This window comes from Malaclemys terrapin, chromosome 1, assembly GCF_027887155.1.
Source record: "Malaclemys terrapin pileata isolate rMalTer1 chromosome 1, rMalTer1.hap1, whole genome shotgun sequence".
Lineage (NCBI taxonomy): Eukaryota > Metazoa > Chordata > Testudines > Emydidae > Malaclemys > Malaclemys terrapin.
In genome coordinates this window covers 59543353-59615441 of record NC_071505.1, presented here as the reverse complement: position 1 = coordinate 59615441, position 72089 = coordinate 59543353, and positions in this window count along the sequence as shown.

Below are 72089 nucleotides of genomic sequence, written 5' to 3'. Positions count from 1 at the left end.
GATCATGTCTGTATTAGCAAGAAGTTCAGAAGATCTTTGCAGGACGTTAAAGTTAGAAGAGGAGCAGACGTAGCGTCCGACCATCACTTAGTGGTGGCCAGATTGAAGCTGAAGCTGAAGAAGAACTGGATAGACGCGTCAGATAGAAGAGTGAAGTTCAACGTTAGCCTTTTGAAGGATCATAAGATCAAGGAAGATTTTGGACTGACGCTGAAGAATAAGTTTTCAGTACTACAGGATCGGTCTGAGGAAGAGGAAGACAGTGTATCCAACAGATGGCAGAAAGTGAGAGAGACACTTAGGTCAGCATGCCAGGAAGTGCTTGGAATTAAGAAATATCAGCAGAAAGAGTGGATCACAGCAGAGACCTTGACTAAGATAGAAGATAGAAAGAAGAAGAAGGCAGTAGTTAATAACAGCAGGACTAGAGCAGCAAAGGCTAAAGCGCAAAAAGAGTATGCTGAAGCCCATAGAGCAGTGAAGAGGAATATTAGGAAGGATAAGAGAGATTATGTGGATGGACTGGCAGCAGAAGCGGAGCAGGCAGCATACAACGGTAATATGAAACAGCTGTATGACATCACCAAGCGACTGTCTGGAAAGTTCAGCAAACCAGAGCGTCCCGTCAAAGACAAGCAAGGAAAGTCTATAACAGAAATAGAACAACAGATGAATAGATGGGCGGAGCACTTTGAGGAACTCCTGAATAGACCAGCACCATTAAATCCACCAGACATTGACCCAGCCAACGAAGACCTTCCAATCAATTGTGATAGACCAACCAGAGATGAGATCAGAAAAGCCATCACTATGATGAAGAATAGGAAGGCGGCTGGACCTGACGATATTCCAGCAGAGGCCCTGAAAGTAGATCTGGATGTTTCAGTGGAAATGCTGTACCCCCTCTTTGAGAAGATATGGGAAGAAGTGATTCCAGCAGACTGGAAAGAGGGATATCTTATTAAAATCCCCAAGAAAGGAGACCTCAGCAATTGTGCCAACTACAGAGGAATCACACTTCTGTCGGTGCCAGGGAAGGTCTTCAACCGAGTTCTCTTAGAGAGAATGAAGGATGCCATCGACCCACAGCTACGAGATGAGCAAGCAGGTTTCCGGCAAAATAGATCATGCACGGACTAGATAGCAACGCTTCGCATCATAGTCGAGCAGTCTATGGAGTGGAACTCCTCATTGTACATCAACTTTGTTGACTATGAAAAAGCATTCGATAGCGTGGATCGAGAGACTCTCTGGAAGCTCCTTCGGCACTATGGCATCCCAGCAAAGGTGGTCAACCTGATTAAGAACTTATATGATGGCATACACTGTAGAGTGATCCACGGAGGGCAGCTTACAAACAGCTTCCAGGTGCGAACCGGAGTCAGACAAGGATGCTTGTTGTCACCATTTCTCTTTCTCCTTGTCATTGATTGGATTATGAAGACATCCACTTATGAGCGTAGGAATGGAATCCAGTGGACGTTGTGGACCCAGCTTGATGACCCGGATTTTGCCGATGACCTTGCACACCTTTCGCATCGCAAACAGCAGATGCAAGAGAAGACCAACGTAGTGGCAGCCATGTCATCACAGGTTGGCCTCAACATCCACAAGGACAAGACCAAGATCCTCAAGATTAACTCCATCAGTAATGACCCAGTCACACTGAATGGAATCCCTCTGGAAGAAGTGCAGTCCTTCACCTACCTAGGCAGTATCATCGACCAACAGGGTGGCACGGACGCAGACATCAAAGCAAGGATTGGTAAGGCAAGAGCAGCTTTCTTACAGCTCAAGAACATCTGGAGCTCTAGAGAGCTGTCTTTGGCAACAAAGATTAGACTGTTCAATTCCAACGTGAAATCAGTCTTATTGTATGGAGCTGAAACCTGGAGGATAATTAAAACAACCACCAGGAGGATCCAGACCTTCATAAATAGTTGCCTTAGAAGGATTCTCCAGATCCGCTGGCCAGACACCATCAGCAACATCTACCTCTTGGAGAGGACCCATCAACTTCCAGCAGAGGAAGAAATTAGAAGGAGAAGGTGGGGTTGGATAGGACACACACTACGCAAGCAGCCAACCAACATCACTAGACAGGCATTGCGGTGGAACCCCCAAGGCAAGCGGAAAAGAGGCTGTCCAAGAAACACCTGGCGACGCGACCTTCAGGCTGATAGCAAAAAAATGGGCTATACCTGGAACCAGCTAGAGCAAATGGCCCAGGATAAAGGACTCTGGAGATCTGTGGTTGGCGGCCCATACCCTGACTGGGGTGATGGGCATGAGTGAGTGAGTGAGTTCCTAATGATTGCCAACATTCTGTTTGCATTTTTGACTGCCTCTGCACATTGAATGGATGTTTTCAGAGAACTATCTACAGTGACTCCAAGGTCTCTTCCTTGAGTGATAACAGCTATTTAAACCCCATCATTTTATATGTATAATTGGTATTATGTTTTCTATGTGCATTACTTTGCATTTATCAACATTGAATTTCATCTGCCATTCTGTTGCCCAGTCACCCAGTTGAGGCCCCTTTGTAACTCTTTGAAGTCTGCTTTCGACTTTAACTATATTGAGTAGTTTTGCCCAACAGTGGCCCCAGCACAGATTGGAAAACCCACTTTCTCAAAGCCAGCAATTACTTTAACAATATCTTTTATGTCTGCCATCTTTGGATATATCACACACCTGACTGCCTCAGAAACCTCAACTACCACTTTATCCGTGCTCATCCTTTCAACACCAAACTGGTTGGTAATAGAACTGCAGCAGCCTAGGGTAGCCAGTTTCCTGATGGTTATAGAAACCTGCTTCTGAACCAGCCTGGCCACTCTCATGCATATATCTTGATGCTGGAGGGTCAGGGCAAGCTGCTCTCAAAGCTCCAAAAACTTCTGGCTCCTCTGTTGGCCATCCCAGGTCCACATGATAATGTGGTCCAACCAGTCTGTGCTTGTGGCCCTGCTCTAGAAGCACCAATCTAAGTAGGGGGCATGAGTGGCTATACTGAGTATTATGAGCATCTAGCAGTCCAAGTCTGCCATGGCTGTGTTCGCCTCTTCCTCCATCATTAGTTCTGTCAAGTGCCTGCTGTGTGTCAGAAAACACTTCTGGAATGTCCACCAGAATCTCACAGAAGCTCTACCTGTTTCCTTAAACGTGAGTGAAAGTGCAATTGAGAGCAGTCCTTCAAATGGAAACTCCTCCATGCAAGAGTTCTGGAACCTTTGTAGAAGTGTGTGTGTGGGAGGGGGGGGAAGGGAGGCCAAAGTGCCCCCACCCTCTCCACACCTGGCTGTCCCAGCAGTGAGAGCCCTTTTTTCTGGTACTACAGCAGTCCCTGCTGGGTGAAAGGTGTAATTGCAGTGTCTCGCTGGCAGAATCTACTAGAAAAAAATCTGCAGTGGCCATGAATTCTGCGCTTATGTTTCTTTTGTTAAAAAATGGAGGAACAGGGCCCTCCAACTTTTAAAATTGTTGGGAGACAACAATTTTGTCCCTGCCCTCCTCCCAGTTCCACTGCAGGTTGCTAGCTCCAGTTGCTGGGAGCATAAGAATCAAAATGATAGCTCAGCAGAATGTGCTGACAGGCTGCTGAAACTTCCTGTGACATGCACAGGTGGACAGTCAAGTTTTTCCACACTCATCATGAACAAAGGTCAAGAACAGCCATATTGGGGGGAGAGGGCACTAGGAAGTCTGGGAATTGGCTGGTTGGACTCAGCCCTGCATATTGCAGTGTGGACACTGGAGCCCCGGGTTTGGGCCCACGTTCAAAAATTCTCAACCTAACATCAGCAGTCAGTGTAGATGCCCAAATCCTGGGTTCTCACAACCAAGATTTGCTGACTTGAGTTCTAACATCCCTGGCCTTGTAGACAAACCCTATAGGACACTCTGTGCCCTATTCTCCAGCTGCAATTCTTGATCCTTGCTGGCAGCAGTACTGATGGAAGGAGGCCTTACTGTCTACCACACATGCAGGAAAAAATAGTTAATCTGAAAAGCATACAAGGGAGGAGCAGCAACCAGGCCATCCCACAGGGTACAGAAGAAAAGATACAGCTGACCTCCTTCCCCCTCATCTCTTAGTCCTGAAGAAGTACCTGTTGCCCTGCAGTGAGTGAAAATGGATTTGTGTGTGAGTTAATGCATCATTGAGCCACACTTAGCCACACTAAGTCAGTGGTGGAGCATAATGTTTTAATAACATTCCGTAACAGGTCGCAGACTCACCGGCGCGGTGCCTCCTGCTGGTCAACCAGGAATTAGCTCTTTCCAGCTGTCGGAGTACCACCTGCTGGCTGGTGTCTCACCTGCCGCAGGCCCCCGTGTCCCTCCTGGACACCAGTTCCCCTTACCTTGGGGTGCTGCCCCACAGCAGTGCCCCCACACTCTGGGTCTCCACTCCCAAGGGAACCCCCAACCTTCTATATCCACCTTGCCTCAGTGGCTACTGCCAGTCATCATCTAGCCCCCTTTCACTGGGGCAAACTGCAGTCTGTAATGGCCACTCAGCATTGGCAAGGGAGTTGGACCAGCTGCCCTTGCTTATCTCCGGGCTGTACCTCTGTGGCCCCAGTACCTCCTTAGGCATTTACCAAGGCATCAGCCTGGGGAGTTGCTGGGTTGGAGCTCCCCAGTTCCTCTTGCCCTTCCCCAGCCCTGCTCTTCTCTGCTCTGCCTCAGGTACCCTTTGCTCCCAGGCAGCTAGGTCCTTCCCACTCAAAGGCTGGAGTGAGACTGATGGCCTTCTGGCCCTGCAGCTCTTTTATAGGGCCCAGCCTGGCCCTGATTAGCATCCCAGCCTTTGCTTATTGGCTCTCGGCTCCAGCCCTCTCTAAGGGCTGGCTTTTAACACTTTCCGGGCCGAAGCAGGGTGACTGCCCTGCTACACCCTCACATTCAAACACTTCTGTAATGCTGAATTCAGATTGTCAATTACGCCTTCTTTGTACGTTGCCACTATAAAATCCATATGATTTGAAGGTGAGACATTCCAAGTTTAGGGATTTGAAAGGTTAGGTATCACTTTTGGTCTTCTAAAAATTATTCCGTCAAACCTATTTTCATCAACTGCATTTACTTCCTCCTCAAACTGGCATACAACCTAGTGAGTCAGAATATTACCCCAGTAACGTATGCAAACGAATGCAGCCATTCTGTTGAACAAGCAGGTTCATCAATTGAGTAATGAGAGCAAAATTCCAATCCAGAAATGTGAAAACAGTGGTCTGTGCAGAAGATTTGCATCTACACTAAAAAGATATGCTCTCACTACAGCAATTCCATTTTAAAAAGCTTATGCAGCCAGATATGGCACTTTTCTGGCCCTATTGGAAAGAACGGTGCTCCAATATAATACTAAAGGAGTATTACGATGCTCCAAGAAAGAGACACTTATAGTTCTGGAAAATATTTAGGAATTTGCATATATGACCAAATACTACCATGCCTCCTTTAGTAGCTTATACATAATGCTTCAGAGGAACACAAAAACAAATATAGAAAAAGACTTTAATCATCCTCAACTTTCAAAATTGCTCCTTGCATGCAAGTATCACAGGCAAACTAAGTTTGAATGGTTTCAGAGTGGTAGCTGTGTTAGTCTGTATCAGCAAAAAGAATGAGGAGTACTTGTAGCACCTTAGAGACTAACAGTTAGTCTCTAAGGTGCCACAAGTACTCCTCATTCTTTTTGTAAATTAGAAAGGGAAACATCCCAAAGAGTTCACAATGTGTTTGAACAATGCTTAGCACAATGGGCCTTGACCTGATCTTGTTGTATTACAATAATCTAATAAGCCCAGACAAAAGCTACACCAAGAGAGTTAAGACTAATAGTACATATCAGTGATTTAGGATAAAACACATTACAAGAATATTGCAGTTAACCCCAAAATGAATATTATATATCCAGGATGTAAGGTAAAACTTCAAAGAAATGCAAATATGTTCAGGGATGAAAATGCAATTGAGATACTCAAACAAATTTAACACTACCCAGTTGAGACACAATGCAATAAGCATATGCATAAGATTAAACCGTTTTAAAAGATAACTGATTTTTAAAGACATGTTAGCTTTTTGCTTTTTCCTCTTTATGTCTCTCCTAGGCATTGTTAAGGTCATTTGTGTATTTTCATACCTCAATGTACTTGGATTTCTTTTCAGTTTCACCTTAACCAAGCTTACCTTTGCTAAGGGCAGCCTCGTGGCCTCAGTTCCATTATGAACAATGGGAGAAGGGGGCCATTTTAGCAAGGGCATCTTACTAAAGGCAGCTAGGTGTATCAACCATTTTGAAAATGGGCCATTCTTCATGTCATTCTCTGAGAAGATTATATTCCAGATTTGCTGAAGAATTAGCTTTCGTTTATGAAAAATTATTTCAATTAAAGTCTATTGTTCTTTTTTTTAAAAAAATCCTTCAAATGTAGCCTATGGAATCACAGATATTATTAATATAATTCAGGAAGGCAGGGGGAAGGTCTTATACAAATTGTTACATTTCCAAAAGACTTGTTTTCAAAATTAATTTTAACCTAAAAATTAACAGAACTGCTTACAAATTCTGAGAATTCAGTCTATACTCAAAGAGCAAATGTTATTATTTTTTGAGGATGATACACCACATTTTTCATATGTAACAAAGAGATTGAATCCCCACTTTAACTGGAAAACTCAACTCAGCTGTAACTATGTAGCTGCAATTGGAGCCTCCATAATAATTACTATCCAATAAAGTGCTTTCTATTTTTGCTACCAAAAGTCCTCTCTCATCAGGTAGCCAAAATGTGGACACATAATTAATTTATAGTATAATATTTCTTTAGTATTTCCATCCTATACTTAATATAGCCTAGTAACTTATTTGATTTTTGTCCACTATTGTAGACAGCTGTATTGAGCTGCCTGAGGTGGGAACCAGCTTGTTTCCTGAGAATTTACAGCTAATTCAGTAAAATGCATTAGTGTGTGTCAGAAATGTAAATGTTCCTTCCATTTTACATTACGTTGCATATGTGTACAGTCATTTTCATTTGCCATCTTGTTGCCCAATTATCTGGTTGTGTTAGGTCCTTAGAATCTTCTTTAGATTAGTTTTGACTAAACAATTTTGTATTATCAAAGTTGCTCTCCTCCCTGTGCACTCTGTCTTCCAGCTCATTAATCAATATACTGAACACTACTGAATTAAAAGAAGCAAAAGAAATTCCAAAAATACTGCTAGGATTCTTCATTCTGGAACCCTCATTAACCCTTTTACCAGCGGACTATTTATTCCTATCTTTTATTCTTAGTTTCTTATGTATTAAACCAACTTTAAATCCATAGTAGGATAATGCACAATGGTTATCAAGTTTCTTTAACAGCCCATTGTGAAAAACTTTTAGGATCAGTTTTTCAAAAGCAGGCCTCACTGTTTTGCAACAAAATAACTGAAAATGTTAACCTTCAAGCATTCAAACTGGGCTTCTCATTTTGTGGCATTATCAATTACTTAGCGTTTCAAGTGGCAAAAAATTAATCCACAAATAACTATGGCTACAAATTGCAAATGCAGATGTTTGCAATTTGAGAAAATTGCAGTTTTGGTGGTTTCAAAAAGGAAGGACTGTTTATAGTCAGACTGAAAATTTTCCCCTTAAAATCTAAATATTCTATATCCACTTGTTTTTTTTTTCTTTTAGTTTTTGTTCCTGTTTCATTAGTTTTGTCAAGTGACTATGTCAGGGCTTATCAAAGCTGTGATGATTCATTCCCTATAACATTTTATACAACTAGAAATATTATAACTCTATTTTCCATTATTTACTCCACTATCTTCCTGTTGCTGAAAAAGCCAGCTCAGTTGTTATTGTGTGACTTGTCTGGATGAGAAGGGCTTTCTGTTGATACCCCCATGTATAATTTCAGCCCTTAGTAATGGGGAGAATCAGACTTATTTTTGAAATTTAACAAATCAAGTTATTCATCAAATTCAAATTGTTTTTCCTATCTGCTTAATTGTTAAAGCAATAGATGAAGTAAATCAACAGATTTAAATTCTAAATAAAATATGTACACTTTATGGGACCAATCTTGGGGTCTTTGCTGGGGTTTTGCTCACTTCTCTTTCAGGCACACGCATTTGTATTTCCTCCTTACTTTGCGACATTCCCAAGGGAGTCAATGTGAATTTGTCTGCATAAAGAGCAAATCAGAAATTCAGGATAGGGCCTTATTATAATGAGGTAAAGATTAATAGATTGTTTGTTTGTGTTTTTGTAGGGGGGTTCAAGAAAGAGTCAGGTACAATTAAGACCTTCTCCCAAGGTTGTTTGTAAACTGGTTTGAAATGCTGCAGCGAAGAGCATGACAGGGAGCTGCCAGGCTTCCACAGTTTGACAAGACCAGTTGCTTTATGAAAAATGTGGAATGGGGTGTGTGGAGTGGTGATAGAGTTCCTGATCCTCCACAATTACCAGAGAGGACCAGTTTGCAATGGGGAGCTTAAGAAACACAGGAACTTCCTGGTCAAGGAGTTCTCTAGTTGCTGCTTAAAACATGATGGCTTTTTGTGTTTTGTTTCCTTACTCTACAGGGAGAATGAGTAATTACCCATCAAAAATATCATATATATTTAGCTTTGCCAACTTTCTAATTGTACAAAACAGAACACCCCTGCCCCGCCCCTACCCCAAGGCCCTGCCCCTGAGGCCCCGGCCCCGCTTGCTCCATCCCCCCTCTCTCTGTCACTCACTCTCACCCACCCTCACTCACTTTCACTTGGCTGGGGCAGGGGGTTGGGGAGGGGGTTGAAGGCTCCAACTAGGGGTGAAGAGACACCCCTTTTCCCCAAATCCTTAACACTGGGGTGGGGCCAGAGATGAGGGGTTTAGGGTGCAGAAGAGGGCTCCGAGCTGGGGCAGGGGGTTGGGGTGCTGGGGTGAGGGCTCTGGCTGGAGGTGTGGGGTCTGGGGTGGGGCCAGGGATGAGGGGTTTGAGGTGTAAGAGGGGGCTGGGGAAAGGGGTTGGGGGTGTGCGGGGAGGTGTGAGCTCCAGGAGGCAATTTAGGTGTGGGCGGTGACTCTGGGCTGGGGCAGGGGGTTGGGGTGTGGGAGAGAGTGCAGGGTCCCAGCGGTACTTACCATGGCTCCCAGGAAGCAGCCACTAGATTTTTGTGGCCCGTAGGCACATGGGTGGCCAGGGAGGCTCCGCGCGCTGCCCTCACACCAGCAGGGGATGTCCCTGCAGCTCCCATTGGTCGTGGGGTCTCCCGGTTGCCTATGCGGAGTCTCCCGGCTGCCTATGCGCCTATGGGCTGCAGTTCCAGGAATCTTGGGGAGCCGGGGTTGGCAGACAGGGAGCCTGCCTTACCCCTGGTCCCCCGCTGTGCCGCCAACTGGACTTTTAATAGCCCGGTTGGCTAGGGTCCCTTTTCAATCAGGCATTCCAGTAGAAAACCAGATGCCTGGAAACTCTATATATAGTGCATGAGTCATTCAGGGATGATGGCGTACACCTCTCTGTTGGAAGCAGATATATTTTGGCTCATGCTAAGGAGGGAGCTGTTAATTATCTGGGAACCTGGCTGGGGGAATCAGCCAAGCCAATTGCTGATATCTCTTTGTGGCAGCTGTCCAATGCAGTTTCTCATTCCATGTGGAGTCCAGTTCCCTCCTAATTTGGAATTCCCTGCTAATGTGGATTTAGGTGAAGGCATCCCCTAAGGAAACTGGGGAATGGAGTTGAGGGTCTTAATATCTGGTACAATGAAGAGACACCCGTTTTCCCCAAATCCTTAACACTTATTGAGGGGAGGATGATGGGGATCCCAGCAATGGACTGGGGATCAGCTGTGGAGGGGCAAAGGATGAATAGCAGCTGTCCACCAGGAGGAAACATTGCCTGCCCTTTATGAGCTAATACCAGATAGTTCCCAGGTGAGTTGTTAATAAAGTTGTGGCCTAATTAAACCATATCATGTGCATCTTGTCTTTCTTCCTTTTTGCCTGAGGCAAAGGACAGATTGTCATACATTATGTGACACAAAGTCACTGATGCTTTTTTGAAATTAGGCAATTATAAACTAATAATTTTAAATCATTACTTAAAATAAACCTAATCCTGTGTTGGTTAGTGATTTGTTTTCTGTAATATTGAGAAGTAGAGGTAACTGTCAATTCAAAATAGCAACTCACTCTTCCATTTACTATTAATGTAATTGAGAATGGACAGTATCTTGGCTATTGGCTTTGGAATTCTAGAGATGTTCAAATCATAATTTATCTGCTACCTGCTGTTACTGTGAATTAACCCAACTTGCTAATTAGATAAACAAGGCAGATGACAAAGGCATAAAGATATTTTTTTTTAATCTGGGAGTTTCCCCTTGGTGTCTCAATATGCATTGCCAGCATGTCCCACCCTGTACACCTATCGCACGTTTCCATCCCATGCACAATATCACTTTTATTTGATAGTATGTGCACTTTTTTATATGTAGAATTATTTTTGCTGACGCATATGAAACAATGAGTCAGTGATACTAGGATTAAGGTTCTATAAATGAGCATCTACAACTGAAAGGAGGACTGTAGGATGGCACAAGAATAATAATGTACAGGTGCCATTTGTAGAAGTATTGAGCATTCTAAGTGTCATATAGGCCTCTAACTCTTATAGAAATTAATGGAATTTTCTCTCTCATTTTAGTGTAAATTCTGAGTGGAATATTAAATGCCTGACCCAATATGTTTTATATGTGATTTACAAAGTAGGGGGACTATGGCTCACTCTTCCTGCAAGTGCATCCTATGTCTAAGTATTTTGCTAGTAACTACAGCTCATATCCATTGTGCCCTCTAGTCCTTTTTAAAATCCAATTATTTTTCATGTGTACCTGTCTCCAATTAATAACAAGTCTCCCAATGCTATTTTGCTTAAATAGTCTCAATTTTGAACAAAAAAGTATTCTGGATATTTTGCCCTGACACACACTGTATAAGGTCTGTTCCCTGACTGGAGTAAGTGGGAAGACACATTGCCAAATCTAGCAATTTACCATAGGAAGCCTCTAAAGTTTTAGCCTGAGGATTGCTCCTCTGAACACAGAAAAGCAGCGGATAAGGCAGGGAAATGTTTCCTTTGACTATGTAAGCAATTAAAAGTAACAGCTGCAACACCTTATACAGATGAGTGTTGGCTTTGATCATTTTGCACATTTACTGCGGTGATATAATTTGGCTTCTCTATGATGGAGCGGGTTTGCTTATGTTCTAAGGCTGCTGTATATTTGTAAATTCCATCTCAACTGTACATACTAAAATGGGAAGAAAGCAGACATTTTTTTCTTTAAACAACATAGTACTGAAATAGAAGGGTATGTTATTAATATTACCTAATGTGTCATGCTGCTGTCAGTAGGAATGCTCAATCTGGATCCCCCTTTTATAAAGAGAGGCGACAGGTGGCAGGGTATTCTCTGTGAGGGCTCTAGGAATCTGAACTTTGCTTCCACCACTCTGAAATATGCTGAATTTCATGACTTTCTGGGCATGCTGCAAAAGCCATCTGTTTGAGAGCTTTTGGAGAAGCCTAAGGGTGTGCATCCCACCACAAGGAAAGAGCAGAAAGGTGTTTTGTAGGGGGCTAGCTGAGCTCTTCCTGAAGTGATCATTTTAATGCTGCTGAGATGGAAGTTGTATTGGCAATGTGTGTTAGGGGGCCTACATATTTGGATAGGTGTCTTTTAATAATTTTTAAATAAACATAACAAAATAAATAAATAATGCAAAACACCATATTATGTGAAGAAAACGTAATTTTAAAAATGGCAGTGTTTCATTTTAGTAGTTTAAATTTTATTTAGTTCCCTGGAACAGCCAACAAAGTGAATATTCCCCAACCAGTAGACAGAGAGAATACCATATCTCTCTCTTCATCTGTCCTGGTTGTAGTTCAACAGGCCCTCGGAAGAGGTGCTGTCTTTTTGCTGTGCGTTTGCACAGTACCTAGATTGATGAGGTCCTGGTCTATCACAAGACTCCTAGGCACTATGGTAATACAAATATATAATAATAACAAATAATAAATGCTTTGTAGGAGAGGTAATGACACCTAAGTAGACAAAAAATACTTTAATTGAGTTGAATCCATGTTTGGCAGATGCTAAAAGAGCCTATGTCTGGTTAGAAATATTGTTTGGGGAGAATTAGCAAGAGAAATGGTTGTCTCTATATGATGCATGTTTGTTAAATATGGTTAACAGCTCAACATAATACGTTGTGAGGAATCATCAAAGAGCAAGGAAGAGAAGTTAGAGAGAGGAGCCAGGATCATTAGGGTGATATTTGTGACATTATAAGATGCCACACTAAAGCTAGAATAGTTCCTTTTTAGGAACTATTGTGAAATGAAGCAGGTATGGAAATGGCAACTGTCATGTACTGACAGTGTGGGAGAAAAGTTTTAAAAATTAGTGAAATAATTTCATAGAAAGTACACCAGTTGATTGATATGGGTAAAGAAGGTACCCTAATTGTAGGCAGTCTTTCCCCTAGTGTAGGTATAGCCCTCATTAAGCCCCCCAAAATGCACCAAAATTTCAGGTTGCTTCTGGATTTATTATACTCTAGAGGTAGTTCTCTTAACATCTGCATAAATCCTAATCTCTACGGTATTTAATATGCACTGGATAAAGCAATTTTCTTGATTCACTGTTGTTTCCAAGCAGTAGTAGTCTGAATATGGTAAAGGGACTCAATCCTAAGAAAGTGGGAGGAGGTGGCCCTTTCCATCAGGAGAGGGGAAGTGACAGTTGGTGGAGAAGAGGGAGACAGTTGAAGGACACAGGCGGGCAGGAGGGGAACTTGAGGGAGAAAAATAGAGAGTCTGGGAGTAACTTGAAAGAAACAGGGCAAGAGGAGGGGGCAGCCAGAGGGGTGGAGGGGAACTGGGACTGAGAGAAAGTGGAGAGGCTGAGTCAGGGCAGAACAGACAGGAGAGGGGCCCCTTCCTTTAAAAGCTGGCAGGTCAAGTCACTCTGTGTTTGATGGCATGTTCCTGAGCATCTGTTCCAGTCGTCATGTGTCAGTGACTGATGTTGTCCCAGAGATCCAGAACAGGAGAACCAAAGGGCCCTCAGATCCCCTGGGTCTGGTTTAATGTCCACCCCTGCAAGTAGACACACTGGCATTGAGTCCATCTCTTCAGGAAAGTACTAGAGGTGCTTGAGGCTCAGAGACTGACTTGGGTGTTAGACAGAACCCAGTGAGAGATTTGGGAAAAGGAAAATTTGAACTAATAATAACCTAGAAGATCATAGTCTGTAGATGCAGAGATGTGTGTATGTGTGTGTTACTGAAGGTAGGTGGAATCCAGTTCTGTTTGTGCCCTGTTATGCAATTTTTTTTTGGTCTGCCATTGAATAACTTTTTATCACAGTGTAACACCCACCCAACTCTCACCTGCTGAGTAAATTATACCACCACTGTGACAGACCATTACTAAATCTTGGTCAGTGGCTTTGGGATGGGATGACTGTTGGATGTATTTCAAATTATAACGCAATAACAAAACAAAAAGAAAGGACAGTAGGTTAAAACTCAACTCACTTCCTGTAGGATCAAGGGATATTAGGTTCTTCATGTAAGTGGGCAGTTTTATTTTGACAAAACAGTGCCTTTCTGTGGTTCTACTAAATGAGCAGCCTTTGATGTCTTTACTGCTGCATATTTGTAATCTGTCCAGTAAATCAGCAAGTAGGCATGCCCTAGATGATTCCCTATTTGGATGAAGGCCCGGTCAGTATGGGTCTTGTGTGTAATGTTTACATGCATTTGAAAAGCTGACAACTGAATTAGTGTTATCCTCAAATTCTGAACATGCGGGTCTATCACAGGTGATAACATTTTTCTTGGTATTAGAATGGATTTTCTAACAATGGACACCAGTCTGCCAAATGAAGAATTACTGAACATATGGTAGCATTGTTATTTAAAGAGGCATTGCCTGCCAAAACCTGATATTGAGGCAGCTATAGTCACTGCTAAATCATCTTATTTTTTAGGGTATTGTCTCTGAGCCTTTTCCATCTGATTCCATTGCCAAAACACTACATGCTATTTTGTATGATTAGCTGAAACAAACAGCTTTTCAAAAAGTATGAAAAAGAAGTATTTACAATTTTGAAGTGTTGCACTGGCAGTTGGAGAAGTGTCAGTCTTATTGTTTTTGAATCGGCGGATAGCTTTAGTATAAATCTTCTTGTCTAGGGCCATAATATATGCTTTAGCATAGATCTTCTTGTCTAGGGCCATAATCTTTAATGAATTATTTCCACTTTTGGTTGCTTAGTTGATTTGAGGTCATATTTCCAAACATGTAGGTGCTTTTCTATTCCTGTATTTAGTTGCTAAGGACAGTGATGACAGGCAATCAATAAAAGCAAGCATCTGTTTAGAACTGTGCATGTACTTGGTAAGAATAATTATGCTGGTGCTGTTTTGTAGCATGTTTAGAGGCTGAAGATTCTCTTTCCTGATCCTACACAAAGCAACGAATTGACAACTGTTCGCTGCTGGTTATGGGAGAATTCTTATAACTAATTAGATTGAATTAGCTTACTACTTTTTATTATCTAGACTGATGACTTTTGAACATGAATGCATTACCGATCACTGTTTGTGACTGACATGATAGGCTGTTGTCCAACTAATACTTTCCTAATAAAAAAGGTCACGGAAGACCAAGTTGGATGAATTTTCTATTTTGTTATTTAGGTTGCTTAGGACACTAGTGACAGGTAATCAATAATAGTAAGTTTAACAAACCTTGACAGAATACTTACTGACACCCTGGTTGTCATAAGGGAGTGAAACCCAGGACCTTCTGCACCAAAAGCACAAGCACCTGCCAACTGGACTAAAGAAGTAATTTGGTCAATTATCAGTAGGACTAGTTGTGAATTTTCTGACAAAATGTTTCTTCACTGGAAAATGTTGATTCATCCACACCAAAAACACCACCTAGGAAAGGCTTAGTTTCAACAAATTGGTTTCAACTTGTTTTTCCCTATTCAAAGTGACTCTGTTTCAAAATGTTAGAACATTTATACTAAACAATGGTTAAAAATTGTAGATGGTCAAAATATAAACAATGATTCAATGACCTGGTCTGAAGTGTTTTGGATTATTGATTTGTGAAAGTTTCAGCTTTTGACATTTTTGTCCCATTTTACAACAGGAAAACAATTCATAGTCTCACAGGATGGGAAAACAGTTTCCTACCACGCTGTACTCATTTCTAAGTAGCACTCTCATTCTTTCTGAGGCCAGAGACTACTGAGACAAGATCACATATGTAGTTAGCCAGGATATTTCAGTAGTATTGGTTTAGAGATAAGCATGTGCTAGGACTCAGTGATTCCCAAACTCAGCGAGCCCAACCGCTCATGGCCGAAGCTGAAGCCCAAGGCCCACTGCCCAGGGCTGAAGCCCAAGGACTTCAGCCCTGGGCAGTGGGGCTCAGGTTACAGCCCCCCCAAAAAGTGAGTTTATATTTATCAGGAAAATAGATGTTACTTACATATGGAACAAAAATCAGAATGGGTAATGTGAACCTCTTCAAATTTCTGGAAGTAGGGGACGTTCTCATTAAAACTTATAGATCAAAACCAGACTGCACACCTTTGATTCCAGTTCAGATCCAAAACTGAAAGAAATGTATTTATTTCTAGTTCGTTTACAGGATTTAATAAAGAATTAAAGGAGGTGAATATAATTAACAATCAATACAGTTTTATGGAAAAAAGGCATTGTCAAACAAAACTGATTTCATTCTTTCATGAGATAATACATTTTGTTAATAAAGGCAACTGAGATGTGTAACACTTAGGTTTTGTAAGGCATTTGACTTAGTGTTACACGATATTCTGATAAAAATAGCAATATATAACATCAATAAAGAACATGCAGAATGGATTAATAATTGGATGACAGCAAATCTCAGACATAGTTGACAATGAAGATACATCAAATAGGTTTTTTCTAATGGGGTTCTGCAGGGATGAGTTCTACCTGATACTCTTCAATATTTTTATCACTTATCTGGAAGTAAATATAACAATCACTGGAAAAATAAAGTTTGGAAATGATGGATAGGTGGAGTGCAAAATATTGATGAGGACTAAGCAGTCATACAGAACAATCTGCATCATCTGGTAGAATGGGCTCATTTTAAAAAAATGTTTTAATACAGCCAAATGCAAGCTAATGCATCTAGGAGCACAGAATGCAGGCCATACCTACAGAATATGGAGCTGAATCCTAAGGAGTAATGACTCTGGGATCATAGTGGGCAAACACCACAACATGAGCTCCCAGTGTGGCACTCTGGCAAAAAGGAGTAATATAATCCTTGGATGTATGAAGAGGGGAGTACTGACTAGGAGTAGGAAAATGAGATTACCTCTGGTGAGACTGATACTGGAATGTGGCACACAGTTCTAGTGTCCATATTTTTGAAGGCTGTGGAAAAACTGAAGAGGGTGCAAAAAGAGCCACAAAAATGATTTGAGGACTGAAGAAAATGTCTCCATGATACTCTTAAATATCTAAATTGGATTAGTTTATCAAAAAGAAGCTCAAAATGTGACTTTCTCCCTGTGAAAGTACTTATATACTGAGAGCAAATGTCAGGTACCATAGGGCTCTTTAATTTAGTAGAGAAAGATAAAAACCAAAAGCCAAATTAGAAAAAGGCATACATTTAACCACTGGTCCCAGCAACCAAAGGAAGGGGTAACTTCTTCATCTCTCAGTGTCTTCAAATCAAGACGCAACATTTTTCTGGAACATATGCTGTAGTCAAATACCCCTGTATTGAGCCCAGTAACTTGTATATGGGTGAAATTCATTGGCCTGTGCTATACAGAGTCAGACTAGTATCAGACGAGAAGATCTAATGGTCTCATCTGAAACTAAAATCTATGGTATCTCACATGAGATTTTGGCCATTTTTAGCAATATTTCAAGCTTTTTGCCACTATTTAACTCAAATTGTTCTATAGTCCTGGTTTGGCAGTTTGCCTGGATAAATGGGATATTTACCTGGGAGTCAGAGGTATTGGATTCTAGGCTGTGAAATTAGGCAAGTCACTTACTTTTTTCTGGACATAATTTCCCCCATTTATAGTGTGGATAATGCTATCAAACTACATCATAATTAAATAATAATTACCCATCTGCACATTTCTAATGTGTACATCACCATGGTATCCAAGGGTCAATATCATGTAAATAATATTCACATAACACTTAGCACTATATTAGTGCAAAACATTAAGAGGGGTCTGTGTCAATGGTCAGACTAGAATTCAGGTTCTTATGATTCACTGCCTAGTCCACAAAACAGAATAAGCTGTTTCTAGAAGAAACAGTTCACTGTAGAGTTGTTAACTTACCAGTTCTAGCACATATTATGGGTTTGATCCTTTGAGGTACTGGGTACCTTAAGCAAGGTGCTGTATACCCTCATTTCCTATTGACTTTAGTAGCAATTGAGAGCACTCAGTAACCTGCCAGAGGTGGTACTGAACTTCTTACTGGATCTGGTCCTATAATCCATCTGTGCTTTACAGAATGGAAGAACACTGACAGTGTAGTAGTATTTGTGCACATTTATTTCTCCTCACATAAGACACTTTGCATTTGTCCCTATTGAATTAAGATTTTATTGATTTTTAGCCTCTAATCTTTCAAGATCATGCATTATTTTAAGCCCTATTCTCTAAGGCAGTTGCTGTCCCTTTTATCATCAGCAAATTGCATCAGCATTCTCTCCATACTCCATCTTCTAGGTTGTTATTGAATATATTAAATTATGCTGGACCCTGGACTGGCTACTGGGGACTCCACTCAGTGCCACTGCCCATGTTTGACAGTATACCACTAATAATTATGCTGTTTGGTTTTTAGCCAATTATGTCTCATGTTTGTTGTTAGTCCACCCAAAAAAAGAAAAGAATCAGCTTCAATTCCAGGCACAGTTGTATACCATTAATTAGCTGTTTCTCCCCAGACCGTTTACTTTTACAATATGCCTTCCTGCTCTTAACCACTTTCTAATAAATTAAAATGATGCCTTTGATGCTGTTCTTGCAAAAACCTCATCTGTGACAACATTCAGAACAGTATTTTGAGATGAAGATCAATTATAACCATTGCTTTCCCTCTTATAACATTCTAGCTGGGTTTATGGAGCTTAGTGAGTATATTTCTTCCGTCTATATTTCTCCAGGTGCTTTGTGATCATGTCATTGATTAATGGCTCTGAATGTTTGCACCCATCCCGATATACTCTCAAACTCTCTTCTGATAAAAAGTAGAGTGAAGACCTTTGAAAATTGAGTCACTGTAAAGAGGAAATAAGAACTGGTGAGATTTCGTCAAGAAATCAGCAAAGGCATTTCCATCACTAAATACAATCCAATCTGTTGATTGCCATTGTACCACAGAATGATGCATCTTTACAAGAGAAAGAGAGAGAAAACAATCCAATGCTAATGGGGGTTATAACTTACAGTTCAAGTGCTGCATTTTGTTTGAGTTACAGTTGGTTAACTTTGGTTCTTTTTTTGTGCAACAAATGACACAAACAGCATATTTGATTTTACAGACTCCAGAGGGAAAAAAGACGTTAGAAATTGTATTGTCTAGATCAAATCTAGGAACATTGATATACAGGGCAGGGTTTTTGTAGTATAGAGAATGGGGATGTTCTAGGCATGACTTATGTTTCTAATTCACTATTGATTATGCTAGCCTATGGCTTTTGCATATTACTAATCCTAAAAATGATTTGTTTTGATGACCCACTGTAGGTTTTATGACCTAAAGAAAGTAGAACTTACCATCCCTATGGCTATTACGTCTAAATATCAGTTTTACCCCATTGGTTGGGCAGCATCTGAAATAACAAACATCAACTGATTGATCAACACAAATATCATTCTTGCACAAAACCTCATCACACACCGCTATCCAGGATTATTTATCCCCAATTTGATTCACATATTCAAAAGGGGGCTAACGTTTTCAATGGAAATATATAGTAGTCTCCTGAGGCCTAGATGTAGCTGGCATAGTGGGAATAGCAGATCAACAAAATCGCAGGGAGATTTTTAACAAAAGATCTGTTCTTTTGTTTTGCATAAAAATGGAACAGTGAACTACATTTCAGGATCAGATAGCTTTTTGTACAGGGAACTCTACGGGAGTTGGCAAACAGGATCAAATAGAAAGCCACATAAAACAAGTAAAGTCTATGATTGATGAAGTATGTTTTTTAAAAGGTACATATCAATTAATGACTTGATTATAATGGAGGTAGAAGATTACCTGTGTCTCTTCTGTTAAAACATCATAAGGATTTCATGGGAATAGCGTTACATGAGGAAAGCTATTAGCATACAGATACAAAGTTACTGTTCTTTTAAAGTGAGTTAATCTTTTTTTTAAAGTGGTGCACATAGGAGCTATGCCAATTTACACCAACTGAGAATCGGGCCTAGTGTATTGCATGTTCCATATCATCAATGTTTTTATGCTCATGAAGGCAGTTTTAAAGCAAATTTTTAACAGAACTTGAACTTTAGAAGGTAAAAATCTATAGAATGTTTTCAAACCCAAAATATTTAAATGGATTCATTATTTTTAATAATGCATTTCCAATCTGTAATTGGAAGAAAAATAGAAATGCAGAATAAAGGCTCTTTAATGGGTTTAATATACATCCTTATTTATAATACAGAATATATGTCCCTAATTGTAATACAAAAATGCTATATTTATGAAAGTGTGACAAAATATAATTGTATAAAAATATTCTCTTTGTTGTAATTTAAAACTTTATAAAACAATAAGGTTAAACCAGCTTTGTTAACATTAGGGATCAGAGCTTCTGAATATTTCTTCAATACCTATTGAATAAGTGTAAATTATTTCATTCAAGATGTGTGAACAGACCAGGAGGAAAATACTACATCAACTGTTTCAGTACAATATATTTCTTTAGTGTCAGAACATTTACAAATCAATCATACTTTAGGCCTGACAGCATTAATTTCTCCCCCAATTAAAATAAAATTGCAAAAGCACAAAGCAATTTTAGACTTTGTTTGAGCAAAATAATTTCTGACAAATCAAGATCCACAGTAAGTTGCCATAAATTTCAGCACTTTAGAAACCTATTTTCCTCCTTTTAAATACATAATATGCCACTGCTTAATATAAAGAGATGAAATTATCACTTCTTCCTTTGCTGTTTCCTTTTATCCTACTCCAAGCTTCAAGAAAGCCCATCAATAGGTCAACTGAAGGGCCCATAATCTATGGCAGGGAGAAGACAAAGAGGGCTTAGAAAAGACAATTCTACTAACCTCTTCCATCTTCTCTGAAATTGTAGTGTTTTTATTCACACACTCTTCAAGTGAATATCTACACACCATCCTGATGAAGACCTATAGTCAGCTCTGAAGGAGAGACCAAGCAAGTGAAAAGTTCATTGCAGTAGGCAATACTGTGAAAGAGCCAAGCACTCAAAAGCAGTTTGAGTAGCCAAAGCAGCAACAAAAACCTGCAGATGGAAGTTCTTCCATGCTGTCCTCCCCTCCCATTGACATGAGGACATTAGAAATAGCCCCAGATGCCCTCTGGGTAAGCTCTCCACATCATGGAAGCACAGCTCTGTCAGAACTGTGATGCCTTGGCAGCAGAGGTACAGACCTTCACACAGATAACACTGCTCTATAGCCAAAATGCTTCTGAAATAAATGTAGTCAAACTTTACTAATTCTGGGTCACTGAGAAAAAAAAGGATGCTTAAAATTGTTGATTGGCTCTAGTTTTCAAGATATGCTATTGGGTCAGTATATACGACCCTTGACTTGGGAATGGCGGAGGATAAGTGAGTTATAAAGGGAAGGGATCTCAATGTAAACCAAAAAAGACTAAAATACATCAATGGCTGGGTTTGGACAGTACTTGCTTTTTAGGCAAAACAATGAATGATGCAATCTGAAGCTGGTATTGCATCATATATGATATGAATTGCATCATGTTATTCCTAGAAGTCATGGATGATGCAATCATAACAAAGCTTACATCACTCTGCTGAACAAATTGCCCTATATCAGCTCTAGAAATCATACGGTGTTGTGCTCTCTTATTTGTCAGTGTTTGATTTTGCAAAGGGACACATTTCTGTTTAGCCAAAGTGAACAAAGATGCCTCGTACTTGTGTGAACAGTGCAGATAACTTCTGCTAGGTTTGTGGTGAAGTGATGTTTTGCATCACAAAAGCGCAGTATAACCACTATGGTTAAGAAAGCCTATCACCTTTATTTTGGCTGCAAAATTGGAGATCAGGACAAGAGGTGGGCCCCACACATATGCTGCAACACTTGGACAACAAATCTTCACCAGTGGTTGAACAGGAAAAGGAAATCTCTGCCTTTTGCAGTGCCAATGATTTGGAGAGAGCCAACAGATCATACCAGCAATTGTTACTTCTGCATGGTGCCTCCAGTTGGGAAAGGTGTGTCAAAGAAGAAAAAGTGGACTGTGCATTATCCAAACATTCCATCAGCTATACGCTCAGTACCCCACGGAGAAGGACTGCCAGTTCCTCATGCACCAGAATCATTCTCACTTGAGTCAGACGAGGAAGAGGATGAAACTTCTGGTCCTGAACCATCAATGTCACAGGACTCACATTTTCTCCCATCGTCCTCCTCTGAACCACACCTCATAACACAAGGTGAACTGAATGACCTTGTCAGGGATTTGGAACTACCCAAGAGTAAGGCAGAGCTGTTGGGCTCCAGACTACAGCAGTGGAATCTCCTGGCAGGTGATGTTAGGGTTTCCATGTTCCATGACCGTCAAAAGGATCTTGTCCCATTCTTCTTCATGGAAGGTGATCTTGTAGCCTGCAACAACATCGATGGTGTGATGGCAGCCCTCAACATCATTCACGATCCAGATGAATGGAGACTGTTCATCGATTCATTGAAGATGAGTCTTAAAGCTGTTTTACTGCATAATGGCAATGTTTTGCCATCAGTTCCAGTTGGTCATGCAGTCCATATGAAGGAAACCTATGACAACATGAAACAACTTTTGAGGTGCATAAACTATGACCAACATCAGTGGCAGCTTTGTGGCAATTTGAAGGTTGTTGCTGTCTTGCTTGGTCTGCAGATTGGATACACAAAGTACTGCTGTTTTCTCTGCGAATGGGATAGTCGTGCAAGAGATTCCCACTACATCAAGAAAGATTGGCCACTCCGACAGTCATTGGAGCCTGGGAGGAAAAGTGTTGAGCATCCACCACTTGTTGAATCAAGGAAGATTTTGTTACCACCCTTACGCATCAAGCTGGGTCTGATGAAGAACTTTGTCAAGGCCATTGACAAAACACAATCAGCTTTCAAGTACCTCCGTGGAAAATTTCCAAGGTTAAGTGAAGCTAAGATAAAGGAAGGTGTCTTTGTTGGTCCTCAGATTCGTGAACTTCTTCAAGATGATGCATTTGACCATGCACTGCGTGGCAAGGGAAAGGCATGGAAAGCTTTCCAGTTAGTGGCAATAAATTTTCTCGGAAATAACAAGGCAGACAACTACAGGTTGGTGGTGGAAAACCTCCTCAAGGCATACAAAAGCCTTGGTTGCAACATGTCACTAAAGATACATTTTTTGCACTCTCATCTAGATTTTTTTTCCACCGAACTGCGGAGCAGTGAGCGACGAGCACGGCGAGCAATTTCACCACGATATTGCAACAATGGAGAAACGCTATCAGGGCAAATGGAGCCCATCAATGCTTGCAGACTATTGCTGGACAGTGACAAGAGATGCTCCATTTAATGAATACAAGAGACAAGCCAAGAAGTGCCGAGTAGACACTGAATAGGACTAAACTATGTACATAATAGTTTTTTGCCTTTTGTTTCATAATAAATTTTATTTAAAAATCAGCAAAAGGGTTATGTAAAGTGTTACATAAACAGGACAGGTGAAATATTATCATGTAAGGCAACCATAAACACATGAAAAGACCTAGGTTTACAATTTATGATTAAAACTCTACTATCTACACAATATCCATAGACATAAAATGTAAAAACTTAAATATCTTAGAAACAGTAGCCAATCAGTTGTTTTAATTGTCATATTTGAATTCAGCACATCAAAATACATAATAAATAGCACATTTTATCTCTGAAGCAGATGACTTCTCAAAAATTGTAGACCAGTGTAATCATGGCTGGTAGCAAGATTCACTTTGGAAAAACCTTACTCTGTGTCAGTTTGTGAGGAAAGAGAATCACCCCCTCCCTGCACACACACAACTGTGATGTTTATAACCCCCGATGAGTGTTATGTTTCCCTCATTGTGCCAAATCCACAGATGGCCCTTGCAGTGGTCATCAACTCTCTTTGGTGAACTGCTAGGGATATGCAAACTTTACATAGCATTTCGGCAATTGTGTCTGATTTGCTGGGTTTTGCTTCATGTTTCAGGCTGCAATTGCTAGTAACAATGCTCATACTTTCCCTTATTGTTAGCTCCAAAGATTATACATTAACATGTTTTTAATCATGGCAGTTCAATACCCTGATCATAAGCATTATTTAAAAATGCTGCAGTAAATTATTTTTGCTGCAAGTTTTTCTGATACTGAGGCTGTTATAGACTTTACTACAAGTTTAATGCTCCTTCTCCTCTTGTCAGTATAGTGGACACCCATGTAATACCCACAGCATACGGTACACCAGCAATAGCCAAGCTAAAGTTAACAATTCTGGATACATGAGCTATAGCCGATTGTTGATCTTAAGAAATAATAGATTAAATATTTTTCTCTTAAACCTTTTTGTAAACTGGGATTACTACAAAACCCCAAATGTATGTAAAAATCATTAATTGAATTTGCTTTAAATTTGATAATTGCTAAAGATGGGACTATTGAGTTGATGAAATAAGTGGTCAAAGGACAGCTATAAAAGAGCACCGATTCTGAAAAGATCCCAAAATAATTCATAGAGCTAAAAACTACTCAGAACATAAGGTTAACAATTATTGTACACAGTTGTGTGTTTTAAAGGATTACTTTAGACCTCTTACATGCAGTTTACTAAGGAGCCCTTCAGTTCATGTAGTCTGACATTTAGTCCCTCATTGTAAACCATCGTGAATGGAAACTGATGGTTCAACAAAACTTGGATTGTGGTTATAAAGAGGGCATCCTGTGCAGCACACTCAAGTGAACACTGATCTTATAATGATCATAATATGGATGTTATAGCTACCCAGCAGCTCCCTGACATAGAGCTCTCCTGAAGAGCCGGCTTACCCCAATAAATATCCACAAAGCAGGAATGGCTCAGTTCCAAGCCTGACAAAGTCACTGTGGGAAAAAAAAAATCCCCTTGACTTCAATGGCTTTGAATTAGGCCACACTAGAGTTAAAAAAAGGTAAAGTTCCTTAGATAGTGAAATCAGCATAACCAAACTCCTCAAGAGATGTGAATGATTGACAAACGATATATCCTTAACACACCTGTAGTATGAGTTTACACCATTGCTTTTCTGTTGTCACCACTCAACCAATTTCTTAAAAGAACAGATGAATGAAATGGCATCTAGTTACTATTCAGAACCAGTGAGCACAAAATGAATAGCTGAATGACGGAGCAGCTACATTCCAAGCTGAAAAACACTTTGGCTAAGAAAATGTTATGGCTTCAACTAGACTGTGTAAACAGGCATATGACAGTGTTTGAGGCCAGTAAAATGCAATCAGTAACAACTTTGAAAAGTTGATTAAAATCGAAGAATGAATGACTTTATAATTAATCATGCTAGAATTATAAAAATAGTTGTAACTTTGGTCATAAAAAAAAATAAGAGAAAAGGAATTTAATGGCTTAAATTGAGGTTTTAAAATTTCATTAGTACCAAAATCTACTCCAGTAGAGGAGATGATGATAGCTTCAATTGATTCAGCTCTAGAAGATTTAACAGAGAATCAAGCAAGTATAATTAGACGATAGGCAGCTCAAAATGAAAAACTCTGAACAGATGCAACATAATCTGAAGCAAAATCTAATGTCATTAGGAGGCTGGTACTCAATAGACTTTAAATATATTAAAATAGTACTCTAATCATATATAATTATAATTAATAATTTTATTAAGGAAAGATAATCAAAATGGTAAAAGCATCAAACAAGATTAAATAGAAGCCATCCGTATGTGTTAAATAAGTTAAAATATCTGAATCTGAACCAAAATTAACTTTACAGAAAGCAGCACTTCTTGCTACTAAACTTGGGTTTCCTGTGAAAGAAGATAAAAAATAAATGCTCAGTGGACTATAAACCATGTCAAAACAGTCAATGCATTAATAATGCAGACTGTGTACAGATAAGGTAGTGGCAAACTGAGCGCAGTTCATATAAGTGCTGATCCACAGGCTATTTAAATTCAGTGGAAAGCTTTCCATTGACTTCAGTAGGCTTTGGATCATGCCCATAACTAGGAAGCTTCATCCATCCATCCATTTGGTCAAAGGCCCATGTTCATTGTGGATCTGCCCTGCACAAAGGACACTTCGTAAGAGATATCCAGCACTTCCACAGCTGTAGAAAACTGGAGTATATATCAATTCTCACTTTCAAAATCAGAGGTGCGTTAGAGTGGGGAGAAGGAGTAGCACATTCAGGCACAGTGCAGCCATAATCTGACTGCAAATCACTGAAGAGCACAAAGAGGGTAGGCTAGAGATTGCTGCCCTACAGTGCTCCATGTCCCAGTGGAGTAGGTGGGTGTCTGGGCATTGCAAAGGATGAGTGAGGGAGCACTTCTGGTATATTCAGCATCTCTTTCCTCCCCACTCCCGCATCCAACACACAGGAGGCATTACACTTTATATAAGCATAGTGTCCTCCCTTCAGAATCTTCAGTTATTGAAGGTGCTCCCAACGTCTTACAATTTCCTAGCTCTCAAGCACAGATGATCAGGATTTTTTTTTTTTTTTTTCTTTTTCCATATGAAAGTTCTGACAGAAACAAAAAGTCATTAAAATGTTTCCGGTGAGATATGTTATTAAAAATATACTTAAGCAACTGAAAATCTAACAGTATTGTTTTCAGCCGAAAAGTTTTCAGTTTTTAAATGAAAGAAGTGTGTTCAGAAATGAAGTTTTGATTTTTTGACAAAAGAAACTTTTCAGCAAAAATATTCAGTCAAGTTTACTCTCAAGAGACAAAAACTTAGTGTTGAGAGAATAATAAAAATATAAATACCCCCTGCCACACACACATTGTAGTTAGACCCACTTAGACTGATTATTGGTAACCACCATATTCCCTTTCTTTTATCCTTTTAGAAGATGGATAATTCACATACAGATGGCCATATTAAACTTATGTCTGATGTTGCACCATTGAATTTGATTTGTGTTTAAGGTTTCTGCTACGGGTATACTTAAAGATACTTTGATCCCCTAGTTTACCTTTTGCAAAAATGGTTCTGTCTTTCACATGTCTTAGAATTGCACCCAAATCTCACACTCCTCCCCCCGACCCCCCCCCCCAAAAAAGTAAAAATAAAGGGGAGTGTAGTTATGTAGGGCATCAGTGATATAGGACTTGACCCAAAGCCCAATGAATTTCATGGCAAGACACAATGACTTTAAACAGGTTTATATAACTGCTGTTATTTTAAACAAGATTAAAGGTGCAGGAGGGCAGCATTTAACAATATAAGAATCTTACTAAGCACAGGGACTAGAGAGACAAACCAAACAGGTGGTGCTTATTCAAATGACCATTCTTAACTTCCAAATAGGGCAGGCCTGAAAACAAGAGCTCTATTTCAGGAAAATTATGACGTTTCAATGTTTGTCTTCATTCTATAGTGGAACAAAACCTAGAACTTTAGATTTTTTTTCTGCTAAAAACATAACTCCTCAGTGAGTAGTTATCAATATTTTGTTGTCAAATTGGGAGGAGGTCCTGCAAGGGTCTGTCATAGGTCCAGTACTATTCAATATTTTCATTAATGACTTGGATAATGGAGTGAAGAGCCTACTTATGAAGTTTGCAAGTGATACCAAGCTGTGAGGGGTAGCAAGAACTTTGGAGGACAGGATTAGAATTAAAAACAACTTTCGCAAATTGGAAAGTTGGTCCGAAATCAACAAGATGAAATTCAATAAAGAGAAGTGCAACGTGCTACAATTAGTAATGAAAAATCCAAAGTACAACTACAAAATGGGGAATTACTAGCTAGGCAGAGGTATATCTTGGGGTTATAGTGGATCACAAATTGAATATGAGCCAACAATGTGATGCAGTTGAAAAAAAAAGCTAATATTCTGGCCTATATTAACAGGAGTTTCATATGTAAAACAGTCTATTCAGCACTGGTGAAGCCTCAGCCTGAGTACTTTGTTCACACTTGAAGAAAAAGTGTGGAAAAATTGTAAAGAATCCAGAGGAGAGCTAGAAAAGTGATAAAGGTTTAGAAATTTTGACCTAAGAGGAAAGTTGTAAAAATATGGTAATATTTAGTCTTCAGAAAAGAAGACTGAGGAGGGATCAATTCTTGGTCCTGCACTATTTAACATTTTTATCAATGACCTGGAAGAAAACATAAAACCATCACTAATAAAGTTTGTAGGTGACACAAAAATTGGAGAAGTGCTAAATAATAACGGGGAAAGAGCATTGATTCAGAGCAATATGAATTGCTTGGTGAACTGTGTGCAAGCAAACAAAAGTGTTTTAATCTAGTTAAATGTAAATATCTACATCTAGGAACAAAGAATGTAGGTCATACTTACAGGATGAAGGACTGGATCATGGGAAGAAGCAACTGAGAAAAAGATTTGGGGGTCCTGGTGGCTAATCAACTGAACATGAGCTCCCATGATGCTGTTCCAAACGAGTTAATTAAATCCAATGCTATGGCCAAAAAAGTTAATGTATAAACAGAAGAATCTCTAGTAGAGTAGATAAGTTTTATCTCTATATTTGGCACTGGTTTGTCCTGTTCTGGTGCCCACAATTCAAGAAGGATGTTGGAGCAAACAGGGTTCAGAGAAGAGCCACAAGAATAATTTAAGGGCTAGAAAATGTGTCTTATAGCAAGATTTCAATCTATTTTGCTTAATAAAGAGAAGGAGAAGGAGTGATTTGATTATAGTCTGTGCGTATCTACATGGGAACAAATATCTAAAAAAGGGCTCTTCAGCCTAAAAGAGAAATATGTAACATGATCCAATGGCTAGAATTTGAAGCTAGACAAATTGATACTGGAGATAAGGTATAAATTTTTAATATTGCAAGTAATTAACTATTGGAACAATTTACCAATCATGGTGGATTTTTCATCAGTGACAATTTGTAAATCAAGATTGGATGTTTTTCTGAAAGATATACTCTAGAAATTATTTTTGGCAGTTGTATGACTTATGCTAATCAGGGTGTCAGACAAATTGATCCCAATTGTCTAAAATAGTGAATACCAGTGAAAATCAGGTAGGATCAGAGGCTAAAACAGGGAAAGAACAAGAGAACAACTACTTAAACAAGTTAGATGTCTTCAAGTCACCAGAGCTTGATGAAATACATCCTAGACTACTCAAGGAGCTGACTAAGCAGATATCTGAGCCATTAGCGATTATCTTCAAAACGTTATGGAAGACGAGAGAGATTCCAGAGGACTGGAAAAGGGTAAATATAGTGCCAATCTATAAAAAGATAAAAAAGGGCAACCTGAAGAATTACATACCCATCACCTTAACTTTTGTACCCGGAAAGATAATGGAGCAAATAATTAAGCAATCAATTTGCGAACATCTCGACGATAATAAGGTAATAAGTAACAGTCAGCATGGATTTGTCAAGCACAAATCATGTCAAGCCAACCTAATAGCTTTATTTGACAGGGTAGCAAGCCTTGTGGATGGGTGGGAAGTGGTAGGTGTGGTTTATCTTGACTTTAGTAAGGCTTTTGATGGCCTTCTTGCATGGTCTTCTCATGAACAAACTAATGTAATTGTGTTACCCCAGAACTGAGGGAAGTGTTACCCCAGAGTTTGATCAAGCTAATTGTAGTGATACTGTGTGCATTTAGCCACCATTAGTTAATTAAATAGATTACCAGATAATTAAAGGTTAATTTGGAAAAGTAGGGCTTTTGGAGGCAAGATCAAATATTAGCTGTAGACTTGCAGTTTCTGCTAATCAGAATGGACAGAGGGGTGAAAAGAGTCAACACATTATTAGATTGAAAGAAAATAAGTGGATGGAGACCTTCAGTTTTGGCTCCTTTGACACAGAACTTATTACGGCTAAGATTGTTAGGAATGTTTTATTGATAAGCAATTTACTGAAGTGATGACCCAGTAGGGGTCACTATGAGCTATGTATTTTTTAAAAGCCAGTTATAAAAAGACTACATAATAGAGTGTACTTTGGAGCTGTTCTCTGAAGCTATCCTGAGAGACACCCTACTCCCCAGTTGGGAAGCAACCAGCCATTGCTGACCTGCTGCTAATTGCTCAATACCATCTCAGATTTTAGGTAATTATTTGGGATATTCTAAATGTATTCCTTATGTTTGTGTGTGCTTAGATCTAATAAATAGTAGTTTTAAATAAGAGTACACTTATTTGTATCACTTTTTCAGCAGCTAGAAGTACTGGGTTCCCATTGATGTATTCCTGATACCACCTGGAGTGAAACAGTTAAGTTACCACTGCTTTGGGTTTAAAACCCTGGGTAACAATACAACCTATATGGAACTACTATAAGATGGGTGCATAACTGATTGGAAAACTGTTCCCAAAGAGTAGTTATTAGTGGTTCATAGGCAAGCTGGGAGGGCATATTGAGTGTGGTCTCACAGGGATCAGTTCTGGGTCCAGTTCTGTTCAATATAAGAACATAAGAATGGCCATACTGGGTCAGACCAAAGGTCCATAAAGCCCAGTATCCTGTCCTCTGACAGTGGCCAATGGCAGATGCCCCAAAGGGAATGAACAGACAGGTTATCATCAAGTGATCCATGTCCTGTCACCTAATCCCAGCTTCTGGCAAACAGTGGCTAGGGACACCATTCATACCCATATCTTCATCAATGATTTAGATAATGGCATATAGAGTACACTTATAAAGTTTGTGGATGACACCAAGCTGGGAGGAGTTGCAAGTGCTTTATAGGATAGGATTAAAATTCAAAATGATCTGGACAAACTGGAGTAATGTTCTGAAGTAAATATGATGAAATTCAATAAGGACAAACGCCAAGTACTCCACTTAGGAAGGAACAATCCATAGGCACTGACTCTGTGGATGATCCGGGGCTGAAGCACCCACGGGGAAAAAATGGTGGGTACTGAGCACCCACCAGAAGCCCTCCTACCAACCCCCCCCCCCATGTCCCCAGCACCTATTGCCCACCAGCAGGCTACGTGTATCAGTGGCTCCCCCTCCCTCCCCATGCTTCCCACCCGCCGCAATCAGCTGTTTCGCAGTGTGCAGGCAGGAGGCTGGGAGGGAGGGGGGAGGAGTGAGGAGGTGGCACTGTCAGGGGAGGGGCACAGTGGGGGTGGGAAGAGGTGGAGTGGGGGTGGAGCAGGGGTGGGAAGAGGCAGGGCATGGGTGGGGTCTTGGGAGAAGGGGTGGAGTGGGGGGTGAGGCCGGGGGCAGAGCCAGGGCATTTTGAAAAGTTGTGCCTGTGGAACAATGAGCTGCACACATACAAAATGGGAAATGACTGCTTAGGAAGGAGTACTGCAGAAAGGGATCTGGGGATCATAGTGGATCACATGCTAAATATCAGTCAACATTGTAACACTTTTTCAAAAAAAGCAAACATGATTCTGGGATGTATTAGCAGGAGGGTTATAAGCAAGATGTGAGAAGTAATTCTTCTCTCTACTCTGCGCTGATTAGGCCTTGACTGGAGTAGTGTGTCCAGTTCTGGGCATCACATTTCAGGATAGGTGTGGACAAAGTGAAGAAAGTCCAGAAAAGAGCAACAAAAATGATTAAAGGTCTAGAAAACATGACCTATGAGGGAAGATAGAAAAAATTGGGTTTGTTTAGTATGGAGGAGAGGAGACTAATGGAGGACATGGTAACAGTTTTCAAATACGTAAAAGGTTGTTAAAAGGAGAAGGGAGAAAAATTGTTCTCAATCTCTCAGGATAGGACGAGAAGCAATGGCTTAAATGGCAGAAAGGGCGGTTTAGGTTGGACATCAGGAAAAACTTCCGAACTGTCAGGGTGGTTAAGCACTGGAATAAATTGCCTAGGGAGGTTGTGGACTTTCCATCATTTGAGATTTTGAAGAGCAGGTTAAACAAACACCTGCCAGGGATAGTATAGATAATATTTAGTCTTTCCATGAGTGCAGGGGACTCGACTAGAAGATCTCTCAAGGTCCCTTGCAGTCTTACGATTCTATGATTCTGGGATAATCTTGGAATCTATTAGGGAACTCATAAGTCTTTAAATACATTAAGCGATTGTAAAGGGGCACTCAGCTCTGGAGAGCCTCCTAGTAGCTGGATGTAGTACCATCAGCCTGTTCTCACCCCGGCACTGCCTGCAGGCTGCCCGCCCACCTTAGCAGGTCTTCAGTGGCTTGGCTGTCCTGCCAAGTCACAAAGTCCAAATGAACCTCTTCTGGGTTATTGAAGAGTCCAATAAATCAACAATCTATTTGCCCTCACTAAGGTTTTCTGCCCTGGTTCTGGGCCCTTTAAATTCAACCCTTTGTTTGGATTCCCAAATAAGCTCTGTCATCTTTAGGTATGCACTTGTGGCTGGAAAGGAAACCCAGGCCCACCCACTACACTGGGTTCCAACCAAAGAACCCAGTATTCAGCAGCCACATACAGCTTACTGCAATACTTTTCTGCTACTTCCCTGAGCCTCTTCCTACAAGACCCTTTTATCTCCAGCCTCATCTCAGGGCCAATGTCCTCAGGTTCATCTCCTTCTACAATCTCAGTTATGTAAATTCAGCCATAAACTCTGAGTACTTGATGGACTACTTTAGCCAGAGAGGCGCACCCTTCTTCCTCTGCTTCGATTGAACTGTGAAGGCCAGGAAGCACCATTTATTGTGGCCAGCAGGATCTTAATCACCTTTTATTGGCCTCTCTAGCTCTTGGAGGACCAGGTCTCGTGGTTTTCTAAAATGGCTGTTCCTGAGAGTCCTGTCTATGCAATCCTGGAAGATCCACTTTCACTTCTCTTTTCCTCTCACTTTGTGCTTCTTGGAATGGGGTTTAGTAGGACCCTGGGGCCCACACCAGGGAGCCCCAAAGGTCAAATACACCTCACTTCTAGGGATTCTAAAAAGAGGATTGTGATTGATTGTTCTCCATGTCCACTGAGAGTAGGACAAGAAGTAAGTGGCTTAATTTACAGCAATCGAGATTTAGGTTGGATATTAGGAAAACCTCCAGCTCTAAGGGTAGTTAAGAACTTGACTGGGCTTCAAGGGAGGTTGTGGAATCCCTGTCATAGCAGGTTTTAAAAACAGGTAAGACAAACACCTATCAAGGATGGTCTAGGTTTACTTCGTCTTGCCTCAGCACAGGGGATTGGACTAGATACTCTCTCACAGTCCCTTCTAGGCCTACATTTCTATGATTCTATGTGAGAGACAGATTCGTACTGAAACAGTCAATGGCCAGGACCTATACCTGGGATATGGAAGACCCTGATTCAACTCCCTGATCTGGAGCAAGGACTTGCACTTGGGTCCCCCATATCCCAGGTGAGTGTTATAATCACCGGGCTATAGAGCTAGTGTCTCCCTATGGCCCCATGAACCTTTATTTATGCAAAGTGGAACAGCACCCACAAAAGAAACAGAGAAACTGACTCTATCACCCAAATCAGGAAGAGCAGGGATGTGCCTAATTTTAATAATTTGAATAGTCTAATTGACTTCAGACTACTCAGGAGCTTAAAGTTATGCATCTGCTGAAGTACTGTACTGAATCAGGACCTATATAATTATGATAGACTCAGCTGGATCAGACAAGGAAACATAAATTGTTCCATACATAATTTTAAATTTCTATTAAATTTTGCAGTGAACCTGCCTTGAACTAGAAATGCACTATGTGTAACAGTTTCTAAATATTTGTTGAAATATAGATAGAATAAAAATGTGTGTGTCAAACTTTGATAAAAGCCACTACTGATTTATAGAGTCAAAACAAGGCTGACTGAGGGCTTGTCTACACTTACTGGCGGATTGACGCGTGGTGATCAATGCATCGACAGTTGATTTAGTAGGTCTAATGAAGACCCGCTAAATTGACCGCAGATCGCTCTCCTGTCGACTTCTGTACTCCCCCCGAATGAGAAGTGCAAGGAGAGTCAATGGGAGAGCATCTCACATTGACATAGCATAGTGTGGACCCCACAGTAAGTAGATCTTAGTATGCTGACTTCAGCTACATTATTCGTGTAGCTTAAGTTGCATAGCTTAGATCAATCTCCTCCCATAGTCTAGACAAGACCTGAATACCTTTGAGGTTCAAAGTATGCATTTCACACCAGCTCAGTGTATAACTGGGAGCTAATAAATCAGATTTTTAAACAGGTTATGTGTACAATTACATGGCTCATTTGTGCATGTATCTGCCAGTATAGGCAAATTGGGTCATTGTGTGTACAAACTAGGCACACAAATGTATTTCCAGATGCAAACCAATTTGGTTAAAAATCAGATCCATTGCATGAAATGATGAAAAGGAATATTTAGACAGCATAACAAAAATAGGAATAAGTAGAACAACTATAAAGGGAATATTTTATTACATTCTTAATTCTCTCAATTAGCGGGAATTATTTTATTATTTACATCATAGATTCACAAGTGAAAAGTTTCTGGAGATGACAGTCCTGTAGCCTCAGACTTGAAACCATTAATTGCTGTATATTTCCAGCAGAGGTGTACATTCCCATAGTAACTCCCGTAATTCATAAGTTACAAGGGGTACTATTTTCTATTTAGCTCATCTACTTTGTGTTTGTTTCATCACCACATTATAAAAGTTACAGCAGCAGTAGCTTCAAATATAGACACATATAAAAGAAGGCATTTATTCCAAAGAGGAAACATTACCAAGGGCTCATAGCCAGACATGGGAGTCCAGGGTCATTGGCTACATACAGTAGCTCCTGTAATATTTGCATTCTCACAGCCATACACAGCTTTATATGTAAATCTCAGAATGCTAAGTCAAAAATATGTTTCTAATAACTACATATCAACAGAGATAAAACAATATGACAGACAGCTGCCATTTTATAGAATGCAAAAGAGTGAGTCAATGTATTTTCACCTCATCCTTTTTTCTCTGACATTTTCTTCATTCTTTGTATGGTATTGTCTTTATTATGAAATATAAGTTACTAAGGGCTTGGCTATATAGCCCTGCAGCGCTGACTACAGGGATGTGATCTGCAGCATGCACTCAAGTGCTGTGCTGTAACTGCCCCATGTAGACTCTTCTAGGCAAACTAAAAGATGCCTAGTTTGTGTTAACGTAGTCCTGTTTGAAATGCAACTATGTTAATGGGCATCTCTACATTCCCACAGACTGGTCAGATATAACATCTATCATTTATCTTATAATCTTAGCAGTACTTTAAACCCAGCATATGGATTGGTAGCCTACAAAACAGAAAATTTGGTGGCTCTGCTCTGAAGCTGTTGTTCATACATCCTGAAACTCCCATTCTGTCCCTTCTCAGAGTGACACCTCTCTGCCATCTCTGTAGCTGCCCTTTTTTCCATAGTTCCCATGACCCCTAATAAACCTTACTTTTAGACATCTCCAGGAAGGCTCCTCCTGGTTCTCTCTTGTGGCTGGACATTCCCCTTTACACTTAGCCATGTTGTTTAAGGGCATTGGATAACCACTCTATCCATGCCTCTATCTATTCAGAGGACCAACAAGTAGGCAGGCCTCAAGACCACCTGATACCTAGGTAGGGAGGAATTATGATTCTGAATAGGATCTTGGCAATGTGTCTAGTGGATAGAACACTGATGGGCCTGGGACTCAGGAGATCTTTCTATTCCCAGTTTTGCCTCTGGTTCATTGCATGACCTTGGACAAGTAATTTCACTTTCCTGAGCTTAAGGGTAAGGATAAATGAGAATAAGGATGCTCCAATGGTTAGGGCACTTCCCTGAGGGATGGGGAGACCCTTGTTCAAATCCTCTCTCCCTGTGAAGGAGAGGGGAGAATTGAACCTGGGTCTCCCATATCCCAGGTGACTACCCTAACCACTTGGGCTAAAAGTTACATTTTGAATGTCTCCAGAGCATGCCTACCAGAATGAGACCTGCAGGTTCACCTGCTTTGAGGCTCCTGCTGGGCCTGAAGCATGACATAAGCATCCAGGTACCCAAAGTGAGGCATTGTGCACAAGCCCAGAGGCAGAAACTAAGGCTCCTGGGAGATTTTTACAGGAAAAAATGTAAGTGCTGAGTAATTTTAGGGGCCTACAAAGTTAAGCAGCAGCTAAGCAATGGTTTTATGGATCTCATTGGTACCTAAATCTGGGATTTTCTGTAGAGTTTTGAGGAATATTTTGTCCCTTTGTGTATCTGGGCCTAAACTCAGAATTTGCAAAACTAAGGAAAGCTGCAATGCACGTGTGTAGGACTAACTCAGATGCATTTGGAAAAGCATACAGTATCAGCTCAGATATTGTTTGAGGTATAATGAAAAGTGTACAGCATTAGCCCAGTTACTTGCCTACACTAATTATCTAAGTAGGCAGAAAGTAATTACCCAAATTGGAATTTTGCCAGGACACTAAGGCTAACATTTCTATTCATGTGAAAAGAGCCATGGGATCTTTAGTGAGTACAAGAAGACAAGACTTCATTTTATATCTCATCTGAAAAATGGGATCTAATACTCTTGCACACAGAAAAAAGCTGAATAAATAAAATAGGGAGACAACTGATATGATCAGAGTGTATTTTCCACAGATCAGAAGATGCACAAATACGGTAACAAATTGTCTTTCAACTTGAGACTTTCAATCATTGTTCGAAACTCCATGACTGACTAAACCATGGTCCTTTATCTCTTCCATCACAAGCGACCCCTGGAGGCCATTCATGAGGATCCTGTTAATTACTGTCAAAGTGGAGTGTCAAAAATGTATAGAATATTTAGTAGATTTAAGAAATAAACTGGTTAAATCTAAGCTTGATCTAATAGCTTATTTTCACTGTTATATCTCCTAAACAAGCTAAGCATAAAATTAATTACATTTTAATTAAATTTCTGAAATTAATCACTGTAGAGTGTCACTGATAATATAGCACATGGGGGGGCACTAGATAACAGATTACAGCACAATGCAGTAAAACTGAAGTTTGGGAGATTTTAATTGACTTTAAAATAAGAAATGCTTAACTTTTGTAAGTAAACCTTGATGCCCTAACGCTAATTCCTTTGGTAGCATCACAGACAAATTCTAGAGCTGTACACAGCAGATCAATTTTTTATAAATAGTGAGAACCTCAACCCCCTTTGTTCCAGAGTCCTCATTTTCTCCTTAAAGGATACACTTAGGATGAGATTCACAACTGTATTTAAGTACCTAACTTTCATTGAAATCAACAGGAGTTAGGAACCTAAATACCTTTGTGAATCCTATGCTTTGGTTTCCATTTGGTCAATGGAAATTGCTTATATCCTGTAAATGGAGAACTGGGGGCCAGATCCAAGACTTTATAACTAAAGAAAAGATGATATATGTAAAAAATAACCAACATAGTAATAATATAATGATTAAATTTACTTGCATTTCTGGTTCCCATTTACACTTTGCTTTCTTGTGTATCATTCTTTACTTATGAGAGAGAAAAGGTGGGTGAGGTAATATCTTTTATTGTACCAACTTCTGGACAAGTTTTCAAGCCACAAAGAGCTCTTAAACAACCTGGTCCAATAAAAGAAAATATCTTATCCACTTTGTCTCTCTTATATTCTGGGTCCAACAGAGCTACAACAACATTGCAAACTCTATATTTATGCCAGGCAAACCCATCACTTTTCCATTACTCGTGTGTGTGTGCATGCGTGTGTGCACTTTTTGCTTCAGTGTGCTGTTCTTTGTACAGTAAAATCGTTATTCTGTTTACTTTCATCCTTGTTACACTCCTTCCTTTATCTCTGTTTTTTCAACTGCTATTTTCCCCCCTTTTTTGCTTCTCTGTGGTTCCCCTCATTGCCTGTGTCAGCACCCACAATGATTAACACTTATCTGAGGCTATCTTCACTAACTGACACCATCTTCTGGCTGTGTGCAGTGCTCCACCTGAGTCTGACTCAGTTTCTCCCTTTCACATTGTCAATCATTTAGTTCCATGTCTATCAATTTTTTGTTATGACCCCAGACCTCTCGCCAGGCCCTTCTTAGTTTTTGCCCTTTTGGGGTAATAGTCAGGAGTTCCTAGTGAAGGGTAGAAGGAGGCCCTAGTGAAGGGTAAATAGTTCTAAGCCCTTTTCTTGCTCCAAAGTCTTTACTATGCTTTCTGCTGGAGCTGGTAGGGGAACTCAGGCCTACTCACTTCACGGGGTTCCAGCTGAGGAACCCTGTTGAAGCAGCTAGAAGGCAGACTTCCTTGGTGGCTTCTTGCATCTGCTGAAGGGATCTCCTCTCTCTGTAGTCCCTCCATCTCTTTGGCAGCCACGACACTCTTCTCCCTTGCAGCCCTTTTATCTTTACAGCTGTTTTGCTGCCACCAATCAGCCCCAGCTGAGCAGACAGTCACTTTTCCTATTAACCAGTTAGTTGCAAAGCCAGCATGGGGCTTATATACTCCATCACTATACTATATAGCAAAGACATATAGTTTGATGGTGCCTCCATTTTCATCTTAGCCTCTTCCTATAGTTCCTCTTTTCTTCTCACTCTGCTGTTGCTTTTCTCACTCTGCTTATGTCTCTATTTATTCTTTCTATTCCCCTTTTTAAATTTTTGTTTTCTTTACTGCAGCACCAAGTTATAGGATGTTGGAATCTGCGACATCCCAGGATCTTGTTCAGAATCAAATCAGACATATTAACGTAACCCATAGGGCGATAAAACTATTTAAACTATTGTCACATAGTAGATTAGTATATTAGCTAAGTTATTGTCAATAACTTACATTAAAGTTACAGTAAAATCAGTAATACACAGTAGTATTTTAAGGACAATCACTACTTTTTATAGCATATATCAGGACCAACCATAGTAGACACTGAAGGCTGCCAAATGTCCATGCTCACCTACTGATTGCACTGCCGCCAACAAAGATGTGTTGCACTTGGCACTGAACCATGTCAATCAGCCATGCTTCTTGCCATCCCCTCCCAGATGCTTGACTGGAGCGTGACCTATCACACAGTAGGCAATGCCACCTGACCAATCTGATGACATGGGAATGCCATTTTCTTGTTTCCACCATCATCCTATAATGGATTCATGATGATGCCAGAAGAATTGTTTTATTGCCATTTCATTTGGGCTCATGTGGCACATCATGCACTTAACAATGTTTGTGTTATTAATAGTGGTCTACACTTTAGCAATTTTCTTGGCCAAAAATCAGTAAATAAATTGGTAACTTAACTCATGTTTGTTTCTTCAAATATGAGGCCTCATACGCTTTAAAAATATATATGCAGTAGAACACCAGAGTTATGGATCAACTGGTCAACTGAACACCATGTGGAACCAGTAAGCACTCAGGTAGCAGTGAAGACATAAACAACAACAACAACAACAAAAAGTTAGTATTGTACTGTACTGTGCCTGTATTGCATCTTTAAGGTAGGCACATCTGGGCAGCCTGTCCCTACCCCCACCCCCTACTTGCCGTATGCAGGGTGGCCACTTACAGGTAGGAGATGAAGATGCTGAGGTTCACAAGCACAGCTGTGAGCCCCCAAGAAGGCAGAGTAGGCGCAACACTGGTGTCTGCGATGTTTTCCTGTAAGCCACAGGCGCTGTTTCGCTCCCGGCCAGGATGGGGACAAGCTTGAAAACTCAGAATGAGCCAGGGAAAGAAACTTCTCCAGCCCAGCTGTTGATGCTGCAAGGAAGCTGCCAGCGCTGGGGCGGGAGCTACTGCTGGAACCTGGCCTGGAGTATGAGCTGATGGAGCCGGAGCCCAAGCTGTTGCCTGCAAGCTGCGCTATGGAGGAGCAACTCAGTTTTAAAGGGCCACAGCCTGCACCGCATGCCCACTGGCACCACAGTGCCCCAGGGTGACTCAGTCATCACCTTTGTAGCCTGGGGGCTAGAACCAGCTGCCTGTCCCCACCCCCACTTGCTGGGCAGCCAGTTACAAATAGGCGGTGAAGATACTGAGGTTCACAGGCACGGCTGTGAGTCCCTGCTCCAAGCAGTCCACCCTGAGAAGCATCCCATTCTGTCTTGTTCAGAGTTATGATCATTTCAGAGTTATGAACAACATCCATTCCTAAGGTGTCCATAACTGAGGTTCTCCTGAAAGGGCATTTGAAGTAGAATTCTGATTAAAGCAACTGAAGAAGAGTTGGTGGAAAAGCTCAAGCAGAATATTTTTTTCTGTACTCATTGGCCCATAATGAGTGAACGTACCAAAATTTCTAGCTCAGCAGGAGCCTGGATATAAATTGTACTTTTAATGAGTGGCCTGTGCACGTGTCTCTACATTATTACATAAAAAGAAGATTTTCTGTAAATATAAAATGGTTATTAAATTAATTCTTTGCAATACAACAAAAATGTGCCCACAAATGTATCCTTGTATATCAGAAACATAAATGCAATGTGTGCTTATTCAGTATGATTACATGTATACTAATGGGCCTAATGCTCCACTCTGATATGCAGCATCAATAACTGCTTGCTTTGAAAATTGTTCTTAGGCAATCATGCACATACAATAACTGATTTTCCAAGATGCACAGTGATGTGCAGAACTTGCCAAAGGCAAAATCAAAACTTAGTGGTCTGCTTTGGAATGCAAAATTAATATGAGGCTACAATAATTAAGTACTCATATCCTAGGGGTGGGGTTAGAAGTAATGACAATGGTCAAAACTTTCAACCATAGAATTTTAAAGCTAGGCACCTAAATCCATAGTTCGGTGGCCTTATTTTCAAAGGTACTGAGCAGTCTCAGATCCAACTTCTTTTTGAGTGCTCATTGCCTCTGAAAACTAGGACTCTTATTTAGGTGGCAAATATGAATTTAAAGTAGGTGCCTAACTTTAAACGCCTATGCTTGAAAATTGGCAAATATGCTGACTCTTATAATAGGCTAGCATTTGCTAGCACCCGGTCTAGGAATACAAGGCATTTATGTTGAGTCATCCCAATGCCAGGCCCATGAGTCAGACATAGAGGTGCAAGTGGGTTTTTGTAAACTTGCTGAGGTCAAGTTAGGCAAGTATTATTACTGTAACTCCATACGGGGATATAACCATGTTTGAGTCTCTCTCTGAGGCAAAGGGAACAAGGGGTTGAGACAAATGGGATCTGCAGGGGAAACTCTAGGAATACCCAAGCTTGGGAGAAAGCTTAGGCAAATGTTTATGCTTTGTGGATTTTATTTCAATTAGCTATAAAAGCAAACCCCAAGAAAAGAGTAATTTTGGACGCTATATAGTGTGCATATATTCTGTTGAGAGCAGAGTGGAAACATCTATAAGCCCCTATAATCTTATTTTCCAATTACTTTCATACAGCTTGACTCTTTTTTTTGGCTCTAAAAATGACAAACAGCCTTATATAGCAGATCAGTATGGATTACATATGACTTTTCATAAAATCTAATTATTGATTGTTTCAGAATTAAAACAGGTGATAGATTTTTATAAATGATGGAACTGAGTAGGCTGTCATGAAAGAAACCTAGATTTCAGAATTTTGAAGGAACTAGAAAGAGTATTCTTTTTTGAAGACTTTAAATAGCTTGCTAGAAACTGTGGTAGTTTCTGAAAGCATTGAGAAGAAGGAAAATCACAAACCATTTGAAGATGCATTATTTAATAAAAGAGACACTCAGCATGAATAAATAATAGGAGGTCATGCCTGACAAATTTGCTTACATACTTGACACCACTGTGTGTTGGATCATGTAGCCATTATTCAAAAGAAACTCTCAATTGATTTCAATGGGGAATTTTACTTGTTCTAGGATAAGACTGGGCCCTGGCTTGGTATGAAAGAATAAAAAAAGGCTCAGAAAATTGAGGGAGGAGGAGGAAGGGGAGCAGAGAGAGAGAGAGAGAGAAAGAGAGAGAGAGTAATAGGAGCCACATTATTGGCAAGGTCTATACTGGGGCTGAGGAAGCCGTCCATCACTAGGTTCCCAGTATTGCAAGGTGCAGCATGCCCTAATTTTCCATTGATAAATACTAGAGCTGAAGGCACTCATCACCCTGCAGGCTCAGACACTAGATATCTGTTACCTTATCTCTGTATTTCGGCACCCAACACACTTCAAGACTATTTTAATCAGATTTTGAGGTATATTTTAATAAGGTGTTTGCATTTGAAACTAGTGAAATCTGTTAAATCTCTTGTTACTTAATGTCACAACCCAATTGGATGCTGAGAGGGATGGATTTCCCTTAAGGAAGTCCTATAAAATTTAGCTGAGTATAATTAAGTAACATATTTTCTTCAGCTCTGTGTAGCACAAAAGCTTGTCTTTCACCAACAGAAGTTGGTCCAATAGAAGATATTACCTCACCTATCTTGTCTCTCTAATATCCTGGGACCAATACGGCGACAATTACACAGCAAATAGGATTTATCAGAGACATTTACAAACAAACAAAAAGCTAATTGGATGTTTTGAACCTTGAGTTTTGGGAACATTTCAGAGTCATTTCTTAATTAAATTGAACCTGTATGTACATTATTGCAAATTTGAAACAAAGCCTCATAGCAGAAAGGCTGTTATCTGTCAGTAAGTGATATTTAACATGGAGAAAAAAATATGTGGAAAAAACCTGAGAAATGGATGTCTGTAAATTACTTTGCCAAACCTGGACAAGAGACATGGAATTGAGCTCATCTAAAAGGCACAACGCTTTCTGTTGCATTAAGATGCTAAATATCTGAAAGAGTGTGAATTAGCATCTATAAAGTCTAGCATCTCGACCAAGGTGGGAGGCTATGACAGTTTACATTCATCCTTTGTGTGCATCTATCTTCAAAAGACTTCTTGAGGAAAAGGCCAGTCATAGATAAGAGGGACTGTTTGGTATGATAATGAACTCTGGAAACCCCAAGCCCCAAACATCAACCATGGACCAAGGAGCCTGAAACAGTCTTGGTATAGGGGGAGGGAGACAGCAAGTTGATCATGCTCCTCCTCTTAAAATCTTATTCTCTCTTTGCTTTTGTGTCTCTGTCCTATCCTTGCTCTCCTTCTACCATTATAATCACTCTTTCAGCATAGCCTTTAGAGGATCCTCCTCATCCCCTTTCCAACTATCTATGGTGGTTCCATAGGGTTCTGTGCTCTGTCCCCTGCTCTTCTTCCTCTACACCTTATCTCTAGGTAATATTATCTGCAGACATAAATTCAATTACCATCTCTATACTGAGGTCTCACCTACCTCTCTACTCCAGACTTGTCTCCTTTTGTCCAAGCTAAGTTTTTCTCTTGCCTTATACATAGATTATAATCTGTATGGGGGCAGAGACTGTCTTCTTGTTCTGTGTTTGTACAGCACCTAGCACAAAGGCTCCTAGGTGCTATGAAATTACAAATAGTAAATAATAAGAGCAAAAGGGATGCTGTGTAAAGTTGACTACAGAATGGTCAGGGGAACATAGTTTGGGGAGATGTAACATATTTTCTGTTCTTTTTATTGCAACTAAGCTGAGAATGCCTTGACTAATTCAGCTTATGAGAAGATTGCATGTAGATATGTTATCCAAACAGTTTATGTTGTTTTACTAACATTTTCATTTTCTTTTTTAATAAATCTTCCTTTGTAATTGACTATTTGATCCATGGACTGTTGGTTAGGTAATTTTTCACTGACCATCCCAAAGAGAGCAAAATCCCTCAGCGTATAAAAAGAAGTAATAAGGGTTCAAATTGTCTGGAGACTTAACAGCCCTTTGAGGTCTCAGTCAAAGGGACATGCATTGAGGTTTCCTTTCCTAGGATGTGTGTCCCTTAGTCAGGTGCACAAAAGGGAAGGCCCAAAGACCGAGGAGAAGATATAAGTTGTTAAGGGCACAGGTGACAGACTCCCCACAGTGATTTACATATCTTCAAATCTTGGGGAATAGGAGCTGGGTGGAGTTGGAAAAAGATGTTTAATCCTCTATTCTGCACAAACTAGGAAAATGTAAACAAAATAATGAATACTTGCCTTGTAGGTATTGCGTGTGTGTGTGTGTTTGTGTGTGTGTGTGCATGCATGTGTATGTGTTGTCTTCCTAAAAGGGACTTGCAGAATTTACATTCCTGAGATTGAAGATGGAGAAATGGACAGTCATTACCTCATAATATTATAATTATATATCGGTAGAAATGGTATCTCTGAAGCTAATTGGAATTATAGACCCAATTCTGCTGTCAGATACTTTCTGCATACACATATTCTATTGGCTTTAGAAGGAGATTCAAGAAGTATCTCTGACTGATATCAGGCCCTACATACTCCACCATGATTATTCCCGAGTTAAAGCAAAGGAATGAATGGCTCATCAAATTTAGGGCTGAGAATTAATTTGCCTGTATAGAATGTTGCCACAATCCTTGGGTCCTTTTGCCTGCTCTATCACTCGGATACCATTCTGAAATGTGACATATAAAACCTAGACAGATTAGAAATAAATCAGGAACAACTGGAGACTATGTACAGGTTTCAGAGTAGCAGCCGTGTTAGTCTGTATCCGCAAAAAGAACAGGAGTACTTGTGGCACCTTAGAGACTAACAAATTTATTAGAGCATAAGCTTTTGTGGGCTACAGCCCACTTCTTCGGATGCATAATTCCTGAAACTGCAAGCAGGCCTTGTCTTTGTATAGGAAACATTCTTAGGCTAGGTCTACACTACCCGCCTGAATCGGCGGGTAGAAATCGACCTCTCAGGGATCGATTTATCGCGTCCCGACGGGACGCGACAATCGATCCCCGAATCGACGCTCTTACTCCACCAGCGGAGGTGGGAGTAAGTGCCGTCGACAGAAAGCCGCAGAAGTCGATTTTGCCGCCGTCCTCACAGCGGGGTAAGTCGGCTGCGATACGTCGAATTCAGCTACGCTATTCACGTAGCTGAATTTGCGTATCTTAAATCGACTCCCCCCTGTAGTGTAGATGTACCCTTATAGATATTATGAGAGAGGACCATTAAAAAACTATTTTTTTTTACTCTACACCCTTCTAAAAGAAGCAGATTTTTTTAGTAAAATTAACATATAACTTTGCTGGTACAAGACATCTGCTTCAACATCTCCACTGGTGGAAAGATTCTCAGGTTTCAGTAACCTCTTTTAGTCTGCTCCAATTGATTGGGTTTAAATCAGGCAATAGAAGAAAGAATACACTTTCCAGTATACAGGGTCTCCTGCTGTTCATAAGCAAAATTCAGCAGTCTGCCTCTCTCCTCCAGCTAAGCCCCAAATTCCCAGAGTTATAGGATATTTCTCCTTCTTTTCCTGCTGAAGACTGTCCACTAGTATCATTTGCTATATAACGAATTATCGACCATTATGATGTTTAAGAGTTTCACAAGAATGTGTGCATCATTGCTCACATGTCCATGTGAGCATGGAAGTCATTAACTTAGAGGTTCTGGGCACTACTTTGTTCACTATTATTTGAGATGCCCCTCTAAAGCCAAACATTTTTCAGTGCATTATTAAACTGACCTCTACCCAGTCAATTGTCTCACAATTTTTTCCTTCCCCCAAATTTGTCACTTTCATATCCCAGTCATCACGTTTCATAGAAAGTACCGTATCTCAGAGTTTTCTTCAAAGGAGAATACACTTCATGTATACAGAAGAGACTTCTGTAAAGTTTAAAGTTCAGCTTCCCTCTGGTAGGCAGAGGTTGAGGAAACAAAAAAAATAGACAATGACTGGATCTATAGAATTTAATGGAGATAAAAGCAAAAGGGATCTATGAACATTTAATGTAGAATCCACTCCAAAATCCTGCAGATTTCAACAGAGAATGATATGTTTACTATAGCTTTGGTTTTAACCATTTCATAGAATACTATGCTGGGACTGTGTTAGTCTGAATCTGTAAAAAGCAACAGAGGGTCCTGTGGCACCTTTAAGACTAACAGAAGTACCGTGAGCATAAGGTTTCGTGGGTAAGAACCTCACTTCTTCAGATGCAAGACTGGGACTATAATTTATAAATTGTATACGATTATTTTTTAAAAAGGTGTAGAAAAGTGATTTTCTTTTATATACTCTATGGAAGTTCCATAAGGAAAGTTACAGAATGGTACATTACGGGCATTGCAGTGTGACTTCCTATTTGCCACTTGAAAAATTTACTTTGTTACCCTTTCATTGTCTCCCTTGAGCCCTGTGAGTGGTATTTTAGAAGGACGTTTGGTGAGCTCTGTGTGAGGAATCATTGATCACCCAGGTCAGCAAGAGTGAGGGGCAGTAAAAGATTTGACAGTTGATTATGTAACTCAGTTATGATTGTCTGAGACATAGAATGGATAGTAAAAGCCTAACAGTGACACAATCAGTCAGGTTCCACAATATTCCTCTTCCAACTATTAATCCCAAAAGTTGTTTTAAAGCTCTTGGTGAATCAAAGTTTTCAGCATTAGCCAAGAGTTCAGCAGACTCACAACTAACTGATCTCCCTGTCAGGGTCCACCCTTTTTTATTATTATAGTTATTATATCTATATATGTATGTCACTTCCGAAGACAGGAAAAGCTGAATGCACCATATATGGAAGTGGCATACATTTAGGCTTAATAATAGGGGAAGAAGAAACAGTATCACTGGCAGAGCCTATTATTACTAAGGGCTCCCTTCTGTGAGTAGTGCTGCTTGTAAACAATCCAGGATAGTCATAATCACAGAGTCTGAGAACCTAATAGGTATACTATAGCTGCTGGGTCTGCTTCTTCTCTTAGGCTTTTTGGCGGGAAGATATGGGAGAAGAGAAATAATGCCATTGCCAGGACCATTTCCTTTATGTCACATTACTAATTCCTGAGCTGCCTATTGCAACTTGTATTTGCTTAGAAGAAGAGACTGAGAAGAAACTTGTAATATGGATAATGAGAGGGCTGTTTCCCCTCCCGCCTTTTGAACTCTGCTTAATGGGATTGTAATGATTGTACCTGTTATCTTTGCTTGTTTTTCCTGGAAGGAATTTTCCTACATTGAAAATAAGCAGTCACAGGGAATGCACTTGGAGCTGTACCACACACAAATTTCTAGACAATTTCAATTTCCCTGACCTGGAGAACTTTCAAACTAATAGACTATGATGAGATGCACTGGGAGATGCAGAGGGAGAGGAAGAATCTAGACCCTGGTGATGCTGTGGAGCTGGGGGCTCCTGGCACAATCACCATGTATGAGAGAAGATGAAGATAAGAAGGATGAAGATAGGAAGGGGAGACTTTTAAAAGAGTACAAGGAACAGGAGGGGAAGCTACTAAGCAGAGTAGCAGAATAGCAAGGTGTGATTGCTCAACAAGACAAGGAAAAGGAAATTGATCAGCATGAGGTGGGAACAGGAGGACGATTGCAGTGATTAGAAGTCCCAGCGAGGCTCTCTGCCCTGCTCTCTGTCACCCAATTGCTCCCCACATCCAAGTCAATCCCCTGCTGAGGAATTTCCTTTTCCTCATCTTGTTGAGCAATCACACCTTGCTCTGCTGCTACTCTGCAAATGTATTGATCAAGGCTACCTGATGTGGTCTTCTTAGTGATGGCATTGGCCAGGGGATTGGAGTCAAGTGAAACAAAGAGCAGTGGACTTTTCACTGCAAGTATATCCCTTAGGTTGAGCTTATGGAGAAGGACCTCCTTGAGATGGTCTTATGTTGGCAGAACAACACGCTGATTCAAATGGAACTCTGTTACCATCTTGTACAAGGAACTTGGATGAGTCCATAGCACCAACATATCCAGATATACCTTGAGCCTTAAGCTCACTCTCTCTGAAGAGTAAGTTTTTGGTGGTGGGAACCGTCATTTTGTTCTGTGTTTATTCAGCATCCTGAACAATAGGGTCCTGATCCATGATTGGGGCTCCAAGGCACTACAATTAACAAATAAATAATAATAGTAATAAATAGTTTGTGGGCATGAATTCTGCTACATACTAAGGGATTTGCCTGGGCATGAGTTATGTTACCTATCTCATACTGTCAGCTGTGTGGTGTTGGAAGTTGTAGCAGAACTCATTCTCAGACTAGGGAACAGATACTGGAACTGTAAGACACTTTTTACTTACTATTTACTATTTTATGGCACCCACTGGTGTGCTATGTCTTTCACAGAGATGTGTGGAGATACAAAGTCCATGACCCTGAGAGCATACAACATACATTTAAACTTGATGAAACTTATGCTTCTTTATAACAGAAGTAGTAGAAAGGTTGCACATAATAAAGGTTCAGTACTTCCAATTCAAGAAAAGAACAAAAGATTCTGGTAACAAACAATGGGGAGGGTATGGATTGAAGGAGGTCAGTGGTTACAAGATCACAAGAGAGAGAAAGGTTCATTTGTGTTTGGGCTCAAACCTACAAGCTTTGCAACAGCTACCAGGCCCAAACCTTATTTCGTTTTTCAGTCAAGTGAAGGAGAAATAGAAGATTTTGACAGAAATTTCACTACTGCTCATGGAAGCTGTCAGAAGTGCGAAAACAGTGAAATTTCAGCATGAGAACACTCACTGGGAGATCAGATTTCACCTTGCAAATCTTCTGAAATGAAAAATAAGGACCCTATCCTGCAGTGAGCGCTTAGAGGTGAACCCTTCTGCCCATAAGAAGCCCCACTGGAGTTGGGTGTGAGAGTCTTCTTTTGCAGAGCTCACTATAGGGCCTAATATTTTCACATTTCTCACCTATCTGTAAAGTGATAAAAATCCTCTTTATCTAATGTGATTTTACAAAATCAAGATAAAATATTTACACATTTGGGGTATAGGACCTGATACTCCTCCCCTTGAAATCAATGACAAAAGTTCCATTGGTTCAAATTAACTTCACTAACCTAGTTTTACTTTTGTTTTAAAATGTCCTTTATTACCTAGAAATGCACTATAAAATTCCTATTTAATCATAACTAAGAACAATTCTTTATCCTTTTTAAAAAAAATGGAATAGTTTTAATTATTCAGTTTAAAATAGGTTTGAATTATACAACAAATGTTCAGCACAGCATATTTTTAGCCCACTGGCTTCTTCCCTGTTTTTGAGGAGGACAAATAAACTTTCTTTTCTTAGACTTTAACACAATGTAGTGGGCTAAATTTGAGTAGTTGAATAGTTAGATAAAATACATCATTTTTTTTAGAAACTTTCACTGAAAATCTTAAAAGGTTACCTTGCTATTCCTAGGTTTAGTCAATTGTAAAATAAATTACCTATATTCACACACATGCTGGTTTATCATTCATACACATGCCGCTTTATAATAGATGTAGCAGAAAGGTTGCACATACAGCGGATTCAGTATTTCATATTCAAGAAAAGAATAAAAGATGCTGGTTCTTTGAAAATTTAATGTACATCTTCTACCACCTTAATGATGTCTCACGGTGTTATTTCAAAAATATAGAATAAAATTCCTGTCAGCTTTTTCCACACTCACCTCAGAAATTATTCCATTAAACCTTTGGAGATGCTATTTACATGGGAATACAGCACAATAAAACAGATTTTAAATACCATAGTTTTTATTACTCATTTGCATTGAAAATATACTGAAGTTCCACAAAAATAGGAATATTTAAAAGATGTGCCATCATTTTTGTAAGAATTTCTGTGAAAATGTAAGGAGTAACTGTCCAACCTTTACTGTGGTGCGTAGTTCCACTGAAGTAAATGGGGCTACTCATATAAGTAAGGAACACAGGACTATGCACTTAATTTTTATTCCTAGCAGTTGAGATTTCAGGCTATCAGTCTAAAGCTCTCTAGGCAAATATCTTCCTTTTCTTTACTTCTTTCCAGGCAAATTGATCAGAGGTGCTTTGAGGATTGGCTGTGTGCCCAGTTTCCACAAATACCAAAGACTTTTGCACACTGAGTTAATTAAAATGGACTACTTGTTTTAGGCAGAAGAAACAGGCTCAATTCTAGATTGTTCTAAAGAATGATTGAACAATTTAGTCAAACAGAGTAACTTGCTACTAAACTGAGGCATAAAAATAATTTATTACTTTGCCTTGATAGAGTTTATATTTTTATTTTGTTTTCACTTCAAACATAAAGTTTTATCCTGGGCTTGGAATATGTAAGATGTCAGATCTGCTTACCTAGGGAGGAGCTGGATATTAACGAACAAGTAAATAATAATAAAAAAATTCAAAATGCTTTTTACATTTTCTCAAAACTAGAGAGTTATTAATGAATATCTGATTTAGATAAAGAATTAATACGTTTTTGGTGTTTGGCCTAAAACTAAAAATACATATTTTAATGTCTTCTCAGTATATGCTGAACTAATATAAACTACTACTTATTCAACATAATTACATTAATTAGGTAATGAGTCAAATTCTGCTCATGTGAGTAGACTGAAATAAATCTGACCTATCATTGTTTACTCAATCACTTCACTCAATTAATCGGTCAATCAATATGTAAACTATAGCTCCACTGCCTGACATCTCTGGAATCAAAAGCATTGCATTAGTCTAGTACGCTCTTCAACAGAGAATGGAGAACTCTTTTACATACTTCTAACCCTTCCATATTTAGCGGTATGTTGTACAAAGAACCAGCGCCTAAAAAAGAATACCACAGCACGCTGGTTCAGAGGAGGCAAAGCCAAAATGTTTGGTAATGTTACAGGCCCATCCAAATCTAACAGTTTTCACTCACAGACCTATTTTTAAACATGCTTTCCTTTTTAGCAACTCGTGAAAGAAAAATATTTGGTCCTCATCCTTCACATGGAAAGGCGATGGCGGCAATCCCTTGAGTCGAGGATGATCTCAGTCACAGGTGTTTATTTACATGAAAAGTATTGTTATAAAAACAACTGCTTTTCTATACCAAATAAAGAGAACATCCTAAATGGAGATCTTCTTCTTCTTACAATTTTTGAGAGGGATTCTGGAAGTGTGATAAGCACATTACTTGTACTAGAGAGCCACTGCCTGCAGGAATGAATGTCCTTCTGAAATTAGCTCTGTACTTTCATCATACAGAGCAGTGGCCATAGGTTAGACATCACATAACCTCAAGTTTTTTTAAAAAAATGCAGCAAAGGAAATGCAAGAGAAACAGATACCTGATCTGTGGTGTATGTTAAAGATTTATAATAAAAGAACTCCAGATTCCAATCAAAGAACAAATGAAACTATAAAATATTCTGTGACTAAGCCTTTTTTTCTTCCTCTGTACTATTTAATTTATTTCAGCAATGAGTGAAGTGATTACAAATATTTCATAAAGTGACATGAGATTATTCAGGATGAAATGTGTTACATAAATATAAGATACATCTTTGGCCTGAATTCTACAATAAATGAACTCATGTACTGACATGGATCTCATAGCAGGACCAGGCCCTTTAATATTAAATTATTAGAAACCTAACACTTTACTTCCTTTATGTCACACCTAGAATGGATTTGTAAATAACAAGAACTTCAGGGGATGTAGAACGGAAATCTTGACCAGTACTAGGAAGCCTTTAATAAGGTCTAAAAGAACTGGGAAATCATGTGGAATTTAACCAATATCAGACCAGAATATATGGTTAAAATATTTTGTTGGTAATTCTGCTTAAAGGTTTGTAAGGCATGATCCTCCCTGAAATAAGTGCATAACAATTTCGGTTCACCATTTATAAGCTTTATGGATACATTTTTAGATAAAACTGTCCAAAACTATTCATTTACCTCCCAGTACAGTACTGAGTTGTGCATTACTTAGAATTATTGAGTAGGAGCAACAAAAAACACCAAAAATTCATCCAACAAAGATCTCAATTACAGGAAAAACTATTAGTCCGAGAGTATCTGAAGAACTTGATTCTTCAGTAAAATCCATTTACAATCTTCAAAGTGACACTGACTCTATTAGAGGCCAAATGTAAGTAAACAATCAAGCTTAACTGAAGTGCTTAAAGAGGCATAAGTGGGGAATGGTTGGAAAGTGAGGGGATTATTAAGGTTAACAGTTGTAAGATAAGAAGGTGAGAAACCTGACACTGTGACAAGATAGTTATCACAGCTTTAAGGTAAAAATCATTACTTTCGGGGGGAATTTAATTTGTTCCTAAATAAAAAGATTGATTTTTCTTTTCATTTTGCAGGTTTCATTTTGTTTTTGAGGTAACAAATGTTCTGACAGATTAAAAAAAATAGTATGTGCAGGAAACTCAAGGTATATATATATATACACACTCCTATAATAAGACTACCTGTTATGAGTACCCCACCATACATAGGCCTGGTCTACATTGGGGGCAAGGCGGGGGAGGAATCGATCTAAGTTACGCAACTTCAGCTACATGAATAAAGTAGCTGAAGTCGACGTACTTAGATCGGCTTCACTATGTGAGTCGACTGCTGCCGCTCCACCGTCGACTCTGACTGCGCCTCTTGCTGAGCTGGAGTACAGGAGTCGATGGAAGAGTGCTCGGGGTTTGATTTATCACATGTATGCTAGACGCGATTAATTGATCCCTGCTGGATCGATCGCTGTCCACCAATCCAGCCAGTAGTGAAGACTTACCCAAAGATATTAAACTTATCCTTAATTATGCTTCCTTGTGCATTGGTCCTAAAATGTGGCCTCTCTTCATATCTTTATATATAATTTGTCAACACATATGAAAAAGGAAAAATTAAAAGAAAACAACTCTAAGCTATATAACTTTCAGGAATTGTAATTTCATTGATCCAGAGCTTCTGGGCTTGATGTCGCCCTCGGTAGTTTAGGTCATCCCAGAATTTTACATAACCTGAACTATGGGCCATTACAAACACAAAAATCTCTAATTATGTACCTTTCTGGAATTCTAGGGCTGTCCCATTTAAGGATTAATTTGCCAACTTCAAATGTTCATATCTTTAAAACTAATGAACCAATTTTCTTTAGTTCTGGCTTGTTTTGTAGATGCGATTGAGTCCTAACAATCAGACTATATTTGAAGAAAGTCAGTTGATAATTTCTGAATTTATAAGAATTAAGAAAAGAGAAGTAATTCCAGGACTGGGACAACCTTAAAAATTTAATAAAAAATGAAAAGAAAAATTCTAGTACACTTCATCATGAAGATTTTGAATCCTTATCATTTAAAAAAATTAAATCATTTTTCTTCAAACTTGGTCTGATTCTCAGGCATCAATGAGATCTACAAAGCAAGCCTTCTCTAAAGTTTCTAGCTTCAGTAGATTTATGTTTATTTAATTTAATTATTTATTTATGTAATCTGAGGGCAAAAATCGCTAATAGGACAACATAGGAGAAATCTTCATATATGAAATGCTGAAAATTATTATAATGTGGTTTAAACAAAAATATATATATCTTTTGGCATGAAATGAGCCCCAAAAGCTGAAATTCACACAAGTGTTAAGGACATATGCAAGGCAATTTGCTCCACTTAATATATGCAGTTTGACTGAGTGGGTATGGGCAGAGTGATGGTACAGACATTTTCATGCCAAGGAGTATGTGTGTGTAAATCCTAATTTAGCTAGTATGGGAGTATGAGAGGTTTTCTGGGGTGCAACCTGGAACTGGGGTACTGCTGAGCCCTCTGTCCACCAACCTGGGCTCCCTCTCTCACTCTGTGATGCTGTGACAAGCTACAAACCTTTGGTAGATACTGCACTCACACAGATATCCAGAGGTAGGGACACACCCAGCTGAGTTACATGACTGCTTCTTCCAGCCACTCATGAACTAACAATAGAGAGGCTCTAGCCAATTCCCCCCTAGTTTCCCAACTTAGCTTCCCTAAGTTGTACCAACAGCCAACACTGCCCAGTTGTGATTTGCATAGGCCTACAAGTTCCACTCATTGATCCCACCCAAAACTGCGACTGACTGGTCCTATTATTCAGTAATTGTAGAGGGCTCAGTAAATCAGATCCCATATCTGGCTCATTACCACCGCTTTGTAGGCCTACTACTATCGGCCACCAATTCAAGCATTGCAAGGGGCTTCATAAAAGCATTCACGCCTTGCTGGACAGAAAAGAGTGAGGCACTGCACTTGATTTTACAAGAACAAATCACAAAGCCTGGAAACTCCTCTGTCTTTTAGATAGTGCAGCTCCAGCAGCCTACAAACCACCTCAAGTCAGTGCAGATGCCGTCTCCACACGGTTAGTTGCCAACTCCCACGTGCTTATGGATAAAAACATCAGGTGGCAAGTCCACAAACAACTCCACCATGCATTAAATCAATGCCACTTGTCTTCACCCCTTTCTTCCCCTACACAGTAGATGAAGTGGACAAGGGTCTCTCCAACACTAAGCCTAGGAAATCAGCAGGAATGGACAGAATTCCTGAAGAACCTTGGTACAAAGCAAGAAGGTCACTGGTAGACTTCTTCAGCAACATCCACTCTTCTGGCATAATACCAAAAGAGTGGAAGTTAGCTTAGATCATAGCCACTTTGAAGCCTGGAAAAGAGGCCACTGACCCAAAAACCTACTGGCCCATATCCATCCTTGGCAGTTGTTATAAACTCTTTGAGCAGCTCCTACTTCAAAGGTTACAGCCAATAGTGGAGCAACTGGTCCCCAAAGATCAGGCTGGATTTAGAACTGGTCACAACTGCTATGATCGGGTGCTGGCCTTAACCAGCTACATAGAATCTGGCTACCAGTGAAAATTAAAAACATCCATTGCATTCATTGATCTTTCTTCTACATACAACACTGTATGGTGCAAAGGTCTTCTGATGAGCTTTCCCATGCCAATCAACAATCAGACTCATTATCAAGATACTGAGTAACAGAAGATTCATCATACACCTTGATGAATGTGCCATCAAATTATGGAGATTGAACAATGGCCTCCCACAAGGATCCGTTTCAGCACTTGCACTGTTTAATCTCCACACCAGCAACTTTCCAGTCACATCATCCTGTAAATTCATCTATGCAAATGACCATGCACTAGCAACACAAGTGTCCTCTCTGATGGCCACAGAAAAGGTCATAGATAATCTCTGGGCACTGGAGGCATATTTAAAAGCTTGGCATCTGAAACCCAGTGCTTCAAAAACCCTCATCTCTCCCTTTCCCTTGAATAATCCTGAGGCCAAAGTGCCACTGCAAGTAGACTTTTGTGATCCACCTCTTTTACATGACTACGATCCATGGAGGTCAAGAGTCTTTTCAACACTAAACCTAGGAAAGTGGCAGGCTTGGAATTACCCTAAATCAGATGCTGAGCTATCACCAACACCTTGACAACACCAAAAGGAAAATAAATACAAGGGTTAACATCATCCAGAAGTTCACTGGCTCATCCTAGGGAAGTGATGCATGCATGCTTCAAATGTCAGTACAAGCCCTGGCCTTGCTAACAGCAGAATATTGCGTTTCAGTTTGGTGGAACAGCTCCCACACGAATCTCATTGACACTGAAATCAGTGCCATGATCAGGACTGTTAGTGGTTCTCTCAAATCAACACTAATACTGTGGCTAGCAGTTTTTGTGGGCATTGCTCCAACCAACACCAGGTGAGATGCTGCTGTAGTCTAGTAGTACAACAAGATCCTGGCTGCTCTGGACCTGCCGATACACCAAGACCTCAATTCACTGCCACTCTCTCAACTCAAATCCAGGAAGCCTTTCTGGATCAACGTGTCAATGCTACAGGTCAGAGAAAAGGACGCCGGCATTCACTGGCTCAAATTGTGGACAGCTTGTAATGTCCTAAACAAAGACCTAATTGAAGATTCAACAAAACAAGTCCCAGGATTCTGTCTTCCCTATAGGCACTCAGCTGCATTCAGCTGGACAGATGGTGTGGATATCTCCTCCACAAATGGAAAACCAAAGAATCACCAAATTGTGACTGTGGTGAGGTACAAACCATGTGACACATCATAAACAAGTGCTCCATTCATGCTCACAGTGGTGACACAAGGGGGATCCACCTACCTACCCCAGAAGCATTAGAATGGCTTTCAAATATCAAGATTCAATTTTAATCCCAGCCCGTTTCTTTTCAAATGCCATATGAAAGAAGAAGCAGCTTGGCCGGTGCATGGGTCTGTCCACCCTGCTTGTACCACGTTGTGTGCTCCAGGAGGTGAGGGCAGTCTTGCCTCCTGCTTCTCTTGCTTTCCTTGAGTGGGTTATGCAGGATAGTATTGGCCCTTGGCCCTCTAGAACTTGTCATCGGGCCTCAGCCCCAAGCTGACTGCATGCTACCCAGCTTGTCTGCCTCCAAACTGCTCTCAGAAAACATCTATACGCACTCATGCTTCACACAATCCACCCTCGTGTCCTGCTCCAACACCAAGTGTGTTGTCCTGCTGCCACCTAAGGAGGTCAAGGAACCCCGATGGGTCAGTGAGTACCCCACTATGGTTCCATGACCCACCAGGGATATTAGTTGCCAATTCCTTCACAGAACCATGATCACGGACATGCACCTGGTGAGGTTCATGAACTCCCCCGACACTTGTCCCTTTTGCAGCAAGAGGGCGATTCTAGTGCACATCTATGTAGAGTGTGTCAGGTTGTAGCCCCTCTTCAAAATTGCTTACTGAGGTTCTGGCTGCACTTTTGCCTGCACCTCCTGATCCTGGCACACCCCATCCATGGCCCCATAAAGTTGTGACCTCCTCCTCAGCCACCTCTGGGTGCTGGCCAAGATTGCCATCCATCACACCAGGAGAAGAAAGTTGGATAGGGGTACTCTGTGGCTATGGGGCCTATTTCAATTCCCTTGTTCAGCCTCCAAGCAGAGTTCCTCTGGGCGGTGCCCATGAACTCCTGGGACACCTTTGAGGAGCAGTGGGTGCTGTCATGGGCTCTCTGCTTGGTGTCTACCTCTGTATCTCTGAATTGAGGGGGAGGGGCTTCAGATTAGGGTAACCAGACATCCCAATATTATTGGGACCGTTCTAATATTATGGGCTCTGTTTTATATATGCAATTATAACCCCTGGAAAAAAAAGTGTCCCAGTTTTTCCGACTTGCTATCTAGTCACCCTTCTTTAGTTTTGGGTGGGCCCAGATCTGCCTGCACCAGTACTTCAAATAGTCTGCCCGTGTGTTTTATCCCTTCCCCTTAGTCTTCAAAATACTTTACAGCTATTAACAAATCTTCAGAAATACACTTAGGAGTGCAGTCAGCTATGCACACTACCCTGACTAATGAATGCTGTAAAAATATATTAATTAAATCGGTATCATCTCATTTTTTACAGATTGGAAACTCCAAGAGAGGTCATATATGGAGTCACAACTGGGATTAATACATGAATTCTTGTCTCCCACTCCTGCGCTCAGGTCACACTCCCTCTCTAATGTGCTTCTAGTTCTCTCTCTAGATGTTAAAATGGAAGTATTCATGGAGAGAGCTAATGGATGACAATTCTCACATGTCTGTATGCCAGTAATTGGGGAATGGCTAACAAGGTGAAGTCTTCTTTCTTAGTTAGTAAATTTCCTTATTTTCTTCCTCTATATCCAGTACTGAAAGAGTATTAAAGCTAATCTGAAATCTCAAAGACAAAAGTATAAACTATTCTGCTTCTTTTGCTTGTTCATGCACTTGAAGTTACTATATTCAAGATGGGAACAAAAATCAATTTTCACTATACATTTACCAATAACAAGTCCCACTTTCTTATATTGTCTTTTATGGTCAGTGACAGAACTAGGGCAAACAGATAAGTGGAAGGAAAAAATACTGGATCGTTATTCAATACTATGGTAGTGAATGAAGTGAGAATCATACTGTGCCTGTAAAGAATCGTTACAATTTTGCCTGCAGTGAAAAGAAGTATCTTAACCCCAAACCCAGCATAATGTGTCACTTTAATAGCAGCCTGCATGAATAGATATGGTGTTCATAGACTAAAGGAAATTAAAGTAATCCTTTAATAATCAGCTATGGCTACTTTGGATACTCATGTATCCAGGAAGTGTGTGTGGGAGGGGGCAGGGGGGAAGGCTGAAGACTAGAACTATTCTCGTATGGATTAGTATGCTTAAGGAGGAATCAAATTAAAGTTAGACAGCGCACCAAGAGACAGCCCCATTTTTTCACATTGTTACAGGAGGAGGCAAATAACCATTTTCATTCCATAGGATTTAAAGGTCTCAGGTGTTCATTACAGCTGGAACTGATATGCCTCATGATTACATTTCTTTTTGAGAATGCTGGCTCCCAGGCTTTGTTAGAAGTCCAAATAGAGAAGTTTTATCTTTCCCTTGGAGATCTGCCTCTTGCATAGTACAATGCACCACTTACAAGAAGGGCTTTAAAAGATTTCCTGAAGGAAATAATGGAATTTCCTAACCCTGGCATAGAGTGAAAGGACAATATATAGAAATTCTTAGCTAGGTAGTAGGGTGACATCACTGTTGTATACTTCCATGCCAGAGACTGGCTTTGGAGAACAGGGACTTGGAAATCTCATTACTTTGGACAAAGGTGTTTACATCTTCTGGAGAAGTAAGTGTATTTTGTCTGTGATGTGAGAGACAAGATAATGAGTCACTTCAGGCCAGATTCTGCCATACTTGCAGAGGAAGGTACTCTTCAGCATGAGTAAGGCTGGCAGAATCAGGCTTGGTATTATTATGAAGATATGTCTGAGTGAAGGTTGACTACATTTGGGATGCCAGTCTGAACAACTGGAGCTATAATCTATTAATCTGTACTCAAGATGGAGAATACACTTTACCACTTCATAAAACTTGGTGCATTCAGAAAACAAAAATTTTGAAGTAGTGGGGGGAAAAAATCTAATCTCATCACCTTGGATTCAGACCCAAGCCCATCATGACTGGTAGAATGACCAAGGAGAACTTATTAATACTGCTGACAGATTGTTCACACTAAGTGTGATTTTAGTGGGATTAGCTGTGTAAAGGTTCACCTGAGCAAGCAAGAGTTGCACAATCTAGACACCACTGCTTTCAGAGCTTAAAAAGCAATGGAGTCATGCCTGATTATACCAGCTGAGGGTCTGAAACAAAGGCCTTAGTCTAAAACAATGGTTCCCAGACTTTAACAACCCGTGAACCCCTTTCACTAAAATGTCAAGTTTTGTGAACCTCCTCCTAAAAATGAACATTTCCAGGGATTTTCTCCCTTACCTCAGCATAAATTATAAAAGCAGTGATCTTGGAAATATAAACTTTGTTTTTATGACATGCTTATTACACATTATTTATTAATTATTATATATTTATTAAATATTTTGTTTAAAATATTTATTAAGTATTTTTATTACATTATGAAAATGGCAACACTCTTCCAAGATCTCACTTTTGTAGCTTGTATCACTTTTGATTAAGCCTGTTATAAGACATGGCTCCTATCAGAGGCTTCAGTAGAAAAAAGGGGTACAGGGGCAAAGCCCCCATGCACCCCAGGGCCTGGGAGGCACTGCCTGAAAAGTGAGGGGGCCCATGGGGGCCGCCAGAAAAAAAGGGGAGGGACCCGTGGGGGGGGCGTGCCGACATGGGGGCGGCACGTGACCCTCGTTGCCCCTCCATACTGGTGCCTCTGGCTTCTATGTTTCATCAAGGAGTATCAGATGTGAAACAGCATGAAGGTGCCAACTCAGAGTTCCTCCTACACAAGCATTCAGGTCTTGAGCCATCCAGGCAAACAATGCACGTTTCAACAAAGCTTAAACTTGTTCTTCATAATAATTTAAAAACAATGCTAGCAGCCTATTTAATTTTAAAAACAGCAAAAAATATCCACCTCGGTTTCTATTTCGTATAAGGAGTCTTGAAGTTTAAATTTCCCCAGAACCCCCTGTAACATTTCGTGAACCCCCAGGGTTCATGAACCCCAGTTTCGGAACCACTGGTCTAAAAGAAGATCTGATGGATCTCTGTTCAAGGAACTGGTTTTTCACTCTATGTTAAGATGAAAAAACTGCATAATGATTGTGTTTCAATGAGAAAAAAATCCTCTGACTATCCAGTAATTCTCTTTCATAGAAACCTAAATCCAGTAGTACGCTTTTTTTAGCTACTATAAAACTGGATTTGACCCACAATCTCTGAATCTGAGTAAATAATTGTGACAGATTGGTATCATGTCTGTATCAAATTGTTACTTTTAATTGACATTGTTACCACATATTGAGTGTGTAACTGCCTAGGGATGTCAAGGACAGGCCAAAGGCAGTTTATTGTAATGTGTGACATCTCCCTAAGGGGCAAACACAAGAGTATCGACTGTGACTGTCTTCCAGCCAAAGAAGTCCACACCTAGAACAATGGATTTCCTACAGAGTACTTGGACTGAAGGAAACTGTTTTTTATCAGCTTGGACTCTGAGGGTGCTGAGATTTCTTGGCTAACCACCTGACTGAGGTATTGAAGTTGGGTATGGCAAACCAGGTTGACCAAGCTTTGGGGGGCCCCGCGGGCCAGTGTGATTGGCTGGCATGATTGGTCTGGGAAGTGATGGGTCGATCCCAGACATGATGGATTCGGGCCCCGCACCCCCCTAGGGACATCCCTGATCACATGACAGAGGGGACAGAAACCTTATTTAAGGGCAGGATCCTAGGCTTGTTCTCTCTCTCCATGGCAGACCATTGCTAGACAATAGAAGGCCTGCCACAGCCTACTTATCTGCCTCCCTCACAAGACAGAGTGAGCCATGAGCATAAATTTAGGGCAGAGCCACCCAGGGGGTAAAAGGAGCAGTTTGAGAATGCCCCCAAAGCAAGTGGTGCTGCAAACCTCTGAGCCAGGTCACAATTTCACTCATACAAATTTGGCCCACTGGCCCCTCCATCACAACAGAGGGGCAGCTGGGCAAACCTGAGTGATGCTGTGACCCCACATGCCAGGTCATAATATTCAGAGTGGGAAGCCAGGCCCACCCTCATGGGATAGGAGAGGTCCATCTTCTTTGCAGCTTCATCACCCTCCTCTGTCATCATACACAGCATTGCAAAATTTTCTGGGTGAATTATATTTTCTTTTTAAATCCTTCCTCTGAAGCCTCTACCTACCTAAGGGACTTATATGGCACTCCCATTGATATAAATGAGTGCTTTACAATCTTTAAGTTATTTATCCTCACAACACTCCTGTAAGATAGGTATGTACTACTGTCCCTATTTTCCAGATAGTGAACTGAGGCACAGAAAAAGTAAAAGTGACTGTATGAAGATCACACCAGGAGACTATGGCAGAGCCAGGAATCGAGCCCAGATCTCCCAAGTTCAAACCCAGCATAGCATCTTAACCACTGGCCTGTCATTCTTGCATGTACTGAACTCTCTAGATGTAGGATACTGAACACGATAGACTGATCTGGCATGGTGATCAGATCAGTCAGGTCAAAATGAGTGCGGTCTTCTCCTGCCTTACCAGAAGGTTAGGAAGTCCTGCAGAAATCACCATTACAGTGAATTAGCTCTGCCCTGAGGGACGTGTTATATCTTGCAAGACCAGCAGGTATTAGAGCTACTTTTAGACTAACCACACTTAACTTTTTGAAGATCCCATCATGGAGTTTCAACAGCACGAGAAGATTCTTTACAACTGTTGTGTAACAGCTGTACTGCTAATGTGAGAAATAAATCAACTATTTAATCTGTAATCTTGTGGATGATTTCTGACAGGTTGTGAGAGTGAATCCAATGTAAACAGTGAGTGGAGATAAAGAACTAACTGCAGAGGGAGTGCCTGACTTGCAGAGCTTACAAGAGCACAGGAGTCAGTCAGTCAGTCTCCACATGAAACTTGAAGTTTATGAATGAGTGAATGTCCTCAACTGAATAGTGCATATTACAGATAAAAGAGCATTCAAGCTATTCAGGGTATTTGCTGTTGTAAAAGAATTAAGCTACTTTTTCCTATTCAAGTTTGGAGATGTGGGGTAAAATTTTCAAAGGTACCTAAATATCTTAGGATCCTGAGTCCCATTGACTCTGAATGAGACTGATATACACTAGGAATTTAGGTCAATGTTACTATGTAACTCAGGGGTGTAAAAAATCCACACCCCTGAGCGATGCAGTTAAATCATCCTAACTCCCCCAGAGTAGACAGTAATAGGTCAACCGGAGAATTCTCCCTTTGACCTAGCTACCACCTGTGATGCTGTATAGAAAGGAAGTTAACTAGCTACACTGAAACAACAAGGAGTCTGGTGGCACCTTAAAGACTAACAGATTTATTTGGGCATAAGCTTTCGTGAGTAAAAACCTCACTTCTTCGGATGCATAGAGTGAAAGTTACAGATGCAGGCATTATATACAGACACATGGAGAGCAGGGAGTTACTTCACAAGTGGAGAACCAGTGTTGACAGGGCCAATTCAATCAGGGTGGATGTAGTCCACTCCCAATAATAGATGAGGAGGTGTCAATTCCAGGAGAGGAAAAGCTGCTTCTGTAGTGAGCCAGCCACTCCCAGTCCCTATTCAAGCCCAGATTAATGGTGTTGAATTTGCAAATGAATTTTAGTTCTGCTGTTTCTCTTTGAAGTCTGTTTCTGAAGTTTTTTTGTTCAATGATATCAAGTATCAGGGGGTAGCCGTGTTAGTCTGTATCTACAAAAACAACAAAGAGTCTGGTGGCACCTTAAAGACTAACAGATTTATTTGGGCATAAGCTTTCGTGAGTATAAACCTCACTTCTTCGGATGCATAGAGTGAAAGCTACAGATGCAGGCATTATATACAGACACATGGAGAGCAGGGAGTTACTCCACAAGTGGAGAACCAGTGTTGACAGGGCCAATTCAATCAGGGTGGATGTAGTCCACTCCCAATAATAGATGAGGAGGTGTCAATTCCAGGAGAGGAAAAGCTGCTTCTGTAGTGAGCCAGCCACTCCCAATCCCTATTCAAGCCCAGATTAATGGTGTTGAATTTGCAAATGAATTTTAGTTCTGCTGTTTCTCTTTGAAGTCTGTTTCTGAAGTTTTTTTGTTCAATGACAGTGACTTTTAAATCTGTGATAGAATGACCAGGGAGATTGAAGTGTTCACTTACTGGCTTGTGTATGTTACCATTCCTGATGTCCGATTTGTGTCCATTTATTCTTTTGCGGAGGGACTGTCCGGTTTGGCCAATGTACATGGCAGAGGGGCATTGCTGGCACATGATGGCATATATGACATTAGTGGATGTGCAGGTGAATGAGCCCCTGATGGTGTGGCTGATGTGGTTGGGTCCTCTGATGCTGTTGCCAGAGTAGACATGGGGACAGAGTAGGCAACGAGGTTTGCTACAGGGATAGGTTCCTGGGTTGGTGTTTCTGTGGTGTGGTGTGTAGTTGCTGGTGAGTATTTGCTTCAGGTTGGGGGGTTGTCTGTAAGCAAGGACTGGCCTGCCTCCCAAGGTCTGTGAGAGTGAGGGATCATTTTCCAGGATAGGTTGTAGGTCGTGGATAATGCGCTGGAGAGGTTTTAGCTGGGGGCTGTATGTGATGGCCAGTGGTGTTCTGTTATTGTCCTTGTTGGGCCTGTCCTGTAGTAGGTGATTTCTGGGTACCCGTCTTGCTCTGTCAATCTGTTTCCTCACTTCCCCAGGTGGGTATTGTAGTTTTACGAATGCTTGATAAAGATCTTGTAGGTGTTTGTCTCTGTCTGAGGGGTTGGAGCAAATTCGGTTGTATCTTAGGGCTTGGCTGTAGACAATGGATCGTATGATGTGTCTTGGATGGAAGCTGGAGGCATGTAGGTACGTATAGCGGTCAGTAGGTTTCCGGTATAGGGTGGTGTTTATGTGACCATCACTTATTTGTACTGTAGTGTCCAGGAAGTGGATCTCTTGTGTGGACTGGTCCAGGCTGAGGTTGATGGTGGGGTGGAAATTGTTGAAGTCCAGGTGGAATTCTTCAAGGGCCTCCTTTCCGTGGGTCCATATGATGAAGATGTCATCAATGTAGCGCAAGTAGAGGAGGGGCACTAGGGGACGAGAGCTGAGGAAGCGTTGTTCTAAGTCAGCCATAAAAATGTTGGCATACTGTGGGGCCATGCGGGTACCCATAGCAGTGCCACTGACTTGAAGGTATAAGTTGTCCCCAAATCTGAAGTGGTTGTGGGTGAGGACAAAGTCACAAAGCTCAGCCACCAGGCTTGCTGTGGCCTCATCAGGGATACTGTTCCTGACAGCTTGTAGTCCATCCTCATGTGGAATATTGGTATAAAGTGCTTCTACATCCATGGTGGCCAGGATGGTGTTTTCAGGAAGAACGTCAATGCACTGTAGTTTCCTCAGGAAGTCGGTGGTGTCTCGAAGATAGCTGGGAGTGCTGGTAGCATAGGGTCTGAGGAGAGTGTCCAAATAGCCAGATAATCCTGCTGTCAGAGTACCAATGCCTGAGATGATGGGGCGTCCAGGGTTTCCGGGTTTATGGATCTTGGGTAGCAGATAGAATACCCCTGGTCGGGGTTCTGGGGGTGTGTCCATGTAGATTTGTTCCTGTACTGTAGCTGGGAGTTTCTTGAGCAGATGGTGTTGTTTCTTTTGGTATTCCTCAGTAGGATCAGAGGATAGTGGCCTGTAGAATGTGGTCTTGGAGAGTCAACACCATTAATCTGGGCTTGAATAGGGATTGGGAGTGGCTGGCTCACTACAGAAGCAGCTTTTCCTCTCCTGGAATTGACACCTCCTCATCTATTATTGGGAGTGGACTACATCCACCCTGATTGAATTGGCCCTGTCAACACTGGTTCTCCACTTGTGAAGTAACTCCCTGCTCTCCATGTGTCTGTATATAATGCCTGCATCTGTAGCTTTCACTCTATGCATCCGAAGAAGTGAGGTTTATACTCACGAAAGCTTATGCCGAAATAAATCTGTTAGTCTTTAAGGTGCCACCAGACTCTTTGTTGTTTTTGTTCAATGATAGTGACTTTTAAATCTGTAATAGAATGACCAGGGAGATTGAAGTGTTCACTTACTGGCTTATGTATGTTACCATTCCTGATGTCCGATTTGTGTCCATTTATTCTTTTGCGGAGGGACTGTCCTGTTTGGCCAATGTACATGGCAGAGGGGCATTGCTGGCACATGATGGCATATATGACATTAGAGGATGTGCAGGTGAATGAGCCCCTGATGGTGTGGCTGATGTGGTTGGGTCCTCTGATGCTGTTGCCAGAGTAGATATGGGGACAGAGTAGGCAACGAGGTTTGCTACAGGGATAGGTTCCTGGGTTGGTGTTTCTGTGGTGTGGTGTGTAGTTGCTGGTGAGTATTTGCTTCAGGTTGGGGGGTTGTCTGTAAGCGAGGACCGGCCTGCCTCCCAAGGTCTGTGAGAGTGAGGGATCATTTTCCAGGATAGGTTGTAGATCGTGGATAATACGCTGGAGAGGTTTTAGCTGGGGGCTGTATATGATGGCCAGTGGTGTTCTGTTATTGTCCTTGTTGGGCCTGTCCTGCAGTAAGTGATTTCTGGGTACCCGTCTTGCTCTGTCAATCTGTTTCCTCACTTCCCCAGGTGGGTATTGTAGTTTTACGAATGCATGATAAAGATCTTGTAGGTGTTTGTCTCTGTCTGAGGGGTTGGAGCAAATTCGGTTGTATCTTAGGGCTTGGCTGTAGACAATGGATCGTGTGATGTGTCTTGGATGGAAGCTGGAGGCATGTAGGTACGTATAGCGGTCAGTAGGTTTCCGGTATAGGGTGGTGTTTATGTGACCATCAATTATTTGTACTGTAGTGTCCAGGAAGTGGATCTCTTGTGTGGACTGGTCCAGGCTGAAGTTGATGGTGGGGTGGAAATTGTTGAAGTCCAGGTGGAATTCTTCAAGGGCCTCCTTTCCGTGGGTCCATATGATGAAGATGTCATCAATATAGCGCAAGTAGAGGAGGGGCATTAGGGGACGAGAGCTGAGGAAGCGTTGTTCTAAGTCAGCCATAAAAATGTTGGCATACTGTGGGGCCATGCGAGTACCCATAGCAGTGCCACTGACTTGAAGGTATAAGTTGTCCCCAAATCTGAAGTGGTTGTGGGTGAGGACAAAGTCACAAAGCTCAGCCACCAGGCTTGCTGTGGCCTCATCAGGGATACTGTTCCTGACAGCTTGTAGTCCATCCTCATGTGGAATATTGGTATAAAGTGCTTCTACATCCATGGTGGCCAGGATGGTGTTTTCAGGAAGAACATCAATGCATTGTAGTTTCCTTAGGAAGTCGGTGGTGTCTCGAAGATAGCTGGGAGTGCTGGTAGCATAGGGTCTGAGGAGAGAGTCCAAATAGCCAGATAATCCTGCTGTCAGAGTGCCAATGCCTGAGATGATGGGGCGTCCAGGGTTTCCGGGTTTATGGATCTTGGGTAGCAGATAGAATACCCCTGGTCGGGGTTCTGCGGGTGTGTCCATGTAGATTTGTTCCCGTACTGTAGCTGGGAGTTTCTTGAGCAGATGGTGTAGTTTCTTTTGGTATTCCTCAGTGGGATCAGAGGATAGTGGCCTGTAGAATGTGGTCTTGGAGAGTTGCCTGGCAGCCTCCTGTTCATAATCTGACCTGTTCATTATGACTACAGCACCTCCTTTGTCAGCCCCTTTGATGATAATGTCAGAGTTGTTTCTGAGGCTGTGGATGGCATTGCGTTCTGTACGGCTGAGGTTATGGGACAAGTGATGTTGTTTGTCCACAATTTCAGCCTGTGCACGTCTGCGGAAACACTCTATGTAGAGGTCCAGTCTGTCATTTCGACCGTCAGGAGGAGTCCACACAGAGTTCTTCTTCTTGTAGTGTTGGTAGGAGGGTTCCTGTGGGTCAGTGCACTGTTCAGTGGTGCGTTGAAAATATTCCTTGAGTTGGAGACGACGAAAGTAGGCTTCCAGATCACCGCAGAACTGTATCATGTTCGTGGGGATGGTGGGACACAAAGAGAGTCCCCGAGATAGGACAGACTCTTCTGCTGGGCTAAGTGTGTGGTTGGAAAGATTGACAATGTTGTTAGATGAGTTGAGGGTACCATTGTTATAGCCCCCAGTGGCAGGTATTAGTTTAGATAGCTTACAGAAGTGAGGAAACAGATTGACAGAGCAAGACGGGTACCCAGAAATCACTTACTGCAGGACAGGCCCAACAAGGACAATAACAGAACACCACTGGCCATCACATACAGCCCCCAGCTAAAACCTCTCCAGCGTATTATCCACGATCTACAACCTATCCTGGAAAATGATCCCTCACTCTCACAGACCTTGGGAGGCAGGCCGGTCCTTGCTTACAGACAACCCCCCAACCTGAAGCAAATACTCACCAGCAACTACACACCACACCACAGAAACACCAACCCAGGAACCTATCCCTGTAGCAAACCTCGTTGCCTACTCTGTCCCCATATCTACTCTGGCAACAGCATCAGAGGACCCAACCACATCAGCCACACCATCAGGGGCTCATTCACCTGCACATCCTCTAATGTCATATATGCCATCATGTGCCAGCAATGCCCCTCTGCCATGTACATTGGCCAAACAGGACAGTCCCTCCGCAAAAGAATAAATGGACACAAATCGGACATCAGGAATGGTAACATACATAAGCCAGTAAGTGAACACTTCAATCTCCCTGGTCATTCTATTACAGATTTAAAAGTCACTATCATTGAACAAAAAAACTTCAGAAACAGACTTCAAAGAGAAACAGCAGAACTAAAATTCATTTGCAAATTCAACACCATTAATCTGGGCTTGAATAGGGACTGGGAGTGGCTGGCTCACTACAGAAGCAGCTTTTCCTCTCCTGGAATTGACACCTCCTCATCTATTATTGGGAGTGGACTACATCCACCCTGATTGAATTGGCCCTGTCAACACTGGTTCTCCACTTGTGAAGTAACTCCCTGCTCTCCATGTGTCTGTATATAATGCCTGCATCTGTAACTTTCACTCTATGCATCCGAAGAAGTGAGGTTTTTACTCACGAAAGCTTATGCCCAAATAAATCTGTTAGTCTTTAAGGTGCCACCAGACTCCTTGTTGTTTTTGTAGATACAGACTAACACGGCTACCCCCTGATACTAGCTACACTGATACAGTCACCACTGTTACAATAAATCTTGTACAAAGTATGTCATGTGATGTATCAATGAAAACGTTATAGACTGCCAAGTACGATAATCCTGTTAACATGCATGTATCATCTTTGTATCTGAAGTTATAAATATTTGCTATGTATTTGTATCTCAAACGTGTTGTATTCCTGGGTGACACCCCCAGACAGATTTGCATCAACACTAGTCAGCCAGCTTGATGGCCCATTAGGGACAATCAACTATTCCAGGGACCCTCCCAAAAACTCCTCAAAGAGCATGTACTCAGGGAACGCTTTCTGACTCAGCAAGATGTGATAAGGACATATGATCTAAGACTCCATCTTTTACCAGTAACTTTCCATACTCACGTGACCCTGAACCAGATATTGGTCAGTAACTTTCCAGTTCATATGGGATGAGATATAAATTGCAAGGTGTGACATCACTGCTTTGTCTTCATTCCTGCTCTACACCTCTGGACATGATTTCTAACAAAGAAGAACTTTGAACAATGGACCCATGCCTCCAATCTAATGGCTGTACCAGAGAGATTTATTGCAAGTCAGCAGATTTAACATCACTGCTATTATCTTGACCTGCAAACGCTAAACATCAATTGTAATGTATATTAGTTCTTAATCATTTAATAACACTCTTTTCTTTTATATTAATAAACCTTTAGCTTTTAGTTACTAAAGGAATTGGCTACAGTATGGTATTTTGTAAGATCTAAAGTATACATATTGACCTGGGAGAGTGGCTGATCTATTGGGATTAGAAGAACCTTATGTATGATGAATCTGGTTTTCAGTAACCTCTCATCATAAAGACAAGATGTTTGGGTGGTGATAGGGGCTGGATTGCCTAAGAGGACTGTGATTTTAGCTTCTTGTTAATTAGTGTGGTGAGAGAGGGCTCTGGCGTGGTGAACTCTAATGTTAGAATAACCACCAGTTTTGGGGTGTAACTGCCCTGTTTTTATCAGTTTGTTCTGAATTTGGCATTCTTCCCTGAGCCCACACTAGTCATGGGCCACACCACCTCTTAGAGAGGTGGAGTGCCTATGCCGATGGGAGAATCCCTCCCATCAGTTTAGGTAGTGTCTTCACTGAAGCTTATCTGCAGAACTGCAGCTGCAGCGTTTTAAGTGTAGAGAAGCCTTTAGGTTCCTAAATGCCTATATCTGATTTTCAAAAGTAACTTGGGGTTATCTGCACAGGGACATTCTCATTCAGAATTAAAGTGGCCTTAATTCAGTTTAATTTAATTCACTAAAGTGGACACTTGAATTCTGAATAAGAGTGTCCACACAAAGGTTTAATGTAGTTAACTAATCCACTTTAAATTCACACTATTTGGTGACTCAGATTAACTTTCCTGAGTGTCCATGTGTAGACAGGCTCTTAAGTGCCAAAATCACTTAGGTGCCTTTGCATTGTTTACTCCTGGGCTTGTACTTGGAGTATACTACTTAAAAATTATCTGGCTTTCAGATCAGTGACAAATGGACAAACTATAAATAGTGTGTGGATGTTTTGTTTTGGTTGGTTGGGTTGTAGGAAGGTTTTTGACTGTTCTATTCTTATTAACTTCTCCCTTCCATCTAAATTAAAAAACAACATTTTCTATAAAGAACAGCTCATTTGTGTCTTTGTGCAAAAGTCAAAATATAGTGGTTGTTAGTACACTATCAGTTTTAATGCTTCAAATGCCAATAGCTACTTACAATTCCTTGTCAGAACCAGATAAGACAAAATTGGGGTCTCCTGCAAAGTCTTTCATTTGGGTCACCTATTGTTGGATGCAAAGCCCAATATTCAGTAATTAACACCTCCCTACATGTAACTTTATCATGCGAGCTGCGAATGAATGGGTGCAGTCTTCTCTAGGTGGAAGAGGTTGTGAGCAACTGGAAATGTGTCCAAATCTAGTTTTAGTGTTTAGTGAAGGGTAGATGAAGGTTTCTTGTTACAAAGGGGGCATATCAATACTTTAATTTGCCCTAGCTAAGGTAGACATAAAGAGACATGCTGCTGATACAGCAGCAAGTGCACTACTCAGTGGTTCTCAAACTTTTTTTTTCATGGACCACTTGAAAATTGCTGAGGGTCTCGGCAGACCACTTAATGATCTTTCCAAATGTTATTTGTACCGTTAGCTAACTATTGTAAAGTGCTTTGGATAAAAGCACTATATAAAATAATAATAATAATAATAATTAATTTTTTTCTATAAAGAGCACACAATTCATATTTTAATATCAGTAGTCTTACCTTTCTAATCCGATGGATCTGCCCTCTCTCCCCTGCAGCAGCAGCCCCCGAGCTGGTGCTGGGAAGGAGGGGGGTCTCTAGCCCACCACAGCAGCCACAGAGCTGAGGTTGGGAAGGAGGGCTGTCTCTCCCTGGCAGTCGCAGCCCTGGAGCTGGGGAAAGTCGCCTCTTTCTCTGGCCACCGGAGCCCTGCACATCCCAAATTCCCCCACCCCCTCTTCTCACCCCACTGTCCCCTCCATCTACCCCTATTCCCCCAAAGACCACCACCTCACCATACATGTGTGCCTTCTCCAGGGTCCAGGCACCTAATTAGTGGCTCCACTAATTAGGTGGGTGGCCCTTCATTCGGTTGTGTGTGGCCACCAGGTGCGCACCTTAGAGGGAACTATCCATGGACCACCTGAATGGAGCTCACGGACCACGGTTTGAAAACCTCTGCACTACTTCATAGCACACCACAGCATATGCAACTCACGGCAGCATATCCTTAGTGAGAGGGTCCCCTTCTGAGACACATTCCCCTGCAGCTGCAGGTTTGGCAGCTTGTCTGAACTAGCTATTATGTAACATATGAGATAACACAAAGGTTCAGCTGTGTCACTATGGATGTATACAGGATACCCTGTATGGGTCTAAGGAACTACATGTGTCAGTCCAATCTGTCATGCCCCCTATTGTCATTTCTTTCAGCTTTGTTTCATCTTAGAGCTGTGAAGCCTTTTGAGAATTGATATTCATTATGCTTCATGCACAGCACGAGGGAGGAAAATCAGCTTTTATGTATCATTGGTTCTTGCTAATTCACAGAAGTAATTTGGTTCAAGCAATAGTTACCCAAATGTATAACAACAGCTTGTTCGAAAAGATGTGGTTATGCTGCACTGAAAACTAAAAACAGACTGTAAATCATCTTACAGTATCCAAGCCTCCCTCACACAGATGATAGGCAACTCATTGTTGCTAGAAAAATTTCCAGTTTGATGCACTTCTGTTTTACAAAGAAATGTATGTATGTGTGTTTGATTTTTATATTTAACAGCTTGGTTTTTAGGTTAATGATAGATGCTGGATTTAATATTATTTGGTAACTAGAATCCACTGTTTACTGAAGTCAGGCAGAAATGGCTTGGATAGCATGAGTGAAAGCTTGTCTGCATTACCTCAGTGTTTCTCCAACCTAGGGAAGAGAAGATAATTCAGTCTCCATGCTCATCAGTGCTTGGTGTCTCTGTTGAGACTGAAAACAGATTTGCTAATTAATGCCATTTGCTTATGGAAAGTTCCTAGAGATTTATTAGGAATTAAACCAATATGGGTCTACCTAAACAAAATGGATTTCTACAGAAATTAAACCAAAAACCTATAGGGCCAAATTCTTTATTACTGTCAGTTGGCACAAATCCACTGAAGGCACTAGAGAATTTAATGAAGAACAAATCCTTTCTAGAAGATGTTTTTGAACTAACCTGTAGAATCCTATGCCAGAGACTATAGGAATATTTAAAAAAAAATAGTATTTTTAGTATTACAGTAGTACTGTGAACCAAGATCATGGCCACATTGTGATAAGGGCTATACGTAGGGATAGAAAGAAGCTTCTCCTGGCCTAAAGAGCTTACAACAAAGAAATGTTGCATTGGGTCAAGCACACTAAGGGCTAGTCTACACTGGAAGTGCTATAGCGGTGCAGCTGCACCAACGCAGCTGCCCTGCTGCAGCACGTCCAGTGAAGATGCTCTATGTAGATGGGAGAGAGCTTTCCCATCAGCATAATAAAATCACCTCTGTGAGAAGAGCTAGCTATGTCGGCGGGAAAAGTTCTCCCACCGATACAGCGCTGTCCACACTGGCGTTTAGGTTGATGTAACTTACGTAGGTCAGGGGGTGGCTTATTCACACCCCTGAGTGACATAAGTTATACTGACATAAGTGGTAGTGTAGACTAAGCCTTAGTCCTCAAAGCACATTCAAATACATTTGTTTGCAGCTTGTTTGAGTTTGCACTGCATATGTATTCATAGGGTTACATTTTGAAATCAGCCTACAGCTTTGGGAGGCCAATTTTGGACATATTTTGTGCGCTCCAAACCTTTGATTTCTTTCACAAATATGGTATGGTAGTGCATGCTAATTGAACACTTAGGCCTGGTCCCCACTAAGCCCCCACTTCGGACTAAGGTATGCAAATTCAGCTACGTTAACAACATAGCTGAATTCAAAGTACCTTAGTCCGAACTTACCGTGGGTCCAGACGCGGCAGGCAGGCTCCCCCGTCGATGCTGCGTACTCCTCTCGGCGAGCTGGA